At 41.0% G+C, this 72,089-nt stretch overlaps 1 long non-coding RNA gene across 2 annotated transcripts; it reads right to left on the reverse strand.

The window, feature by feature from the left end:
* Nucleotides 1–9,295: 9,295 nt before the first annotated feature.
* LOC144236581 (uncharacterized) lies at nucleotides 9,296–20,400 on the reverse strand. 2 transcript variants are annotated; one of them, XR_013336620.1, is made up of 3 exons: nucleotides 20,216–20,400; nucleotides 10,259–10,420; nucleotides 9,296–9,729 (listed from the first exon to the last, which is right to left on the reverse strand). It is a non-coding gene; the product is annotated as an uncharacterized LOC144236581 (long non-coding RNA). The 2 variants fall into 2 exon arrangements; XR_013336621.1 differs by lacking the exon at nucleotides 20,216–20,400 and adding an exon at nucleotides 16,882–17,071.
* Nucleotides 20,401–72,089: the final 51,689 nt, after the last annotated feature.

Genomic DNA, 72,089 nt, shown 5'->3' on the forward strand with positions numbered 1-72,089 from the left:
CCTCTTGAGAGGTAGTGCTTGGTGCTCACTGGATAAAAAGAGAAGACTCTGTGTAAATGGTAGAGAGATTATAAGCATAAATACTTCTTTAGTGCTTTCTCTGTTCCAGGCTCTGTGATAACACATTACATAAATTAATTTAATTCTCCCAACAACTTTATGATATAGTTACTATTCCGAGTATTCCCATTTTACTGATGAGGAAACTGATGCAGAATCATTTGTTTGTCTAATACTTACTGAGTGTCTAGCATGTACCTGATAATGGCCTAAGAATTAGGAATACCTCAAAGCATCCCTGCCTTCATGGAATTTACTATCTATGCTGAGAGATACAAAACAAACTGTAAAAATGTAAATTACATGGTAAGTTAGAATGTGATGAATCCTACTGGAAAAAGTAAAGCATTAAAGAAGGAAAGGTTTCTGTGTATGTGTTTGTGTGCATGTGCATGCCATTTAAGGGATGTTGTGAAAAGATACTCAATATCACCAGTCATCAGGGAAATGCAAATTAAAACCACAATGAGATATCACCTGCACCTGCCAGAATGGTGAGACTCAAAACAACAAGAAATAACAAGTGTTGGTGAGGATGTGGAGAAAAAGGAACCCTTGTGCACTGTTGGTGAGGATGTAAATTGGTGCAGCCGCTGTGGAAAACAGTATGGACGCTCTTCAAATAGAAATAGAAATACCATATGATCTAGTAATCCCACTGCGAAATATTTACCCGAAGAAAACAAAACCACTAATTTGAGAAGATATATGCACCCCAATGCTTATTGCAGCATTCTTTATAACAGCCAAGATATGGAAGCAACCCAAGTGTCTATTGACAGATAAGTGGGCAAAGAAGCTGTGGTATATATTCCATTGTATATATGTATATGTATATACAATGGGATTTTACTTGGCCATATAAAAGGGTGAGCTCTTGCCATTTGCAGCTACACAGAAGGGCCTAGAGGCTACTATGCTAAGTGAAATAAGTCAGAGAAAGACAAATATATAGTGATTTCACCTATACATGAATCTGAAAAAAACAAAGAGCAGAAACAGATTCATAAATACAGAGAACAAACTGATGGTTGCCCCAGGGGTAGGGCTTAGGGGAAATGAACAAAGTGGGTGAAGGGGAGTGGGAGGTATAGGCTTCCAGTTATGAAATGAATAAGTTACAGGGATAAAAGGTACACATATGGAATATTGCAATAGTATTAGAACAGTATAGTATGGTGACATATGGTAGCTACACTTGTAGTGAGCACAGCATAACAAGTAGATGTGTTGAATCACTACATTGTATGCCTGAAACTAACATAACATTGTTTGTCAATGATACTTCAATAAAAGAAAAAGGGGGAAAGTTAAAAAATAAAGGATGATGACTAAGGAAAGCCTCACTGAGAAAGGGACTTTGAACAAAGATTGAGGGAGATGTAGAGAGACCCATATAGTAAACCTCTGGGAGAAGAGTGTGTCACAAAGATTAAACTGCCAAGTACAAAAGCCGTGAGGAGCTGCCTGGACTGTTGCAGACAGAGCAGGGAGTCTCCAGGGGGGAATTAAAAACAGGTATGCTGGGGAGGAACAGAAGTTGGAGAAGTAGGAGGAAAGGCCAAATCCTGTGGGCCTTGCAGATATTCACTTTTATGGAGCTGAGAAGCCTTGAAAGGATTATGAGCAAAGAAGCTACATGGTCTGACTTCTATTGTAAAAATATCATCTGGATGTCATATTGAGAATAGACTATGTGTGGGCAGGGAGGAGATGGGTGCTTGTAGGATGGGGCAGAAACCACAGAGATGGGTTGGGAGGCTATTATAATAATCTGGGAAATCTGGTGGCCATTAACAATAACCCAAGAGAGTAATGGAGGAGAATGAAGCAATGTAGTTGCTTGGGAGGCAGTAAGAATCACCAGATTCTAAGCATCGTCTGTAGGTGAAGTCCACAGGATTTGCTAATAGATTGGGTGAATATGAGCTGGAAAGAGAAGAGAAGGAAAATGTTGACTCCAAACTTTCTGCCCTGATCAACTGGAAAGGTGAGGTTGGCCTTGACTGAAGTTGAAAAGGACTTAGAGAGGACTCAGGAGTTCAGTTTGGATAAGCTAGCTTTGACATGACTATAAGACATCTGTGGGGGGGCCTGGGTGGCTCAGTCGGTTAGGCATCCGACTTCAGCTCAGGTCATGATCTCGCAGTAAGTGGGTTCGAGCCTCACGTCGGGCTCTGTGCTGACGGCTAGCTCAGAGCCTGGAGCCTGTTCCAGATTCTGTATTTCCCTCTCTCTCTGACCCTCCCCTCCTCTCTCTCTCTCGCTCTCTCTCTCAAAAATAAATAATACATTTAAAAAAAAGACATCTATGGCAGGCAGGATAATGACCCCCCAAAAGGGTCCATTGAGATCCTAATCCCTGGAACCTGTGAATATGTTTGGATATATGACAAAGGGGAATTAAAGCAATGGATGGAATTAAGGTTGCTAATTAGCTGACCTTACAATAGGAAGAGTATCCTGCACTCTCCAGGTGGATGCAATGTAATCATAAGTCTTTAAATGTGGGAGGGAGAGACTAAGAAGTCAGGGTCAGAGTATGCAATGTGAGAAAGACTTGACCAGCCATCACTAGCTTTGAAGATGGAAAGGGTCCACAAGCAAACAAATGTCAGCAGTCTGTAAAAGCTGAAAAGGCCAAGAAAATGGATTCTCCCCTAAAGCCTTTAGAAAGAAATGCGGCTGTGCTGACACTTAGATGTTACCCACTGAGACCCATTTTGTACTTCTGACCTCCAAAACAGTAAGATAATAAATTCACGTTGTTTTAAGCCACTCAGTTTTTGATTGTTTGTTGCAGCAGAAATAGGAAAATGTAACATTTCCAAGTGGAGATTGCTTGTAGGCAGCTGGATATTTATGTCTGGACTTGGGGTAGAGGATAGGGATATAAATCTGGAGTTATCTGCGTATTGACGATCCTTAAAATCAGGAGACTGGATGAGATCACCAGGAAAATAAGTAAAATCAGAAGAGAAAAATCAAGGACTGAGCTTGGATGAACGCTGACATTGAGAGATCAGGAAGATGAGAAGGAGCCAGAAAAGGAGACGTGGAAGGGAAAGCTAGTGATGGGGAGAGGAGAGCCAGGTGGGTATGCTGCCCAGAAGCCAGGTGAAAAAACTGTTTTGAGGAGATGGGCAATGACACGTGTCAAATGCTGCTGGCACGTCATGTAAGATGAGGAGTGGGAATGGTTCTTTGGATTGAGGAATGTAAAGGTTGACCTTGACAAGAGCAATTTGGGCAGAATGGTGTGGACTAAAATCTTTTGGAGTAGGTTTTAGCAAAAAATGGGAAGAACGGAATTGGAGCCAGTGAGTACAGACAACTTTTTTTTTTTTNGAAAGTCGGACGCTCAACTGACTAAGCCACCCAGGCGCCCCAAGTACAGACAACTTTTTAAGAGTTTTGCTATAAAAATGAGCAGAGAGATAGGGTGATAGCTAGGAGATAAAAGTGGACTTTCTGGGTGGGGGTTAGAGAAATAACAGCATATTTGTGTGTTGATGAGAATGAGCCAGCAGAGAAGACCAGACAGTCAAGGAAATTTGCTCAAGGGCACATGATTGTGTGGAACAGAGATGAGCTGCCCCAGCTGAGGTCATCCTAGACAAGCCCTCCCTCAGAAGCAGAGCCACTTAGCCAACCAGCTGTTGACCACATACTTGTGAGTTAGCCCAGCCAAGACCAGAATGGCTCAGCTGAGCCCAACTCAAATTGTTAACCCAGGGAATTGTGAGCTTAATAAGTGGTTGCGGTGTTAGCCTGATAAGTTTATGGGTGGTTGCTGTGCAGAAAAAGATAACAGATATTGGGCAAAATTAAGTTACGTGTGTTTGCTGTTAATGGGAATGTAAACTGACGCTGCCACTCTGGAAAACAGTGTGGAGGTTCTTCAAAAAATTAACAATAGAACTCCCCTCTGACCCAGCAAAATAGCACTGCTGGGAATTTACCCAAGGGATACAGGAGTGCTGATGCATAGGGACACATGTACCCCAATGTTCAGAGCAGCATTTTCAACAATAGCCAAATCATGGATAGAGTCTAAGAGTCCATCAACTGACGAATGGATCAAAATGTGGTTTATCTATACAATGCAGTACTACATGGCAGAGAAAGAATGAAATCTGGCCATTTGTAGCAACATGGATGAAACTCAAGGGTGTCATGCTAAGTGAAATAAGTCAGGCAGAGAAGAACATATACCATATGTTTTCACTCTTCTGTGGAACAGGAGAAACTTAACAGAAGACCATGAGGGAGGGGAAGGGGAAAAATAGTTAAGGAGAGGGAGAGAGCAAACCATGAGAGACTCTTAAGTACTGAGAACAAACTGAGAGTTGATGGAGGTGGGGGAGAGGGGAAGGAGGGTGATGGGCATGGAGGAGGGCACTTGTTGGGATGAGCACTGGGTGTGATATGGAAACCAACTGACAATAAACTATAATAAAATAAAGTTACATGTGTTTGGGGTACAAGTGATCATATAACTTCAAGATCATAACTGATTAATATGCAAGAGGTGTTATTAGTTTCATTGTAATGATGTTGTAAGAAAACTTGCTCTTGTAGGTCAGCCCAGGTATAATAATGAATATTCTATGCTGAACTTCCAATTTCCTTTTTCTCTGGGGAAAATAAAGGGAATGTAATCACCTTCAGTGACTTATTTATGACCTGAAAATTGATATTCTTTCTCTTGACAGGTGCAAAAAATAAGAATAAATAACACTATCACTGTTCCCTGAATGCTTATCTAGACAATGCCCAGGAACTGTTTTCTCTTGCCCTTATATTCTGTAATTTAATTTTATACAGTCTTCATTTCCTTTGTAAAATCATGAGGGAACCATCTACAACTCAAATATCTTTTATTTTAAAATGTGAGTTTTTCATGTTAATTAGCTCACTTGTGACAATTCACAATGTATGTCAAAACATCAAATTATACACCTTAGGTATGGACCGTTTTATTTGTCAATTATACCTCAATAAAGATGGAAAAAAGGAAAATAAATTTTGGTTCTTCAAAGTAAATTCATCAAAGGAAGGAAAGGAGGGAGGGAGGGAAGGTCATTTTCCAAAGCTTTAATTGCCCTTAGTTTTGACCCACAAGTAACTGTGCAAACTCTCTCTGAGGATATTATGACCGTGGTACAAGAAAAATTGCGATGGCCATCAACTCATCAGCTTTTGGCTATAACTATTAAAATCTAGAAATGGAAGGTAGAAATAGATTTCTGGACAACTCTTTCCTTTTTCTCAGAATCCAGATCTAGGAGACCAGGAGTATTAGGGAGTCAGGAGCAAAAACCTCTGTTACAGCATCTTACACCTTAGTATGTTTCTAAGCACACACCTTCTTGTCTTTTATTCATTTATCTTTCCTGTCTTTCCTGCAGGGTGAAGACATGGTGGTTCTTCACAGAGTCATAATCCCCATGGCCTTCCTTCTCTCTCCTCCCCCATTGCCCTCAAAATCCCCCAATCAGAGGAATCAGGAAACCTTATGCCCTTGCTGTTCCTTTCTTTGTGTAAATCCAGTCACTTTTTTAAAATGTTTATTTATTTTTGAGAGAGAGAGAGAGCGAGCCAGGGAGGGGCAGAAAGAGAGGGAGACAGAATCCAAAGCAGGCTGCAAGCTCTGAGCAGTCAGCACAGAGCCTGATGCAGGGCTTGAAATCATGAACTGTGAGATCATGACCTGAGCCGAAGTCGGATGCTTAACTGACTGAATCACCCAGGCACTCCTAAATCTAGTCACTTCTAGTTTTACAGAATTTATATAATTAACCAGACTGTGTTGCCAGTCCCTGCACACCTTTGATGTAAGAAAGATCTAGCATAGTGTTTGAGACCTATACCTTTGCAGATCAGGTAAAATGTATACATGGTTTCCTAGAGGCATTGGCAGCAATTTGATGTTTAAATCTAAGAAATGTGCTTTCCCAGAAGCACAGTGATATGTTAATAAACATTCCCGTCCACGGAAGTCTTTGAGTCATTTTGTGCTAGATCATTTTATGATGACATATCAGGAAGCATTTAAGAGATGACAGTTTTGTTCACAGCTCTGGTAGATGACACAGAAATCATAAAAACCATCCTATGGAGGGAGTCCTTAATTAGAATTATGAGGGCTGTTTTGAGCTTGACATCCACTGTAGAGTCCAGGCTGTGTTAGTGGATAGCCCGTCCCCATATTGGTGTCTAGGTATTAAGTACATTAAGCATTTCCTTATCTACATAATAGGGTGTCAATCTGTACTTCTATATAAATAATGGCTTTCTTGAACACATACACCAGCAACTATTCCAAGGGCTTTGTATACATTACCTCCAAAGTGAAATATTGAATGCCCAAAGCAGTTGAATTCCATATTTTATTTTTTTAAATTCTTAGACATAAAAACAAGTCCTCAAAGATCTTCAAAGGCCTTTTTGTCATGAAGTAAAGAGCAAATGTATTAATTAAAGAAGCACTGAAAGAGAGATAAGCCCTATGAATGTTTTTTTTTAAAGCAATCAGTTGATTCAGAGGAAGACCAAGTGAGGAAAGCATGAAAGAGAGTGATGTACCTATTGGAAGGCCATGAAAGAATAGACATTTTGGCAAAGGCAACATGTCATCTTGAGACTCTAGAGAAGGAGATCACAATGAGACCATGACTGCATGCAATAAGGTAGTTTTCTTCCTTTTTACAATTGTGGCTTGATTGAAGCTGGTTTTAAAACTAGGTAGCTAGAATAATGCTGGTACTAACTTGTGTCTTTTCTTATGAAATGTATGTTGGCAAAAAGTGCACTATTTCCAGGAATGGTGAAATTGACATTAATCATATGCCCCAGGAGAGGGGAGGACTTTGGTATGAAAAAAATGTTTTTGTTATCTATTGCTGCATAACAAATTACCCCCAAATCTAGCAACTTAAGATAACAACAATGCATCATCTCACCTAGTTTCCTGAGGATCAGGAATCCAGGAGCACCTTAGCCAAGTGGTTCTGGTTCATGAGTTCACAGTCAATCTGTCAGCAGGGACTTCTGTCTCCTGAAAGCTTGAATGGAGCTTTGAGGAGAGTCTACTTTCAGATGTGTTCACGTGGCTGTTGGCAGAAGGTCTCAAGTCCTCAGTTTTAATTTTTATAACCTAATGTAGGAAGTTGATTACCACTACTCGGCTGTATCCTTGTGGTCAAACAGATCACCTCTAGTATGACGTGGGAGGGAACCACACAAGGGTGTGGGTATCAGGAGGTGGGATTGTTAGAGGCTGTCTTGGAGCTGGCTTTGTTTACAACTTATTCACTTATAAAAAATCATTTGTCCCCACCAGTTAATGGGCCAGCATCTACAAATAGACCTATACTTTTTGGATTATACAAATCATACTCCCAGAACTTAGAGATGAAAGGGACTGTAAAGATAACCCTCTAACCTAACCTTCATTCTTGTCTAAGAGTCATCAGGATAGAACAGGGAAATAAAGCCCAGAATGTATCGTAATGCTCCAAACCACCCTCTCCCCAAGAACTGATTTAGAATTTAATCTTTAGACCTGTCAATACCTCCCCCTCCCAGTTTTTTTTTTAATTTTTAATGTTTATTTATTTTGAGAGAGAGAGAAACAGAGCATGAGCAGGAGAGGGTCAGAGAAAGGAGACACAGAATCCAAAGCAGGCTCCAAGCTCCAAGGTGTCAGCACAGAGCTTCACGTGGGGCTCAAACTCAAGAACCATGAGCTCATGATCTGTGCTGAAGTCAGACACTCAACAAACTGAGCCACCCAGGCACCCTTTCCCCCAATTTTATTGAGAAATAGTTGACATCCATCACTATATAAGTTTAAGGCATACAGCATGATGGTTTGCTTTATGTATATTGTGAAATGATTGACACAATAAGGTCAGCTAACCTCCACCTTCTCAATATAATACAAAGAAAAGAAAAAGAAAAAAAAGTTTCTTCTTGTGATGGGAACTCTGAGGATTTACTCCCTTAACCACTTTCCTATATATCATACATAGTGTTATCTAGAGCCATCATGTTGTATATTACATCCCTAGTACTTATTTATCTTACAATTAGAAGTTAGTACTCTTTGACCACCTTCTTCCACTTACCCCTTCCCCCTGCTAATATCTTTTTATAAGATTTTGAATCCATGATCTTTTGTTTACAGTTTGTTTTGGTGATAATTCACAAGCACCCAAATGTTGAATTAAATTTAATTTTCACAGGTCAGTATCCATTTTTTTTAATATCTTTTTTTAAAAAATAGAGTAAGACCCTTGACTTGCATTTTACAAGCTTTAGGTATGATTTCTTTTAAGGTTTTTTTTTTTAAGTAATCTCTACATCCAACGTGGGACTTGAACCCACAATCCTGAGATCAAGAGTTTCACGTTCTACCAACTGAGCCAGCCAGGCACCCCTTTTTTTATTTCTAAGAAAATATTTATTGAATGTTCTTTTGTGCCAAATGCATAGTAGATACTGGATACGCTGTTTAACATAATATTCAGTCCTAATGGATCCTCATCTATAGAAGGGAGAGAATATATTTACTGAGCATTGAAATAGAGGCTGTATGAGACATGAGGAAAACGTTATTCTTGCTCTAAAAGAGCTTAAAATATAGTACAGTTAATTTTGGAATTATGTATGTAAGACACTAATTAGCATAATTTACTTTTCATATAACTGACCTCGTGGCAACATAGGCTATGTTGCCTGAATAGCTATGTTGGTGGTAGCTGAATTTGTTGCTGGCAATTGAACTGGCTTCATGTTACTTTAATGTGCTCACATTTTTAATGTTTTTATAATATCGTCTTATTTATATACACTTGGGGCATATGCATAAAACAGAAAAGTGATAAACAAAGTGAATGCAGTTAAAAATCTCTAATTCACCTCAGGATGCTTAAAGAATGCTAAATGATGACAGTTGTCCCAATTACCAGCAGCTTATAGCATCATTAGGAAATTAGTTAAGAAAGAGTTGGTATCAGGCCTGAGACTGGCATGGCACCATGAAAAATGGGTTCTTCCCAAGGACAGGGGATGCCACAAGTTCTTCTGCCAGCATTATGGTTGTTGCGGCTTCCTCAGTCAAATATTTGCATCCGGGAACCAAGCCGTGAATTAGAAGCTCACTGTATAGGACTTAAACTGCTTCTCAGCTATATCCCCTCAAATCCAAACAGATTTTGGATGGAAGAGTTCTCTTTGGATGATTTCTACAAACCCCAACCTAATAATGAAACTCTCACGGATTTTCTGATGTACCTATAAATTTTTCCCTCTGACTGACCTGTAAATATTGACTCCCAACACCTGTCCTTCAGGTCTGTGTTCTACGTGCCATATGTGCTCCATGTGTTCATCTGCGCCAGTGCTGGCTCGCCCAGTAATCCGCCAATTGGAGGGGGAGACGGAGCCCAAGATAGGCATTTTGGTTTAATTTTTTCTGCATAGTGTATAGCAGAGCATCACATACAGGAAGGCACATAATAAATGTTCTTTGATAAAGCCGAGAGCTGCTGCTAGCGCCGTTTCCAGGCCCAGGATAGGTTGGACTTGTTTCTTCTTTTTCTTGATTATACTGAATGTAGGCATTCGTTTTTTTTTTTAAATTCTTTAGCGTTATAAAGCAGCCTAGAGGCAAAAAGAAGATATGATAAACACAAAGGATCTGAGAATATTGTGGTAGAAAGGGAATCGGCTTTGGAATCAGCTATTTATTCATCCATTAATTCAACAAATATTTGTCAAAAATGAACCTATCCTAGTGAACAAAATTGACAAATAGTCTTCTATCTTAGAACTTGCATTCTAGTAACTAAGATATGTGGTGTCAGAGAGTGATAAGCGCTATGAAAAAAATAAAGTGGGGAAAGGGTGAGGGACAGCCATGAGTGGGGATGCAGTTTTAATAGGAGGGTTGGGGAAGTCCTCACTGAAAGGTGACATTTGGACAAATATGTGGAGGAGGTGAGGAAAGGAGCCATGTGGATGTGGGGGAAGAGCGTTGGGGCAGAGGGAACGGCTGGAACAAAGGTCCTGAAGTGGGTCTGGCAGGCAGGCCAGTGTGGTGAGAGAGGAGACGGGAGTTTAAACCTTGGTCTGCTTCATAAGCCACCTACTCTCCTTGAGCCTCAGTTACCACCCCCCCCCCACCTCAAACCTTCCAAAAAGTAGAGATGAGAATGTCTGTATAGCTTGCAGGACTCTTGGGAAGACCAGATGAAATAGTGAAGACCAGTACAGTGCCAGGTATCCAGATAAGACCTTTAATTAAAATATGAAGGATATCTCCCAGCACTGATACTGCTTCCGTTTCTTCTTCCTGGAAAATGAAAGAAATAACAATACATTGTTGGTTTGTCCTGAGGAGTGAAGGGTGGTAAAATGTGCCACCCCAAAATAAACCTCTTTGGCACAAGAATTATTTTGAGAAACAGCAGGCAAAGAAGCAGCTCTGAAAATGGATTAGAAATTACCCTTTTGTAACGGAAATTTGCATTTATAGGGAAATCTCCATTTGCAAGGGCGTCTCCCTCTGTATACCAGGAGAATGACTAAATCACAAGAAACTCAACTCAGTAATGGAGAAGGCACTGACTTAACTCTGTGTAGCAAAACTTATTCTAGTTTATCATACTTTTCCCACTCATCTGCCCATAACTGACTTCTCCCACACCTTTTTCTCTTTTGTCTTTAGCTATAAATCATATTTAAGCCTGAATTCTAAACTACCTCTGAGAGTTACTAAGTGTCTCCCATGCATATATGAGGTATACATGTTAATAGACTTCTGTTTGTATTTCTTTTGTTAGTCTGTTATGTGTTACAGAGTTCCCAGCAGAGAACTTAGAAGAGTAGAGGGAAAACTATTTTTCCTCCCCTACAGGAGTAAATGCATAAAATATTTAGAGGTAGATACACGGTAGACCCATAACTAATGGCAGTTCTCATTATCATCAGATGCTCTAATAAGGTATTCATTAGTATGGAGATAGACAGAACTGGGAAACTTCATGCCACTAACCAGGAGGACTAGGCAGAAAACAGGAGATAGGTTCAGGGCCCCAAAGAACCAGGAAATATAAGAGCAATGGATCTGAAAATCAAGGCAAAGTGATGATTAATTCCATCAAGATCTTACTCAAGCCCAGGGCAGGCTTGGTAGATAATGTGATTTATTTGAGGGGGCTTAAGTATGAGAGACAGCAAAGCAGGGGGCAAAAACTAGGTGAACTTGAGGCTTCAATATAAGGCAGGAAATATAACGAATAGGCATCATAAAATTGAGTGAGTAGATTCAGTGTAAACAGACTTGGCCACAAATGGGCATAACATGAGCTATCCACGTATGTGGAAACCCGTAATTGCTAGGTGCGAGTACAGTTGGGGAATATTTGGATGAGAATAAAAGTAGGGAGAAAGCAAAAATGATACAGATGTGGGAGGATACTAAAGACAGTTCCATCAGATGTAGGAAATAGAAGTTGTATTCTTGAATGAGGCAACAAATGCTGGCCAAGCTATCTAGAAATTTTCTAGATCCCAGGTTCAGTTAAGACCAATGCACCAAATAAATTCTTGAAAGTCTATGTATTTTGGTGGTTAACATAAGGGCTTATAAAGGTGAACAGACTTAGTTTCAGAAGGTTAAGTGACCTTGGATAAATTCACTTCTATTAGTTTCAGTTCTCTAACAAGTAAAATAAGGATGGTAAATAAAGTTCTTGTGAGGACAATATATGAAAAGTCTTTTGATGACGATTAAACATTTTCCTAGGATTTCACCTTTCACTTATTATAGAAATGACAAAAGTAGTTGCTATTCTGGATTTAATTTTGAGCAACAAGGAAGAACCTGTGAGCTGAGTTGGAAACATGGAAGAAAGGGGAGAAAAAACAAAGATCACCTACACTAAAGCTGTGGATAGAGAGAGGAGTGCTCAAGGCGTAAGCCTTAGATCAGAATGTTCCATTCCATTCCTCCAAGAGTTTCCCAAAACACAACCTGACAAGAATTTTGTTTTTCCTTTTTTAACCAGACCACCCAGACTGTGGCACATTTCACACCTCTTTGAAATGTTCCTTTTCCCCTTGTCTTTCTGTTTGACATTTTTGTTCAAACATTAATTATTTTTTCCTCTAAGTGGTGGAAAAAGTGCTGAAGTCAGAGTCAGGAGCACTCAATGTCTTTTATTTCACACCCGAGGACACAACTGCCACCATTTTTCTCCATCCTTCCTTTTCTTCTTTTCCTTCTCTCTCTCCCTTTCTTTTCCCCACCCAGACTCGTTCCAAACTCAAATTCCAAACATAAAGATTGAAAGAGCAAGAATGGAGAGAGTTCAAGTTTAGCAAGTAGGGTCAGGGTCAGTTCAGGGTGTGAACACAGGTGGCAGCCATTGCAATCTCTGTTACCCACTCCCCTGCTGGGGCAAGTGCTATTTGTATTCCTGCCTTCACCCTGACAACAGTATCTTTTTTTTTTTTTTTAATATTTATTTTTGACAGAGAGATAGCGACAGCATGAGCAGGTCAGAAAGAGAGCGAGACACAGAATCTGAAGCAGTCTCCAGGCTCTGAGCTAGCCGTCAGCACAGAGCTCGATGCGGGGCTCGAACCCACAAACCATGAGATTATGACCTGAGCTGAAGTCAGACGCTTAACCCACTGAGCCACCCAGGCGCCCCCCTGACAACAGTATCTTGATCTGTGTTCAGGGCTGCAATGTTCCCAGCCCTAGGTAATGAATCATGATTAGGTACAACAAATCATTAGGTACAACAAATCTCGGCTTCCCTGGCCTCCCTTGCTGCTAGAGGTGTTGTGGTAGATATCACTCATATCCTTCCTCTCCTGGCCATGACTTCCCTAAGTTAAGCATTACTGTATGACTTGCTTTAGCTAAGGAAATATGAATGGATATTTTACCTGTCACTTCTGGATGGAGGCATGTAAGAGCCTGATATACTGATGCACAGTATATCATATTCTCTTTCTCTGCTGTCAGCTTGGCCTTACCCCATGGTTCCACTTAACCACTGCATAGCAAATCACCCCAAAACTTAGTGGCTTAAAGCAACTACCATCTCATGCTTCTGTGAGTTGACCGGGATCAGGTAAAACTTCTTCTGTTAGTCTTTCCTGAGGTTCCTCATGTTGGTACAATCAGGTCATAGCCAGGGCTGCAGTATGCAGTGGCTTGCTCACATGTCTGCACCTTGGAAAGAATGCCTGGAAGGCTGAGCTTGGCTGGTCTCTCTCTCTCCATGTCATCCCAGGGCTCACCAGTCTCCATCTGATCTTTTCATGTGGTTTCTCTATATGATCTTTCTAGAGCATATGAAGAGTAGCAGAATATGCCACCCCAAAATATGTCACTTCAGCATAAGGATTTTTTTGAGCTAAAGGCAACTGAGAAGACTAGATACAAGAAAACTTCTCTTGTTTGTCCCTATTTGCCTAAAAGCAGGACATAAATTTGTAAATGTGTCTCCCCTCTCCTCTCTATCAGGAAGGACAGAAGTTAGACCCTTTTATCAACCCATAGACTACACCAAAAGAAACTACACACCAAATCTTGCTATAGCAAGCCCTTATGTAGCATTAGTTTCCCATAGAGTTTACCTCCCCCGTTTGCTGCCCTAGAAACAAAGTCTCTTTCTGTTGTTTTGTCATTTCCCTAAAAATTCATTTTTCCTTTGCTAAGATATTATATAAGCTGAAGTTCTAATCACCTCTTCAAGTGACTCATTGCTGAATGATTGTATGTGTGTTATGTGTGTGTGTGTGTGTGAGAGAGAGAGAGAGAGACAGAGATAGAGAGCCAGAGAGAGAGAGAGAGAGACATATGTTAATAAACTTCTGTTTGCTGTTCTTGTGTTAATCTCTTTTATGAGATGAGGCACTTCCCACCGAGGTAAGGTTCCTAGGAGGTTTTCCCTTCTCTACAATGGTGATGTAATGACACAGAGTTTTGGAAAGCATAAACCACCAGCCTTTTAAGGACTTGGGTTGAGGATTGGCACAGCATAGCTATCACCGTATTTGCTTGGTTCAGTGACAGAGCCAAACCAAATTCAAGACTGTGAGAAATAAACACCACTTCTCAGTGTGGGAAGTGACAGGGAATTGGTGGCCATTTTGAATCTATTACATTCACATTTAACATTAGAAAACTTAATCCCCTTCATGTAGACCCTAGACACCATGTAGAGGTGTCTAGATTTGGCATGATGGTGGGGAAGATACCTATCCTAGTAGTAACCTATCAACTTTCACCCCGAACTCTTGCTCCCAGATTCTTCTTAGTTGCTTCTGGTCATTTTATTACCGGTTCTAGTCTCCATTTCTTTCTGGCTTATTTCTTCCCCATGTAGGACCAGAGCTGCACCTTCATTCTCCAAGGCAGAGCTATTACAAGGGTGACGGTGGGAGCAGATGAAGAGGAAATCAGACAGCAGACACCTCTATTTCTGCTGTCCACAGCCTCCACCACAGGGAGTGCCCTACTGATAGCCATTCCTCTCCCTCAAGAGCACATTCCTGCCAACTTCCTGAGGATCCCCCTAACCCTCTAGGTTTCCTTTTCCCCCTTCCTCTATTACACAAGTTTAACTTTTTATATCTGTCCAGATAAGACCAGAAGTCATTTTACATTAAAGGAATCTCCCAAGCCCAGTGAGAAGCACTTTGACTTTATCATGCTGAGCCTTATCTCAACCTCCCCACTCCACAGTACTGCCCCTGGGTCTTGTCTCCCTCACCTAAAAGGCCCCATTAATGTGTGAAATGGAAATAGGAAAGGAATTTATTTTGTGTTTTTTCTTATTCAAGACTTACACTTTTATCTTTTATCATTTTTATATGTGGCCTCTTCTCTGTTCTGTCAGAGCTGTCTGCTTGCTTTGGGGAGGAGTAGGGTTATAGCAGTAGGAACGCGAAAGGAAGGAAAAATCAACACCCAGCTTTTGACTTCCAGAGCCGTGGGAGACCAACTAATTGTCTTAAAAGGCAGTCTTTTCTAGAGCTGAAATGATTTTCTAAATGTCTTGAGCCATTATTAACATATCAAGAACAGAGTCTGGTGAGCTAAAATATAAGTATTATTCCAGAGAGGGGCGCCTCTCAGTCAGTTGAGTATCTGACTTCAGCTCAGGTCATGTATGAGTTTGAGCCCCATGTCAGGCTCTGTGTTGACAGCCCAGAGCCTGGAGCCTGCTTCGGATTCTGTGTCTCCCTCTCTCTCTCTGCTCCTCCCTCTCTCATGCTCTGTCTGTCTCTCTCTCAAATAAACATTAAGAAAATAATTAATAATAAAAAAGAAGTATTATTCCAGAGAGAAATCAGAGTAAGACTAGTCTAGTCCCTGCTACAAAGGTATAGGGGGGTTGGGAGGTGATGGTGTGGACAGCCCACCTCCCACCCTGAGGGATTATGGGAAGATAAGGGAGACACAGGTTGTAGAATAGGTAGTCAGGCTGTGAGAACCTTGTGTCATGCCTATCGTCTCCAAGGCTGATGTTCTGAAGGAAGGCCATCAAATCAGTAAGAGGAAGGCAGGCAGCAAAGGGGCTCTTGTTCTTTTCTTGTCTATGGCATTATCATAATTACAATTAAATAATACATTTGTATAACTTTATGTTTAATGGCTTTCTTTTGCACTTGTCCATAAGCGCTGTAGAGGCTGTCTTGTTACTGCTTAGCAGTGCCACGCATGGACTAGATATCAAAAAAGAGAGGGACAAAAGAGACAAGACACCTGAGGTAGAGCTCATGACTCCTCAGGATCTGAATGGCATGTAAGGCATCTAGAAGTTCTCAAATGCCCTTAGGGGCTGCTGAAAATAGAGACGACTCAAGCTGAGGAACTTGCCACAAGGTACCGCCATGAGGGTGAGGTAAAGAAGCCCTGTGGCTGGAAACTCAAGGTGGGTTGGGGAACAGCTGGGATTAGCGGCTAGACTTCTAGCGGATGCACAGCCACCGGCAAGGCGGTGAGGTAGGGCCGAGTCCCAAGGGGGAACCCTAACCAAACTCAGAGGACAGACTGAGATGAGTTTCTCGGCTGCAGACTTGAGCAACCCACCCCCTGCAGGATGCTCTGAGGAAATCAGACATCAGACACCCTTATTTCTACTGTCCGCAGCCTCCACCCGACAGGGAGCGTCCTACGGGTCAGAACCAGCCCACCTTAGTGGGTGCCAGTCAGTGCAGCAGACACAGACAGGCAGCAGCCCAGAGCCGGCCCCATCTCCCTAGTGCCAGCGAGATGGCAGCCTTCCTCTGCACCTGGATGCCACGGCGAGGAAAGGAAGGGAAAGGAGAAACCCAGCTCTCACAGGAAGTTCAACTTTCAATCAACAGAATGTTCAGTCAACACAGAATATTTTAAGTCAAACGCACCGTTGATTAGAAAAGTTCATGTGCTCTCCCCCCAACCCCCAAGCTGGCTGCCGCCCTGTGGGATGGGACTCATGAAAATTAGGTCTGTTCCAGAAAACAAAGTGGTGTGTCTTTGTACATTTGAGTTTTAGTGTGTTTGGTTTGCAGCTTCATTCTTTGTGTATTCCTTAACATGAGGTTTCCTATATTGAAATGAATTCTGCAGGACCCCAGGGTGTAGAAACGGCTGCATTCATTTTGAAAGCAAAAATGTTTCTTCCTATTGCATCAGAAACCATTATCGCTTCTAAACTCTTCGTTCCTTCATGGCTTATTTAGAAAGATCCAGAACGGAGGAAACCTGAAACTCGGACAGATTACTAAGCAATTTCTAGCACCTACCCTCTAAAGAACTTGACTCCTGGTAACGTCAGTCACCTTTTCATGTGGTTTGCTGCTTGTCTGAAGGAGGCCATCAGAAGCTGTCGCTGGACACGCTGAGCGAAATGGCCCAGGTGTGTCAGGAGCCAGATCCCAGCTGACCCCATTCTGCAATCTTTTCTAGGGTCACATCTGTCTCAGACTCAGGTAACTGTCCGGCTGAATTACAAAAAATGATGATAATAATAATAATAATAAATTAATAAACTAAATTAAATTAAATTCCTCTTCTTAGTTCAATAGAAATAAAGTTAAAATTGTTCAAAAGATATTTTCAAGGGGTGCCTGGGTGGCTCAGTCGGTTAAGCGTCTCACTTCGGCTCAGATCATGATCTCGTGGTTCGTGAGTTCTAGCCCTGCGTTGGGTTCTGCGCTGACGGCTCGGAGCCTGGAGCCCGCTTTGGATTCTGTGTCTCCCTTTCTCTCTCTGCCCCTCTCCCTCTTCCACTCATGCTCTGTCTCCCTCTCCTTCAAAAAATAAATGGGCAGTTGTGCTGAGGTTGAGAAACACTGCTTTAAGGAGAGGCATGTGGCACAACCCCATTTCGAGAATGCTATCCAATGTGACAATTACCTGCTATGGTCAAAGGATAGTTCTCTCTGGGGGAGAGAAAGGATCACAATTCTATGTTAATTAATTAATGCATCGACTTGTGTATCAAATATTTTTTGGTATCTACTGAAAATGGCACTGCTAAGCACTAACAAAATGGGCAGCTCTGTCTTGCTGAGCTGTAGACAAGTGCAAAAGAAAGGCAATAAACGTAAAAGTAAGCAAGTGTATTATAACTGTAATTGTGATAGTGCCATAAACAAAATACATGGACTGTTAATAAAGAACGTATTGTGAAGGGAAAACTGGCCCCTCTCCTATCAGGAGAACTTACCAGTTTCTAAATATGAACAATTTAATGACAACCTTAATGTTTTATTCCTTGAAACTTCATCATGACTGTTTTTCAACGACCTAATCTTTTTGGTCTTCTTAGTTTTCGAAAGGAGTATTATTTCAAAATGTCCGTTTGAACCTCTTTTCTGATATAATGGCCTATTGAGGTGTGTTTGCTGCTGGTTCTGTGGATACCAAAGAGACTCCAGAAAAGGATGGAGTTAGAGGGAAATCTTGGGTTACTTCAAGAGTTAAGACCAAAGGGACAATCTCTGGTTTCCAGCTGGTGGTCAGTTTCCTTCCCTTCATATAGATATTCTGTCAGCAGCGAGACGCATATTTCAAAATTTGAGTCTGTAATCTTTTCCCAGCAGTGTGGATTGGGGAAGAAGTATGTAAGCTGAGACCTAAGGATGAATTAAGCAACGTTGGAGGAGGTGGAGGCAAGCATTTCCAGGAATGTGAAGGTCTATTTGGTATGTGTTAGCACGTCAAGATAATCCTTAGCCACAAAAAAAGTACTCAACATGGTCCCCTGCTTCCTTATTCTTTCAGGCAAAATCCATTTCTTCACAGAGAGCAAAACCTTACTTTTATACTTGATCCTGGACATGGAGCCACACTTAGGGGGAAGGGAATGGTGGCACAATTTGTTTTACTGTGATTCCCAGCCAGCTATCCTGCACATTTATGACGACAATGCATGAAAATTTGACAAATGCATGCAGAAACAAAGCAGTGGGTATTCTCTCTTGCAAACACACATGCCTGTGTGTGTGCATTTTGTAGGTCCTGTTGAGTGCCAGGCCAGGGCAGACCTTTCCTTCCCTTTTGAAGTCAAAGATTCTGTGGAGAATCTGATGAAGGGTATGGATCTCTCCCCTGGGAAAGGCACCAAGACACATATGCAAACATGCTTGCATACAGTCCATGGGGGTTCCAATTCTGAAGCTCATCGATCTCAAATTAACACAGTTGCTTTTAAGCTACAGCAATGAATAAGGAAGAAGAACGTACTCGTGGTGTGAGGTATTGTGTTCTATCTTAGACGTAATGAGTTTGAGGTGCGTGTGGCAGGATATTCACGGGGAAAGCAGTTTAAAATGCTTCCTGGTTTTGTGCGATTTTATAAGCATGTTGAAATTAAGAGGAAGTGGGTGGGTATGTATCAGTCCATGGGCCCCGTCCCTAGAGTCCAGGTTCACCTGTGTGTATATTTAGAAATTTTTTTTCTTCAAAAACTGTTCTTGTAGAAAATTTCCCTGGGTTTCTGCCCATTTACAATGTGACCCACCCTTTGTGTATTTTTGTAGGTCCTTTTCATAATCATTCCCTACTGTAGAGCCTAATTAAAGAGAAGACCAGCCACGTGGGTATCTGGGGAGCCAGCCTATGAAGAGGGGTTGAAATGTATTCTGGTTGAAGACAACATTTGACAAACGGAGCCAGCCTTCTGCTCCCCTTCCCCTCGCCCTGCTCAAGATTCTTGCTGTTGCCCTTGGAGGAAACTGGTCCTGTTGTGAGCTGCACTGCTTCTCACTGCCGTTGGGTATAAAGCCTGGGGTTGCAGTGGGCTGAAGATGCCCCCCTAAACTATATCCACATGCTAGTCCCTGGAACCTACGGATGTTACCGTACATGGCCAACAAAGGATCTCTGCACACGTGACTAAGGGTGTTGAGATGGGGAATCATCTTGGATCACGTGGGCGGGCCCTACAGGCCATCACCTGTACCCTCATGAGGGGCAGGCAGAGGAGATTTGACACAGACCGGAGAGAGGAAGGCAGAGAAAAAAGGGGGAGGCAGTGTGACCAGGGGGACAGAGTTGACCACAGGCAAGAACAGATTCTCTGCCAGAGCCTCCAGAGGGAGCACCGCCCTGTGACGCCAGGGATATGCATGTTAGAATTCTGGCCTCCAGAACTGGGAGAGAGAGGCTAAATTCCTGTTGTTTTAAATCGTCTAGTTTGTGGTAATCTGTTACAGCGGCCGTAGGAAACGAGGGGCGAGATCTAGACAAAAGAAGAAAGGACGAACTGTCTAGATCACAGCCTGACCATTGCTCTCCGATTTTTGATGAAAGTTGCTGGCTTCCTTTTCATTTTCAACCCCAAATATTTCTTTCCGGACCCAAGTAAACCTTCCTCTCTCACCCTGACACTTGTATTTTCAAGCTCCACTTTTCTACACACGGACCTATTTTGATTTACTAAGTATAAAATCCCATTTTGTTTGTTTTGCCTCCTTCCCCCTCAGTGTATATTCCCTGCTTCCAGATAATCATTTATCATTTTGGAAGAGTCCATCTCTCTCCCTCTCTCTCTCTCTCTCTCTCTCTGTCTCCCTCTTCTCCCCTCCCCACTCCCCTCCTATTGTGCTGGATCTTAAAATAAAAGTTACTTACAATAAACAGCCTCTTCTTTCTTTTCTGGTTATTTCCTCCACTCAGCGGTGCAGAACTGTAGGGGTACCTGCCCCCCAAGTGTTTGAAGCCACCCACACACTTCAAAGCACAGTCCCCAGCAGCTGACGACTCCACACAGTCAAATGACAGTCACAACGCCTTCACCATTAGTTTGTCAAATGCGCTATGAAAATGGCTCTGTAGGATGTAAGGAGACAAGGAAAATGATATTTCACGACCGAAATAACCAGCGGTTGAGAGTGAGAACTAAAAGCAAATGTATGTATCAGAGGATTTGGAAAACCCAAACAAGCCATGTCAAGCCTTTTTGCCTGAAGACCTCCCAATGCTTCAGGGAGAAATGGTACAGAGAAGACTCTAGGAAAACTGCCGAGAGTTGGAGCACCAGGATCATAATGCAGGGCTCAGAAAACTATGATCCATAGGTCAAACCTGGCCCACCGCCTGCTTCTGTGCATTAAAGTTTTATTGGAACACAGTCCTGGCCATTTGTTTACATATTGTCTGTGGCTCCTTTGCACTGTGAGAGCAGAGTCGAGTAACTATGACAGAGACGGTGTGGCACATGAAGCCTAAAATATTTAGTGTTTTTGCCCTTTATATTAAAAAAAAATGCCAACTGTTGTTGTAATGAAACTGTAGCAGTGGGACTGAGTACAGAAAGTAAACTATAGCAATGAGAAATAGCAGAAATGACAAGTGTATTCCTTTCTTCAGGCTGCCATAACAAATCATTATAAACTGGGTGGCTTAAAAAATAGAATTTTACTCTCTCAGAGTTCAGGAGGCCACATATCCAAAATCAAGGTGTCTGTAGGACTGATTCCTCTGGAGGTCCTTTTATTTATTTATTTAAAAGACTGTTTAATGTTTATTTATTTTTGAGAGAGAGACAGAGGGGGAGGAACACAGAGAGAGGGAGACACAGAATCTGAAGCAGGCTCCAAGCTTCAAGCTGTCAGCACAGAGCCCGATGTGGGGCTCGAACCCACAAACTGTGAGATCATGACCTGATCCGAAGTTGGACTCTTACATGACTGAGCCACCCAGGCGCCCCTCCTCTGAAGGTTCTGAAGGAGAATTGATTCCATGATGGCTGCCTGCAGTCTGTGCTATTCCTTTGCTTGTAGACTCATCATTTCAGGCTCTGCCTCCACTTTCACATTGCCTTCTCCATTTCTATCTCTTATAGGGACACATCATTGCCTTTAGAGCCCGTTTGAAATCCACGATGAACTGATCTTAAGGCTTCGAACTTAATTGCATCTGCAGAGACTCTTTTTCCAGATAAAGTCCCACACTGACAGGTACTAGGGGTTAGGAGCTGGACATAACTTTTGGGGGGACATAATTCAACTTACTGCACCACCACCCATAAAAAATGTTAGCCACCTTGGGGAAAAAGAGCTTGAGGGACTTGGAGATTGCTGTGAATATCACCCACCCACTCTTGAATATGGCCTTAGGAGAGAGTGCTTACATAAATATTTAATTTTGACATACAGTTTTTTTACATTTTATAAATATATTAAATCCACAGACAACTCTGACTCAGTTTGATGGTCTACAAGTAGGAAATATGGGGGATGTAAGCAACTGTGGCCCTAAAAGCAGCAAAGTGAAGGAAGGGCAGACGGGGGGGGGGGGGGGGGGGGGNATGTCAACCCTGACAAGAAAGGCATCATCCTGTGGAACTGTTAGCAGCGTGGAGCGAATTGTGCGAAGCCCTTTCAAGTCTGCAAAAGTCTCTTCTGTCAGACAGCTTTATTTTTTCATCCCGACTTGAGAATCAGGAGGTGTTGCTGCGCTCTGTGTGTCTCATCTTGTCCTTCGTTTCATTCTCTTCACCGGATTCAAGACTAACATATAGCAGACAGAACTCAGAACTGGTGGGCAGAGGTGGTACAGCTCATATTTCCTTCTCTTTTTCCTCTATTTAAACTATGTACCATTCTGACCAGAATTCACAAGGAGTGTGGAGAAAGAAGTCAAGTTAGCACATTTTTGTGGAAAAGACTGAGTAGAAGGGACAGTTTTCTTATGGGGACTGTCCCTGATTGACACTAAAACCAAACCAGAGACCGTGAGTTGCAAAATCTGGACTCTTCTCCTGAGAATGGGCAACAGCATTACCTTGAGGATGTGGCAGGGGAGCCCCAGGGCGTGAGACATGAGATAGTCACAATGGGTGTCAAACTAGGAATTCCCTAGATTGATGTCTTTCTGCTCCACATACACGGAATAGGTCCGGCTTTCCTGTGTGAACCTCTCTATTACCTCTATGAGTTGGGACGAACCAAGGCTCCGTGATCTCTTTGACATTTTAAGATATTTTCTAAGGATTCACTTCCATGTCACACTGGTTTCTTTCTTCATTCCTCGTTCACGACAAAGTCTCCTGCATTCATTAAATGTAACTTGCATTTTCTAAGTACCCAAGCCTAGTTAAAAAGAGGCCCATAAGTGAAGAAGTCATGGGAAAAAAAGGCACAGCACGAAGCGTGCATACAGTCAATGATATTATAATAACGATGTAATGGGACAGAGGGTAGTAGCTATGCTGTGGTGAGCACAGCATAACGTATAAACTTGTCAAATCCTTAAGTTGTGCACCTGAAACTAATGTAACATTGTGTGTCGATATGCCCAATTTTTTTAAAAGACCCATAAGAGTGATTTTTAAAATTTTTTTTAACATTTATTTATTATTGAGAAACAGAGACAGAACATGAACAGGGGAGGGGGCAGAGAGAAAGGGAGACACAGAATCCGAAGCAGGCTCCAGGCTCTGAGCTGTCAGCACAGAGCCTGATGCGGGGCTCAAACCCACAAACTGCAAGATCATGACCTGAGCTGAAGTCCGACGCTTAACCGACTGAGCCACCCAGGTGCCCCATTAGTGATTTTTTAAAAGAAAAAAAAAGCAATTCTTTCTCTGAATATACCATAGGGGAGGTAAAATTTTTCTTCTACCCTCTTAAAGTTTCTGGCCAGGACTGTCATAGGACAGATTTAACAGGAGAAAATCATACACATTTTGGGGGCACCTGGGTGGCTGAGTCAGTTCAGTGTTCGACTTCAGCTCAGGTGATGACCTCACGGTTTGTGAGTTTGAGCCCCACAATGGGCTCTGTGCTGACAGCTCAGAGCCTGGAGCCTGCTTCGGATTCTGTGTCTCCCCTTCTCTCTGCCCCCTCCCCCACTGTGCACTGTCTCTCTCTGTCTCTCAAAAATAAATAAATATAAAAATTTTAAAAAAGCATATACATTTTATTTACATGTACATGAAAGCCCTCACCGAAAAAAATGAAGACCCCGAGAAATGAGAAGCCTAAGTGCTTACATAGATTAAACGAAGGGTAGCAATTGTGGAAAAGTAACTACAATATATGAGGAGACAAAAGGAAGCGAAGTTATTTTAGCAGCCTAGCAGGTGACCAAGCATGTTTCTTCCTCCTGGCATGAGGGGGGCACCTTTCTCGTGGGAATTTTCTCTCAAGCTTTCTGGGGAGAAAAGGCAGGTCAGAGTGTCCTTCTTCTACCTGCTGTTTTTCAAGTGCCTTTAACTCCAAATAATTGATATGCCAGAGCAGCATATTTTGGGATGGCATGCCCTGAACTTTTTCAGTACCTACCTCTTCTGCCAGAACAATAGTCCCTTTCAAATTTCTTCTATAAAATTCCAGCATGCTGTGAATCACAGGCTAATGCATGGGCCTGGGAGTCAGAGACCTGAGTGTGGGTCTCAGTTCCACCACTTACAAGCTAAGTACTTGGTTCTTCTAAGCTTCCTTTTCTTCACCAATAAAGTGGAGAGTAAAAACATTCTTATGGTACAGAAAAGAGTTCTAGGAAGCCTGGGACGGCTGTCGTCAGAAAGGCTTGACTGTGAGCTTGGCTCTCGCCTGGTGTCTGGGAATTCGTCTGGTGTTTGGGAAGGTTCCCACTCTTCCCTAAATGATAAGCATGGTTCATTGTGCCTACACTGTCTGTAAAATAATGTGGTTTATGCCAAATCTCTGCTTTTCTTTTGGGAGTGTGGAATTCTGGAATGTGATGGGCAGAGGGTGCCTACATGACCAGCCCCCGATAAAAACCCTGTGACTGAGTCTCTAATGAGATTCCCTCACACTTCACGTGTGTAGTCACAATTCGATGCTGGAGGAATTAAGCACAGCCTGTGTGACTGAGGACTTCTGGAAGCTTGCACCTGGTTTTCTCCACATTTACTCCATGAACCTTTCTCTTTACTGATTTTGCAGGTTCCAGGCTCTGAGCAGCCTGATGCAGGGCTTGAACTCACGAACCGTGAAATCATGACCTGAGCTGAAGTTGGTCACTTAACCGACTGAGCCACCCTGGTGCCCCAGGATTTACCTCTTTAATTGTCACGGGCCTCCATTGCTCTGAGCTGAGAGAACTGACTGGCTCAGGCCGACCTTAGGTCTACTGGTGACAATCAGTAATGCTCAGGGGTCCCTGGCTACAGACATAGGTAGGTACAGGAGAAGAGTGAAAGAGGAAGAAAGAAACACACACACACACACACACAGAGAGAGAGAGAGAGAGGAGAAGAAGAAGAAGAAGAAGAAGAAGAAGAAGAAGAAAACTGGGGGTAAAAAGGAGAAAGCAAAATAGGAGAGAGGAAGGAATTAAAAAAAGTAAATGCTTCTTGAAAGCAGAGAATGGTTTATGACTCAGATTCTCCAACCTCTGAACGCAGTTAGGTGTGTTACTTTGGTTTAGAGCAGGTTCCCAGCCACCTGGTGAAAGGGGCTGGGGGCGGGTGGGAGGTCGAGGTGGGAGGGTGAGAAGAGGGACTGCCCAGAGACACCAGCTTCGAGTTTTATTATCCACTAAGGAGGTGCGCTACTGATGATTAAGCTTTGCTCCCAGAGAGTGGGGCTATGAAGCAAGCTACTCAATCTATCAATAGAGAAATCAACATGTCCTTTCTTTTCAAAGTTCTGAAGCCATTATCTGTGGTGTGACAGTTACTACAATAGAATGCATTGTCATAACACCAATGGTGGGTTAAGGGATGAATGAGGGAACCAAGTGGGTGGACAGGCCTATTATAACTGAGAATACAGTTTGATTAATAGAAAGAAAGTTTGAAGAACAAAAACAAAAAACGAAGGAGGGGAGGAGAGCACTTAAAAACTAGGCAGAAAAAATTATGTAGAGAAAGAACTTAAAAAAAATTGGTTGTTACCAACATGCATAGTGATATAAAAAGGGAAAAAAATTCATGCTACTTTTTTTTCTCACCCCCGCTTCTAAATTTCACTGATGGAAAGGCAAAATTTCTTTCCACATGTGGCTGCAGTGTGTGTGTGTGTGTGTGTGTGTGTGTGTGTGTGTGTGTGTGTAAAAACAATTTAGGGTTGCCTGGATGGCTCAGTCGGTTAAGCGTCTGACTTTGACTCAGGTTATGATTTCAGGGTTCGTGGGTTCAAGCCCTACATCAAGCTCTCTGCTGTCAATGCGGAGCTGGCTTTGGATCCTCTGTCTCCCTCTCTCTTTGCTGCTCCCCTGTTCAAACCNTAATTGGGTTACTGAGTTAAATATCCAGTGCTGTTTCACACTGTACCTTTGCCTCCAGAGTAAAATAAGCTAGGTGGACCCAAAAGTTACTACTGATTAATTTTTACCTTTAGCTTTAATACAAGTTTTGAAAACAAAAACGTATGGTACACTTAAATAAAATCTTGTTGTAATTTTTTTCATCTTTTCTTTCCATAACTAACACCCAGAAGTAAGCTGTCTGAGGAATTAATGTGGATGCTTTGACATCTTGCACATTATTATTTAATTTTTTTAAATATAGTTTTTGTTGGGGTGCCTGGGTGGCTCAGTTGAGTGTCTGACTCTTGATTTTGGCTCAGATCATGATCCCAGGGTTATGGGATCAAGCCCTGAGTCAGGCTCCATGCTTAGCATGCATCTCCACGCTTGAGATTTTCTCCCTCTCTCCCTCTTTCTCTTTTTCTCTCTGCCCCTCTCCCCTGCTCATGCACTCTCTCTCTAAAAAATAAAATAAATAAAAAATGAAGATAGTCTTTGCTATTGAACCAGGGATATGGAAGTCCCTAAGAAAAATCAAGAGGTTACTTATTTATTAATAGATGCATCCTATTATTATTATACTCGACATTTTAATATAGGAGATTTGTTTTTATAGAACAGTTCGAAACCAGGGTCACTTAGCAAAAATAGATTTTACAAAAGAGTGAGAAGTGGTAACCTAATGATAATTGAAAAACAAATTGTTCTTGGGTGGATATAACATATGCTATTGTTTTTTTAATTAATCAACTGGATATCTTAAGAGGAATATTAAAGATTACAAAAGGCTCATGCAAACATTAAAATGTTTATCTTTGGCTTTCATTTCATAAAATCAAAATTTCTTTTTTTAATGTTAATTTTATTTTTGAGAGAGAGAGAGAGAGAGAGCATGAATGGGGAAGGTGCAGAGAGAGAGGGAGACACAGAATTTGAAGGAGGCTCCAGGCTCTGAGTTGTCAGCACAGAGCCCAACATGGGGCTTGAACCCATGAACCACAAGATCATGGCATGAGCTAAAGTCGGATGCTTAACCTACTGAGGCACCCAGGTGCCCCTAAATTAAAATTTCTAATAAAACTATTAATATCAAAATAAAATTTTAATACACTTATTATCTTGGTGCCCTTGGCCAGATGGTTCCCTACTTATGTTGATTCAACAATGATTTTTCAACTTTATGGTGGTGCAAAAGCAATACACATTCAGTAGAAACCATACTTTGAATTTCGAATTTTTGCTCTTTGCCCAAGCCAGCAATACTGTCCATACTATCTCATGATGCTGGGCAGAGGCAGAGAGCCGCACCTCCCAGTCAGATTCGTGATCACCAGGGTCAACAACTCACAACCACTCTGTCGTTATACAGTCATCCTGTTTTTTACTTTCAGTACAGCATTCAATAAATTACATGAGGTATTCAATACTTTATTATAAAAATGTGGCTTGTGTGAGACGGTTTTGCCCAAATGTAGGCTAATGTAAGTGTTCTGAACATGTTTAAGTTAGGTTAGGCTAAGCTGTGATGTTCAGTAGGTTAAGTGTATTAATGCATTTTTGACCTACGATATTTTCAACTTATGATGGATTTATTGGGGCATCAAAGAAGAGCTGTACTTAGTTTTGTTACGTTTATCTACAGTAGATCACAATTCTGGCTGCATATTAGAATTATCTGGGGAGTTGTTTTTGTTTTTTGGTTTTGTTTTTTAAAATCCTGATGCCCGGTCATCAGACCAATAAATTAAAATCTCCAGAGACTGGAACATGGTAGATCGATTGATTGGTTTAATATTTATTTGAGAGAGACAGTGTGTGAGCAGGGAAGGAGGAGAGAGAGAGGAAGAGACAGAGAACCCCAAGCAGGTTCTGCACTGCCCGTGGGGCTAGATCCCATGAACAGTGAGATAATGACCTGATCAGAAATCAAGGGTCCAGGGTACCTGGGTGACTCAGTTGGTTAAGCGTCCGACTTCAGCTCAGTTCATGATCTCACGGTTAGTGGGTTCAAGCCCCAAGTCAGGTTCTGTGCTGACAGCTCGGAGCCCGGAGCCTGTTTCAGATCCTGTATCTCTCTCTCTCTCTGACCCTACCCTGCTCATGCTGTCTCCCTCTCTCTCACATACACAAATAAATTTAAAAAAATAAAGAAAAGAAATCAAGAGTCCAACACCTAACTGACTGAGCCACCCAGGTGCCCCATGAACATGGTAGTTTTAAAGCATCCCAGGTGATTCCAATGTCCCAGCAAAGCTGTGACCCACTCACTTAAGTGGTCCCTGATCAACCTCATTTTAATCATCGCCTCTGTTCAATCATTCCCTCTACTGCACTAAAAAGAGAACACATAGCAAATTGTATTATTACCAGCTAAGTCCTTGTTTCACAGTTTTTAAATCTTCAGTACGTGACAGGTGCTCAATAATGCAATGATAGAATGAACACACAAATTCCCAACCAGGGCTGTGGAGCCCAGGTTGCCACCATTTTAAAGATAGCAGATTCCTCCAGAGCCTATAGAGGGATGTCGTGACTCATGTAGTTACACTGCGCAGCTCTGACTCATCTGGCACTTGGCCAATCAAAAGTTTCAGAACCTGGTGTTTCAGATTCTTATCCAATAGATATTTTTATCCTGGGAACCTGAGTGAGGATACAGCTCAAGGAATCAGCCCAGGGCTTCTCTTTGGGAAGCAGTGGGAAGCCACTGCTGATCCCTGCTTATGTAAGCATCTAGCGCACAAGGCTGACCCATGGAATGCAATGCGAACATTATTTTTGTCTCCCTCCATCACTGTAAACTAAATTCAGTGGAGATCAATTTCTCTTGCCCAGGAATCGAGTCTTTCTTGCATCACTCTTGGTGTTAGTCACTTTTAGCTGTAAAGCAGTCTCGTTTTAGAAACTTGGTACATTCAGTCTCACATAATAATAAAAATCCAAAGGTGAAGCCGAGATTAAACCCTCACCTCTTGCACAGCCCTGGCCTGCTTCACATGCCTGCAGTGAGGCAGAAGGTGTCATACTTCCGGTCTTGCCTTTCTCCCAGTTCGCCTGAGCTACCTGTGGTTTCTCTCCACCTGATGTCGAAGCAGGGGGTTCCCTTGGCTGAACCTGGCACTGGCTAGAGCCGGACTCCCTGGATGGGGCCAGCAGGTGGTCGCAGTTGATTCTTTCTCATGCAGGGATTTTATGGGTTCTGCCCAGGTTTCTTGTTGAGTTCCCTGCTCTTGCAGCTCCCTTGACCTGAGATGATTGATCTCCATTCTCGGTGACCATCACACCAGAAAGAAGAGGCTGGTTTAGCTGAGGTCTCTGTGGCCCTCCACACAGCCTTACTGGACCAAGACGACCCCCACACTGTTCTCCTTCCTGACCCACAGTGATCCATTCTGTCTTCATGTGGTCCTTGCCTGCCCACCACCTGGGGTCAGAACATCTCTGTGCAGCAACACCCTCCTGGCTCCACTGAGATGGTACCCTTTAAATCTGCAAGGTGATGGGACGCCTGGGTGGCTCAGTCGGTTAAGTGTCCAACTTCAGCTCAGGTCATGATCTCACGGTTCGTGGGTTCGAGCCCCGCATCAGACTCTGTGCTGACAGCTACTCAGAGCCTGGAGCCTGTTTTGGATTCTGTGTGTGTGTCTCTCTCTGACCCTCCCCTGCTCACGCTGTCTCTCTCTCTCTCTCAGAAATAAATAAAACATTAAAAAGATCTTAAAAAAATAGATCTGCAAGGTGAGAATTAGATACCATTCACAGGCCACCTGGCCTTTCTCAGAGTTGAGCGATGAACCCGTTCTCCTTGTCTCTCAATCACAGGGAGCACTTCAAAGCTGTCGAAGTAGTTGCCTTGAAGGCTTCATCTTCAAAACCCACCCCCACTGTCTAGGAGATACACCTCCACTATCTTAGATCGATCTTTCTAGAAGCTGAGCCTGAAACAGGGTTTCTTGCTCAAGTGATTTACCGAAAACTTGTTCTCATTAGAAGAGGAGTGATAAAAACAGGATAAAGCTGGGGGAAGGGGGAAGGTAAGCAAGAATGCGACTCCAGCTGGAGACTAGTTTAGATCTGATCCCAGAGGGAAAACCCTACAGCTCAAAGTGCATCACGAAGATGGTCCAACCTTGAGGCAAGGAGTTCAGTTTCCATCCTCCTGCTACTTAGGCCAAGGTTTGCTGAGGTGCTCAGGGTGGGGCTGTGAGGCTGCAGGTGCTGTCTGGCTGAGGGCCGTTCTCTGGGGAAGGAGGCAGCTGGGTGTTGTTATGAGTGGGGACGTGGAATGGGCCAGTTAGTCAAGGGGATTTGAAAGGGCATTAACAATGTCCTCTGCACCCACCGTAGTCCCTCTGTCCAAAGATATTTTCCTCTTCAACCTTGTCTTGATTTCCTGGAGCAGGTCAGGGACTATGGAACAGATTCTTGGAGACATTTCCCTTTATGTATTTTTTAGTGTTTTTTAATTTATTTTGAGAGAGACAGAGAGTGAGAGCAGGAGAGGGGCAGAGAGAGGGGGAGAATCTCAAGCAGGCTCTGTGTTATGAGCACAGAGCCGATGTGGAGCTCAGCTCGCTGAGCCACCCAGGTGCCCTGTGACATTTCCTTTTAAATGTACCACTTGGGAGGAGGAGTGTGTGTTTCATTCACTTTGATATCTGAAACCTATCATCTTGCCTCTCGGTTGAAGGAGAACCAGGAAAAGTTCCATTCTAACCTTCTCTTACTCTGAGGAGTGTTCAGGTGTGTGTTTTATACTAGTGGCCACACTAGTATAGAAGGTCAACGCCTTCACTCTACAGGACGGAGCCCAGAATGGTGAGTGAACTCAGAACCATGTTTAGTCGCTTCCCTGGTAGCTATGATGGATATGTGTTCTTCACGTTCTTTCTCTCCACAGATCCCGCTTGAGATATGGCTGGTGAGAGAAGGGTTCCGTCCTTGAAATAGAATATAGTCAACTAGAACAAACCCATTTCTTGCAAGTAAAGTAAGCACATTAGGCTGGACTTACAAGCCACAGAGAACAGCTTTCAGCGTCCCCGTGACTATGCTAGGGCAAGAACAGGTTTTTGTTTTTGTTTTTGGAAATTGTACTGAGGCATTCAGGGACTGCAGGGAGAGTAACGGAGAGGAGAAACCATGATCCAGTGTGGCAATATATCACCCATATCCCGAAGAAGCCCCGGGGCGAGAGAACACTCACTCCAGAGATGCCATAAAATGGGCGAAGTTAATCAGGGGTGACGAGAAATGTGTGGAGCGGACAGAATCCGCTGCTCTCCCATGCCCATTTCTTCCCCTTTCCCCTATTGTACAAAGAAGAGCCCCCTAGTCTATCCTGGCAATAACCAACCAGGACTGAGTGATGACGACAATCTGGTTTGCTATGAGTCCCACAGCCAGCCGGTTTGATCAATTTTACCCACCTGGTTGGTCCCCTCTAGGTAACTAACTGGGTTTGTGGCTTCTCAGTTATGACATTTATCCAGAATCATATAGCTAGTGTCAGATTTGGGTAGGGGCCCATGTCCAAAGTAAAGCAGTAGGCATGGACAGGAAAATTATACAAGGACCTATAAGTTCCCCCACCCTCTGTCCCGGTCCAGCAGCGGTGTCTGATGTTGAACCAAACTGGGATATGTATTCAGCCAGGATGGAAAAACACAATTCCAGTGAATGTAATGAAGGGACAGGAGATGGATAGTGGTCCAAACTGGTCTGTGAGATGTAGGGGCTCAGAGTCTTGTGGCAAACCACTGGTTGGCATTAGAACCATTTGACATGAATTGGCAAAGCCCCAGGGCTGGCAGTGAGGAGTAGGATCCATTCCCAGTTTGGAGGCATGAGGCACTGGTCAGAACAAGGCAGAACTCAATCTTCGAAGAAGGGCTGTAAGATCAGGAAAGACCTAAGGTCAGGATAATGATACTAGGACATTGCTAAAACTGGGACCTAAAGTCAGAGTAAACCTCGGAGGTGGCTGACCTTTGTCAGAGTCACCTGAGCTCTGCATGGTCTTCCTTGCTGAGGTCCTAGAGCTTGAGGTGGGGGCCGAAGGGGTCTGCTGAGAGCTTAGTGTGGAGACAGGAGTGTTTCAAGGTCAGGCAACTGGTCAAGCCAGTGATACATTCCCTGCCAATCTCTTTGCCCGGCATCTCACCCATATTTCTCATTCACCTGCAAACTCACGCTTCCCAGGATTAGAAAACTGCCCTGAATCTTCACTACGTCTCTTCTCATATTTATAAATACTGCAGTTAGAACAAAACAAAGGGAGAATTCTGAGAATTCTTCAGCCTGGCAGCAGGTGAAAAAATGAGCTCTCAATGCTGTCAAGTACCATGTGAAACCACAATGGCGCCTAGCAGCTGTTGCTTGTAGTGGGCACTAAGCTTGATGAAATAACCCAGTTGTACAAGAAAGAGGAAAAATAAGTGACAGTGATGGAGACTGATGGTGAAAGACTTGTCTCTGCACCAGCAGATACAAAATTTTACCGAAATACCTTTGAAGGTGACCTTCTTAGAAATGGTTGTTTCTCACTCTGAGCTGGCTTTAGCTTCTAGGGTGTGTTTCTTTTTGTTAAATTGTGGAAAAGATAAAGTCCTTTAACCTGGGCCAAAAACCACAATAAAACACTTAACAATTTATCCAGGCATAATAACTACCTATATTTTCTGGGTCCCTGCTACTGGCCAGATGTCATGCTAGCTGCTTGATGTCTCACTTAATTCTCACAACAACCCTAGGAGCCAAGCACTATTATTATCTATATTTGCATGTGAGGAAACCTGAAGCTTAGAAAAGTGAAGTGAGTTACCCACGTATACAGCACAGGTGAGAAGTAGAGACTGATTCAAAGTAGCTTGGCTTGTCCCGAGAGGCAAAGTGTGTAAGCCCTCCCCAGTGGTGACAAGCCCTGGTATGATCGCCTTGCTAGTTGACCACTCAGCATCCACCCTCACAAGGATCTCACGTTTATTTAGGGTGGCAACACGAAAGAACTTTAATCTACCAGTGCAGTTGATACATTGTATTGATGGCCCCATGACTTTCCTGTGCCCACTGCCTTTGCAAAGAGACTTGTAATGATAACCATGAGGACAGACATGCACAATAGTAGCTAACATTTGGTTAATGCTTCCTGTGTTACGTACTATTCCAATGTGGATTCTGACATTTAGTTGATTACCCAGTTAGTTGTTTATTAATAAACTGGTTATATAGAATTAATATTTTTTCCATGTAAACCAAATTTTATATATAGGCACATATATATGAAATATGCATATTTCATATAAATACATATAAAAAGCTGAAGTACCCAGCTTATCTATTAAAGCACTATTTGGGGTACGTGGGTGGCTCAGTCGGTTGAGCCACTGACTTCGGTTCAGGTCATGATCTCGCAGTTCATGAGTTTGAGACCCGCGTTGGGCTCTATGCTGACAGCTCAGAGCCTGGAGCCTGCTTCGAATTCTGTGTCTCCGTTTGTCTTTCTGCCCCTCTCCTGCTCATGCCTGTCTCTCTCGCTCTCAAAAATAAATAAACATTTACAAAAATGTAAAGCACTATTTAATCCCAAATATCATGAAACCAATGTACTAGTTCACGTCTGAGGTCCTGTGAGTAGAGAGTCATTTGACAAAGTTGGAATAAGGGGATAGAGAATACTTTTACTCTGGACACTTTTGAAATAAGTATATTAGGGGCCTTGACTGTCTTATTACCCCTCTCTGTGTCTCCGTGTTCTCTGCTCTCCCCTCTTTCTCCCCCCGCACGCCCCCGTTATCTTCCTGTGGAGCAGGTGTTTGGTATGGCACAGGTCCCTGAATGTCATATGCCACAAAATTTATCAAACTCCTCCCACGTGCCTCACGATCCAAACCCAACCTCAGTCAAAACTTGCCTTTCTCACTGTAGACATTTTAGATCTTTTTTTGGAATAGGAATTTATGGAGAGAAGCAGGAAAGCCCAAGCTGCTGGGAGAGAGATGTCACCTTGCGAATATGAAAGCTGGAGAGAGCCGGCACCTCAGGAGTCTGGCTTCTGCCTCTCCCACATTCTCCCTGCTGACAACAGGGCTTTCCTGTCTACTTCTCAATCCAAGAACCCTCGGAACCTTCAGTCTGCAGTTTTTTACAGTAGCATCAGCACAAACTTTGGAGCTAGGAAATCGTGGTGGTGGCTCTTCGTATTTACAAGCCAGTTTGTGTGATATGTAGCAAAAGCTTGAAAAGCTTTAAACATTTGTCCACCCAACAATTCCACATTTAGGAATCGTTTTTAAGCACTAAGTGAATAAACACGCTAAAATGTCAAAGTGCCTTTTGGAATACAGAAAACAGGCAACAACCTGTTTTTCCAAAATACAGAATCATTGGAGATTTTTCATTATTTCACAAAATGTTATCTAGACAGAAAACTAATTTCTAGAAATTAACCTTAAAGGTTAGAGGGGAAGTTGGAGAACTTTCCGTTTCTTAAATAACATGTAACGTTTTTGACGGGATTGACTGTTTCTTCAATCGTTTACAGTTGGAGTCGCAGCTTACCAAGGGCAGGCGCACGGGCAGCTTCTTTAGGTGCAGGCGGTAAAGGAATACATTTTCTGCAAAATATTCATAAAAATAATCATTTGAATAATAAATTCAAAAGGTTGGTCTGCTTTTTGCTATCATGTGCTGGCAATTCTAAGCAATGTCAGTGATAAAATGTTTTCCCCACCCCCAAAATATTTTGTTGGTTTAAGTTTTAAACAATTGCTATGGTTACTGTGGAGTTTAAGTAGATTATAGGTAAGCTTCAAAGTAGCATATTATGGTCTTATTGTTTAACAACCCTTGTATTTTGTATGAGGGTTAATTTGAAGAACTCACAGTTATTCAGTCCTCCCCTGAGCCTGCATGTCCCCTCCATCCCCCATGCAAACTCAGCCACAAAAAGTCTTGTGAGAATACATTCCTAATAGTTCAAAATTCTGTGAACTCATTTCGGGTGCATTTTTGTGTCTCTAACCCTTTTGGTACTACACATATATTTCCTCATTTAAACAAGTAGACTTGAAATAAACAATCAGAGTATGGTGACTTTAAAAACAAACTAACTAAACTTGCCTCACTTTAATTCTGACATTCTCTATGACTACGCTGAATTTTTTTATTTGTATTTAAATTTTAAAAAGTGATAATGAGCGGAAAATGCGAAGTGTGATATTTTTGTTTAGTAAGTGCAAATTTTACTTCATGCATGAAATACCTTACTGAATTTAAAGTTGTTTTTTTAAACTGTAACTTATGCTTCTGTTTAAATTATTGTTTGTTTTAAACCTTAAAAAAAATCAAGAAAGGAATTCACATTCCTGAGTATTACATGACTATTGCTAAAAATAACCTTGTCTTATACAACAAGAGGGTGCTAAACACTCATCTACTTTTAAGAGTCAAATACCCTAGGCGTGCCATTGCTTGGGGAGAAAAGTTACTTAGAACCAAGTGTTATCTGAGACTTGTGAGCATTGTTGGTGGGAAAGCAATTTGCTTCTATGTGTGTTAGTTCTTCCAGAAAAGGAGCCCAGGACACATGGATATGCAACTCCTTTCTTCCCCAATATTCCGCAGTGCTATCCATCTACCATCATGGAAGATAGAACTCCTTAGCAATTCTCCAAACTTTCAGAAGGAACCAATATTTCAGAAGTTGAGTTATATTAAGGATAGCAAAAGCACTGAAAGAGACATCTAACATCTACCATATTCACGAGCAGATAAGACTTGAAGCAAACTGTTGAGGTAGTAATATGACGTCCTGGAAGAAGCACAAATTTTGGAGAAGACCTAGACCAAAATTATTTGCTATTAATTCATTCAAAATATACACAGATTCTCCACTGGGGAAGTGCTGGGAATACAATGATATACATGTCAGATATGGTCCTGTCCCAAAGGAATGGTACGCCCCTTCCACCAAGAAAAAAAAAGTAAACAGACAAATGAATGAAATATGTTTTCGTTCTTGTAAGTGCCATGAAGGAAACAAACAAATGTCTCCCCATTGTTCCTAGGTTAAAGACCAAAATAGTTAATATGGTCCCCACCATCCTCTCCAAATGCATCTATCACTTCTCCCTTGCTGGGTCTATCTCTTATAGCCACAGTTTCCTTACAGTTCCTTAAACTCACCAAAGCCTTCCTGTTTCAGGCCTTTGACATACATTGTCTACCTACACCCCTACTTTGCCTCGGTTAATTCCTAATAATACATCCTTGGATTTCAGGACAAATATGTTGGCAGAAAACGCTTCCCTGGTGTCCACCTACGTACCTATCCACTCCACGTCACCCACCCCCATGTACATAGAATCAATCACCAGTTCATATAGTCCCCATAGCACCCTGGGCTTTTTCTTCATAACTCTCTAAGTATTGATTTGTCTGTGTTCTCTCCCACCACAATCTACTGCTAGGCTGTAAGCTTCATGGGGACAAAGTTCTCTGACTCACACCATTGAATTCCCAGGTTCCTTCACTTCAGGGTTAGGTTACAAGTACACGTGGAATGAATGAATGGAGGTAGGCATGGGCGGATAAGCAACCAAACTGAAAAACCTGCCCCCAAGAATGGGCCTCAAGAGAATTCCTTTATGAGAAAAGCCTGGCTGTCCAAAGAACTTTTCTACTTTCACTTGACTGGCCTGGCTGGTCAGGTTATTGTAGTTTCATGTTTTTGTTTTTATGAGTCTTCCCCAACTTTTTTTTTTTTTTACTTTCTTCTACATCTTAAATTGCATTTACCTTACTTTGTTTTTCTTTTTATCATTTGGGATTTAGCCTCATCTTAATTGTATGGCTCTTCATTCCAAAGCTTTCATCTCTATTTCACTAGCGCTTAGTCTTTTTGAAAATTACAAGTATGTATTTTATTGTATTTTTACTAACTAATCTTAATTTGGAATATTTGCCTCTGGTCTTTACTCTTGCTTATCTCACTGCCTTCAGTTTTTCCTATATCCCATATCAAATCTAATTTTAAAATAGGTATCCTTTCTCTCCTAATCTGCTTTTAATTTGTTAATTTGGTTATTGGTAATTTAGTTGATTGATTGAAGCATTATTTAACTAACTGTCTAACCTATCTTTTAAATTAATTTACTTATTTGAGAGAGAGAGAAAGAGAGAGAGAGAAAGAGAGAGACAGAGAGACAGAGAGAATCCCAAGCAGGGTCTTCACTGTCAGCATAGAGCCCAGTGTGGGGCTGGATCTCACGAACCTTCAGATCATGACTGGAGACAGAATCAAGAGTTGGATGGTTAACCGACTGAGCCACCCAGGCGCCCCTAACCTATCTTTCATTTGGAGGTTTACTCCATTTGCTCTCACTTCCTTCTTTCTCTCCCTTCCTTTCCTTCAACCCACTGCTTCCCTCATGCCCATCACCCCACTTCTACTTCCCCACTTGTATTTGCAGTGACTAGAAGGTTGAAAGTCAGAGGAATATAAACAGTGGAGACAGTTTGCTTTATGAACATGGAAGGATAAAAGATATCTTTTCCCTACCACTTTCCCCTGCATCAGCCTCTCAAGGCTCTCTCATCAGGCTAGTCCTCAGACTTGCTAAGGGTGGTTCTCCCAAGAACCCCTTTGCAGAAGAGTTGGTGAATTCGGCTAATTCTCTTTAGGAGAACAAGACTCATTTTGTAGTTGGAATATTTGATTTCCTAGAACGATGTTGCATATTAATATCCCTTACCATCTAGTTCTTAGATGAGGAGTTTAGGGGGAACTGTGCCAGCTCCACGCCCAGGAGAAATTCAGCCCTGGAGGGGACGCCAGGTAGATGCTCTCCAGGCCTCATCCTGGTGAGGTGCTGACAAATCTCTCAATAAATGCTCCAAAAGGGATTTTCCAAAATGGAGAATCCACAGCTCTGGTACCACTGTAAACCAGCTTGCATTCATGATTCTACTGAGCATGTTTCCCCTTCTTGGCAGGTTGAGAGGAGGATCTTCCTGGGTTATGACTGGTCTCAACTCTCTTCCTCATCCTGAGGGCAAGAAGAAGCTAAAGAGTGTGGGCTAAGGGTAGTCTTACAAACAAAGTTTTAACAAAGAGGAACACTCACCCTTCGCTTCAGGGTTAGTTTACATTTTAAATCCTGTATCTAATAACTGAGGCCTGCTTAGGTGAGTGAGTTTCTAGGAGGTAATAGAAATTTTGCTATCTGCTCACAGGACATGGGTCCCTCCACTATTCTAAGACAAGTCCTCACACCAGGGATTTAGGCAGAGTTAGTAGGATCTTCTGAGTTTGGAGAATTAGATGATACCCTGGGAGATCAGGATCCCTGAAGGACATCCTGACCATACATTCACATCCCATCCTCCCTCCTCAAATCTAGCACTGGTTTCCTTTGTAGGCTTCTAATCTCTTTTTCTCACTGAGATCTGCTTCACTCCACACTAGTCGAATAGACTAAATCCATTCCTACTCAATTTCAGGAAGAGAAACACTTCTATGGTGTAGACCCTCATGTTCTCACTGTCATGTGATTCTTAAGAACTTTCCTTTGAAAATCTTCCTTTGACCATATCTCACCAGCCAGTCCCATTCCAACACCAGTGATTTGGAACTGTACAATCACCTGAGTTTCCTCAACTGTAAAATGGGGATAAGATCTACCTCTTAAGGGTTCTCCTTAGGACTGTATGATATATTTATACAAAAACAGCTGATATGTATATATGCCAGTGTCTGGCACATATGAGAGGTGGTTAATAAAAGTTAGCTATTTTTATTATTGGATTTATCTTCTTTCCTTTTAGAAATAGATCTGATTCATCAAATCCATAGATCTATAGTTTCTGGCACAGAAAAATACATTCAGTACATTCAATCTAGAATCTTTCCAGGAGACCAAGCCCTGTCTCATACTTAAAATAATTGGGTTATAATGTGGGTTAGTCCCATATTTTACTTTTTAAAGAATTGAGTTTTAATCCCAGTTTGAGCAAGTAGGAATTGCCCTTACTTCCCACTGCTGGAGTCTATGTTAGGATGGTGTATCCATTGGCTCTAAGACCATCCAAATGTTATGCTAGGACTTGAGTTATAAACACAAAGGCCCTAGAGCACCTCCCATGAGAGAAGTGAGTTAATATTGTATCATGGGCACATTTGTATATGCAAAATTAACCCATCATCTGATTTACCCCAGTAGATACCCTCAGTTTCTTCCTCAACCTAAAAGCAGATTGGTCATTACAAAAATCTACAACTTTAATTTGACAGAAATTTATTTTAATAGAGAAGTAGACATTTAGTGGTTTAGAGTATGGATTAGATGCATACTTTTAGAGAACAAATCACAGGGATGTTCACAAACACTTATCTTGATGTCAGTCTAAAACCAGTGCAGGTCAGTTTGAGTAGTGTAGGCCTGGGACAAAAGGTCATTTCTAGAAGACTGAGATGGCTTTAGAATTAGGTTTATTACTATTCTTTATTATTTACAGTGAACTTTATTGATGATATTAAAATATCATTGATATTTTATTTGACCTAGTTCCAAACTAGGTCTGTGCTCTAAGATGAACCAAAGAGCAGAAAGCCTAAGCTCGAAAAAGAGATTTTTCACACTGTTCTGAGTAGAGCATGGGATTTCAGGGCCCCCAGTGTTGATGCTTAACATTTTACCTCTTGACACCTTCCCTATAGATATGGAAAGAAGAGATAACATCAACATACAAGAATCAAAGTGTATAAGAGTATAATCAAAATCTCTTGAGTTATATACCACCTATCTCTTTAAGTTTGTAATGATAATGACTGATTTCTTTTCCTGGGAAGTTCAATGTCATTTGTTTTGTTGTGTTTCAAGTAAAATGTCAGAATATGTGAAAATGCTGCACTTCTTTCTCTTAATATAGTAAAAATAATGGAAGTTTTTAAATTCTTCATGAGTCCACGCTGGGACATGACAACTACTGATGAGGTCTATTCAACATACTAATTCCAAGTTTGGTGACCGTTGGCAAACTGGCACCTGTGATCAAGCCTGTAGGCATAAATTTTCCAGAGTGATAGAATCTCATTTTCAAAATGCCAGCTAAGTTTCCAGATGCAGGTAGGGAAACCCAGATGTTCCTTGGATCCTCAGGTAGCGGATAGCACCAGGCCGGCTGAACTACCAAAAAGAAACCCAGCAACCAGTGACCAGGCACAGCAATGATCCCACCAGAAGCGCCAAGTATGACACCTCATATGTACGCGTGAGGGGGCCAGAGACCTTCCGCACTGTTCTCTTTCACTCTGACCAGAGAGAGAACACCAGGTCTGCCCTGAAGCTCTTTCCCATAGGTTTGCCCTGGTCCACAGGGACACCTAGAATTATGGCTATTAATTACGTTGGTTACTGGAGTGATAACAACAGATACATTTACAAGAACTTACTCAGCACAGGTTCAGTTGCTACCTGGTTAGCTAAACTGACAGCTTTAGAATTGTGAATTTAGGAGATTATAGAAAATGATTTCATTTTATCAAGTATTATCTGGGCACAGTGAAAGAAACAGATTTTGAATCCCAGCTCCTTGCTCTGAGCTGATCAAATATTTGGGAAGGCTCTGGCAGGTATATAAGGGCTTAGGCCACTTTAAAAAGTGGACTTTTAAAGACAAGGCCCTAATCCACATATGTAGGATCACTGATTTATGACATGTATACACCTTGTTCAGTGGGGAAAGGATAAACTTCTCAGTAAATGGTCTGGTCAACTAAACATTCATGTGGAAATAATGAATGTTGGTTCCTACCTCACACCACATATAAAAGTCATTTGAGTTGGGTTGTAGATCTAAATACAAAAGGTAAAACACTAATGATCTTAGAAGAAAATGTAAGATGTCAACATAGCCTTGGGGAAAATTAGAACTTTTTAAACATGACACAAAAATGTTAACCATAAAAGGAGAAAAATGGATAAATTAGGTTTTATTAAAATTATGAACTGTTAGTTCATTAACAGATACCAATAAGAGAATAAAAAGGCAGGTCACATAATGAGAGAAACTATTTGCTATACTTATATCCTGAAAATGAATAGTAAGGAACTACCAACAAGCAGATAATCCAATAGAAAAATGGGCAAAAGACTTTCTTACACCTTACACAAAAATAAACTCAAAGTGGATAAAGGACCTGAATGTGAGATAGGAAACCATCAAAACCCTAGAGGAGAAAGCAGGAAACAACCTCCTTGACCTCAACCGCAGCAATTTCTTACGCGACACATCTCCAAAGGCAAGGGAATCAAGAGCAAAAAGTAACTAGTGGGACATAATCAAGATAAAAAGCTTTTGCACGGCAAAGGAAACAATCAATAAAACTAATAGACAACTGATGGAATGGGAAAAGGTAGTTGCAAATGACATATCGGATGCAGGACTAGTATCCAGAATCTATAAGGAACTCACCAAACTCCACACCCCCAAAAAACAAATAATCCAGTGAAGAAATGGGCAGAAGACATGAATAGACACTTCTCCAAAGAGGACATCCACATGGCCAACAGACACATGAAACGATGCTCAACGCCACTCATCATCAGGGAAATACAAATCAAAACCACACTGAGATACCACTTCATGCCGGTCAGAGTGGCTATAATGAACAAATCAGGAGACTCTAGATGCTGGCGAGGATGTGGAGAAACAGGCACCCTCTTACGCTGTTGGTAGGAATGTAAACTGGTGCAGCCACTCTGGAAAACAGTGTGGAGGTTCCTCAAAAAATTACCAATCGAACTCCCCTATGACCCAGCAATAGCACTGCTGGGAATTTACCCAAGGGATACAAGAGTGCTGATGCATAGGGACACATGTGTCCCAATGTTCATAAGAGCATCCTCAACAATAGCCAAATCATGGAAAGAGCCTAAATGTCCATCAACTGACGAATGGTTTATCTATACAATGGAATACTACATGGCAATGAGAAAGAATGAAATCTGGCCATTTGTAGCAACATGGATGGAACTCGAGGGTGTTATGCTGAGCAAAATAAGTCAGGCAGAGAAGGATAGATACCATATGTTTTTATTCCTCTGTGGAACAGGAGAAACTTAACAGAGGACCATGGGGGAGGGGAAGGGGAAAAAATAGTTAAGGAGAGGGAGAGAGGCAAACCATAAGAGACTCTTAAATACTGAGAACAAACTGAGGGTTGATGGGCATGGAGGAGGGCACTTGTTGGGATGAGCACTGGGTGTTATATGGAAACCAATTTGACAATAAACTATAAAAGAAAAATAAATAAATACATTTTTAAAAATAAAAAAAGAAAAATGGGCAAAAGATTTGGACAGGTGTTCACAAAAGAAAACAATCGTTCAATAGACATAAGAGAAGACATTATGCAAATTGCAGTGTGATGAAATACATCTCACCTGCATTTTTAAAAAGATAAGAAATATTAAGTGCTGGAGAGGCTGTGGAGAAGTTGGAATTCTCTTGGGAATGTAAACTGGTACAACCACTATGGAAAACTGTTTGGCAGAGTCTACTAAAAACTGAACATACACATACTCTGTAACTCAGCAATGCTACTCAAAGGCATAAACCCAACAAAAATGCATACATATGTGCACTAAAAGCATGGTCAAGAATATTCACAACAACACTATTTATAATGTCAAATGTTGGAAACAACCCAAATGCCCATCGATAGTACAGTGGATTAATACATTGTAGTATATTTATAAAACCTAATGCTAGCTGAGAACAAACTCTTTACAGCTACCTGGAGCAACATGAGTGAATCTTGTAAACTTACTATTGAGTGAAAGAAGTCCAGCATATAAAAAAGTGCATACCAGATGCTTACATTTATGTAAAGGTCCAAAACAGGCAAAACATAATTTAGTGTGAGAAGTAGGCGTAATGGTCGCCTTTGGGGGAGCAGTAATCACCAGAACAGGGCCCAAGGGGGGCTTCTAAGGGAATTGGTAAAATACTGTTTTTTGCTTCAGATGCTGGTCAAGCTGTACACTTGATTCATGTGTGAATTTCCCTGTATACATGNGTATATAGACACACATTCAACAGAACACAAAGATATTCACATAATGTCAGTAAACGTTATCACTGGATAATTGGGTCAAGAGTAACTTTTTCCCTCTGTTTTCCAGCCCTTTTCAAATCCTCCTCAAGGAGTCTGTATTAATTTTGCCACTGAGGGAGAAGCAGAACCCTGGAAGATGTTGTTTTATCCATAAGGCATTGGATCAAACTGTTAATAGTCATCTCTTCCTCTTTGTTGCAAGAAATTAATCCTCTCTTCCTTCCTAAATGCAAGAAGTGTGGATTTCATTCAAGACCTCTACATGCCTTCCAGGACTATTAGGTAAGATAGTTTACAGTTAACTATATTTGCAAATATAGATATAACTATAAATATATTTGGAAATTGGAGGGTTATAAGAAATAAATAATATTAACCTTCAAGGAAGCAGTGTAGAAAAATCAGGAAAGGATTCCTGATGACATTTGTTTTGGGTGTAAAGGAAGGAGCAGGAATTTGTGAAATACAGTGGGAGAAGGATGAAGGACAGGAGGTCATTGTACACCAAGGAGAAAGTACATGCAAGGCATGGAAACGAATGCAGTGTTTGCAGACCAGGAACGAGTTTGGCATCATTGGGGAAGAATGGAGGGCTAGGAAGCAGGAAAGGAATTGGAGCCCCAACCATTGTGACTTTGAATCTATGCCATATATTGTGTTTATAGATATAGTTGTAACAAATGCACAGCCTGGGGTGCCTGGGTGGCTCAGTCAGTTGAGCATCTCACTCCTGATTTTGGCTCAGGTTATGATCCCAGGGTCATGGTATTGAACCCTATGTCAGGTCTGCACTGAGTATTGAGCCTGCTTAAGATTCTCTCCCTCTCCCCCTCCTCTCCCCCTCCCCCTCCCCCTCCTCCTCCTCTTCCTCTTCTTCTTCTTCTTCTTCTTCTTCTTCTCTTCTCTCTCTCCCTCTCTCTCTCTCTCTCAAATAACAAAAAATAAAAAACAAAACCCCAAACAGATGCCAAGCAAGGTTCATTGCATCAGACCATGAAAATGCACTATACAAGTCCTAAATTTTTAAACTGTTTTTTTAAAAACATGTTTTATAGCAATCGCTTAATATCGAAAATAATGGTTCCTGCATTAGCATTTATATTGGAAGCCCTGAAGTAGTCAGCTGGAATGAAACCAGTCTTTATAGAATATTCTTGAACTTTAAATTATTTAAGTTGATGAAAATCCAAGCATGACTATAACAGGTGTTATGCCAAGTACAGAGGATTCTCAAAACCCCTTCCCCAAGAATTATAGAACAACTTGGTACCAACATCAGCATCTTCACATGAAATGAATTTTCAAGGGGATGATGTTACATCTGGGTATATCGATATTGTAGAATGCCTATTATTATTATGAATCGCTGCAGACACAATGTCTGTGGCCTGTTATAGGACACTTCTCCAGTTTGCCAAAGAACCACTTTAAAAGGCATAAATGCACTCTTCATGCTAATGGAACAGACCTCTTTAGTAATTTCCAAAGAGGAGAGAGAAGGGACAGAGAGAGGGTGGTTCTTCGGCCATTTCCCATGGTTCCACAGCAACATAACCAAAGGAGTAAAGGCAGCTTGCTCTCTGGGTAACACCAAGCTAGGAGGGAAGATTGAGACCACCCTCCACTCTTCCTTCTCACTTTTAAACTACACCAGAAAAGCAGAGGCAATGAGGTCTGCACTCAAATGCACCAGCTTGTGATCAGCTCCAGGGATGAATTAAGCGGTATCGGCGGTGGCTGTGTCCACCTGGTTACCGCACTCCCCTAACTGACCACTGGCAACTGCAATACTAAGGTGACCCGAGACGCCATGGGGCAACAGGCAGTCTCTGCTTTCAGATTTCATTCCTGGCAAGGAAGTCACTGAATGAATCACCTGGGGCACATTCCCGGCTGCACAACAGCTATAAACTGGATGGTACAACACTTTGCTGCTTCCACTGGTTCTGATGTGAGCAGAAACATCTGAGTAATCAGACAATAGGCATTGGAGAAAGAAAATGGAAGGAAATTAATCTTGCACATCTGCCCCATGCCAGGCGTAAACTAGGAGTCTCCATAAACATGGAGGCAGCATGGGGTTCCTTATGATTCTGTGTTAACACTTGCTGGCTGTGTGACCTTGGACAAGATCCTTAACCTCTGTGAACTCGTTTTCTCATATCTACCTCCCAAGGCTGTGTGGGAAGGAAAAGAGACTCCGTGTTCACATGGTACATAGTATGTGCTCCGAAAAAGTAGGTATTTTTGGTTGTTGTTTACTATCATCATCATTTAATTCTCAAACCAGCATCATTACCCATTTTACAGATGTGGACACTAAGACTCAGAGGGATAAAAGGAATATAACCTGGGAATATAACCTTGCTACTGCGATGCCAACCCAGTCTCACACCACAATTCATACTCCTTACCCCTCTAGATCACTCTGTCTTTATTAGTCAGCTTTGAATAAATGCATTACAGAAATGAGAAGCAGCAAAAAATGGGCTTATTTGCAAATATCCATGAGCCAAAAGACGGTGTGGTGTATTAGGGTTCTCTAGAGAAAAAGAACCAAGAGGGTGTGTGTGTGTGTGAGAGAGAGAGAGAGACAGACAGACAGACAGACAGACAGAGATCTATTGAGAGAGTTTAAGAAATTGGCTCACATACTTATGGAGGTTGACAAGTCTGAAATCTGCAAGGAAGGCCAGTAGGCTGGTAGGCTAGAGACTGGGGTAGAGCTGCTGTTACAGCTGTGAATCTGAAGGCGCCCTGGAGGTCGAATTCATTCTTTCTCAGGCCACCTTGGTCTTTTTCTCTTAAGGTCTTCAACTGATTGGATGAGGCCCACCTGCATCATGGAGGGTTCTCTGCTTTAGTTGAAGTTGATTGATTTTAATATTAATCTCACCTAAAAAAAAAAAAATACCTGCATGTTGACATCCAGACTGGTCTTTAACCAAATATTTGAGTATTGTGACCTAGCCATGTTGGCACATAAAATTAACTAGCATTGGTGGTGAGCAAGGATCTGTGGTGAATATGAACCCAGAACCAAAATGTTTAAACTGAAGTACTATTCTTAACTGACCTGAGCTATCAAACTGCTTAGGTTTTGACCATGTTTTGTTTATGATTTCTTAAAACCCATATACTCTTTTTTTTTTTATGTTTTATTTATTTCTGGGAGAGAAGGAGAGACAGCATGAGCAGGGGAGGGTCAGAGAGAGAGGGAGACACAGAATCCGAAACAGGCTCCAGGCTCTGAGCTAGCTGTCACCACAGAGCCCGATGCGAGGCTTGAACCCATGAACTGTGAGATCATGACCTGAGCCAAAGTCGGATGCTTAACCAACTGAGCCACCCAGGGGCCCCAAAACCCACATACTCTTTAGGCAGGTTGACTAGTCATATGAACTAAGATTATTAAAACAAAACAAAACCATAGTGAAAAATGTAGTCTGTGGTTTCTTCACAGCAAAGATAAAAACAGCTTCAGGAAGTGAGATCCTTTTGCCTGAGTGACTATTTTACCTAGTCCAAGTTCAAGGGTAAGCTATTATTTTAAAAATAAAGAAAAGCTTTGCAGGTTTCCCTTCTGTTTCCTGTCACCAACTGTGGAACTTATAGCAAGAACAGAGTTACTTAAAACAGTTGTTGGGACAGTTTTTGGAAGGTGGAAATTAATTTATCTCCTAAACAAAATTGGAAAGCACTTTTATTATTATTATAATATCAAAAATATCAATCTCCCCAAGTGGCATCAGCAATAGAATAAATTTGCTGTCTTTTACCTGTGAAAACAGTCCTCCAGATCCTCAGTTAGGAAGTCATGCCTCCTTGCCCAGGTTCATTTCATAGTTTTAAGGCTCTGGAAGACAGAGAGGTTTGTTTAGATCCCTGGCCCTCACCCACCAGGCCTGGTGTTTGGGAGAAAGCTGTGCTGGGTTGAGGAAGTGATGTTTAGTAAAGGAATCCAGCAGAGATATCTGCCTGTGACAGAGCCTGCTGGTTGGTCCCTTTTCTCCTTAGTAAGAGAACCCCAATTTTATTTGGGGTGGCAAAGTGCTCAGCTAAGGAACAACACTTTCTAGTCAAAAGATAAGCCCTCCTTTTTCTATTTCCTCTTGCTCCTGGAATGTAGATATAATGGTTGGCATCCTAGCAGCCATGTTGAATTAGGAGGTAATTTTGAGGTGAGCAGTCACACACAATGGAACTTCTTCATAAAGTTTCTTCATAAAGTCACAACACCTGCTGTAGATTTCCTACCTCCCAGGTCTTCTTTGTCAGAGAAGAAACCTTTGTGTTTTTAAACCACAGTAGGCAGATCTGTTTCTTGCAGCATAATTTTATCTTTTTAAAAAAATTTTTTTCTTAATGTTTATTTTTGAGAGGGAGAGACAGAGTGCAAGTGGGGGAGGGGCAGAGAGAGAGGGAGGCACAGAATTTGAAGCAGGCTCCAGGCTCTGAGCTGTCAGCACAGAGCCCAATGCAGGGCTCGAGCTCACAGACCACAAGATCATGACCTGAGCTGAAGCTGGGTGCTTAACCGAAAGAGCCACCTAGGCACCCTGCAATTTTGTCTTTTTTAAATCAGTAGCCCAGGAAGTGATCAAACACTAAGCTTCCTTAACATGCTTCACTGAGGGTTAGAGACCATAGAATCAACATGATTGTTTTAAAGATTTTATTTTTAAGTAATCTCTATGCCCAACCTGGGGCTTAAATTTACAACCCTGAGATCAAGAGTCAACATGCTCTAGTTTCAGAGCCAGCCAGGTGCCCAGGAGCCAGCCACGTCCCCCAGAATCAATGTAAGTTTAAATCCATTGGGATTTGATATGTAGGATAATTTAACCCAAAGAAAGAAAGATGTTGGTTTTTATTGCCTTTGGCCATAAAAATAAGAAGCTATTAGAACTGGAAAAGTACTTTAGAAAGCTTAATCTCACTTTGTACCCCACTATTTATTTCACAGATGAGGAAATAGAGGCCCAAAGTTTAATACAGCAGAGATACCAAATAACCGGGCCAGAACCTGAACACAGATCTTCTAACACCAGTCCATCACCCCATGGTTATCTTCTACCCTTGATCACAAATGGAGGCATAATCTGACATAGTCTAGATGTCTTACATAATAGTGAAAGAAACTAGAAGCCATCGCATACAGTACAGTAGTGCTCACCTGGATACCATTTTGCCTACTTTGTAACATAGCTTTGCCCAATTTACTGATAAAAGAATCTGATCTCACACCACAGTGATCATTCCACATTAGAGCAACACAGAACAGTCCTCACCCAGTGTCTAAAGCCTTTTGATGCCCCACTTTTGGCTTTTAGCTCCAGTTCTTGTTAGCTGGAGACAAGAAAGGGGCCCATTTGGCAACCATTCATCCTTGTCAGATTTGAAGCCATTCTGCGAAGGCATTTTAATTAGGCAGTGGGAGAGCTGCCACATTTAGAAGCAGCTCCTAGATGGGAAGCAGAAAATTTCAAGACCAACTGAAGTTCTTGGTGCTTGTGTTGTTTACCATTTAAAAGAAAGCCCCAGTGATTCTTTTCCACCCCTCCTTTCCCACTCAAGTCTTTGTAAGATTCAGAACGGTTCAGCGATTTCTTGAGGCTCATTCCTTAACAGTTCTTGTGCATGGTTTTCAGACAGAACACGGATCCTTTGATCATGCTTTAATGAACTCAAGCTATGTAGCATATAAATGGCGATTGTTTTGATTATTATCTTCAGTTCTTCCAAAAGTGCTCAGAGACCATGCATTTTAATGGAGGCCTTTACAATTCATGAATTTTTAAATGGTTTTTGTTCACGGAAAGCAATAAACCAATATCAACACTGTTGTAAATTAGCTATCTGCTCACTTACGGAAAGCTGAACTGTACCTCAGTTGTTGAGTTATTATCTCTATTTCACAGTGAGGAAGCTGCAATAGAGAAAGATTAAGTCACCCAGCTTGTGAAAGGCAGAGTAAGAACTCAAAGCCAGAACCCAGATCATATTGTAGCAATTGTTCAAATGAGAGAGAACAATTTTCATCTGATTGATGTCAAACATTTTGGCAATATTTATAGTAGCTTGTGAGGAAGCATCTGTTGAAAAGAAGTTGCCTGACTTAGATAAGGAGAAGTGGAAGAGGGTTGGTGATAGAACAAAGAACAGTGGACTAGAGACTGGGACTTGGTTTCTGCCCTGAGCTCTGCACCTGACAACAGCTGTGACCTTGAACGATTCACCCCACGTCCCTGGGCTTCTAGTTCCTCAGCCACAAGATGAAGTCTTAAGCATCAACAGCCTCTTATCAAAAGAAGTATTTTGCAAATCCAATATACAAAACAGATAAGAGCAGAGCGCTCTGGTGGGGGAGGGGCCAAGGTGTCTCATGCTCAAAGCTCTTGGTCATGCTCTTTCCCGGGGGGGGTCAAAAGCTCCCAAGGGCCCCTTTCTAAGCCTAGGAAATTGATCTGCAAAGCTATAAATTCCCTTCCAATATTATACTTTAGTGTTTATTTCCTCTCTACCAGATTTTTCTGAAGCCAGAGGAAAACAGAGGTATACGAAAAATTCAGGCAACACTTTTATTTGCCCATCACTTAAATCTTTGTTTCAAAAGACAAGAAGCAAAGCCAAATCTGGTTGCATGTCAGAAGGGGAAATACTTCTTCAATGCCGATCTGGGGGCCTTTCCCAAGGGTAAAGAGTGTTGACAGCTGACAGCTAAGGTCTATTTTCACTTCAGTGGTTTATGGCGAGTGATAACTTTGTGATCAGGCCATGGGGGGAAGAACCATAATCCACAGAACCTGTTCGTGCGTGAGATGGGGATGCGGAGGGAGAGAAGATCCCGAGTACAACCTGATTCTCCCTCATTATAAACTACGAACCTAAAAATAAGGCCATGCTGCAGTGATGCCCAGGCTAAGAGAATTACCACCTTCCTCACACTGAAGGCTTCTCAGACACCACATGGAGCATGAGTCCACTTTGCAACAGCCCCTGGAGTTTTTGTTTCACTTTCTGTCTCTCACCCAGGGACAGAGTCATGGCTAAATGTCCTTTCTTTCAATCACCAGATATGTTCCCTCACTAAACCATGTACACATATTTTTTGCCCGGTGAGGCCACATCTATTGTCTCTCGTCAGACAGTAGCACTATTACTGTTTTTCTTTCTGTTTCTGTCACCTTTTAGTCCATGGAGGCCTCATGGAAGGTGAAAGGGTTACCTGACTGCCTTGAGATGCCTACTCTGACAGAGCATGGCCAGGCTTCCTTCACCACACACACCATTCATATCACTTCTGTCCAACTGCAGCTGTGTGTATAGCACCTAGTTCCGCAAATAATTGGAAAACTAATGTCGTGAAAGAAAAGTAGCGATTTGTGTCGCTGAGTGGGATTTTTTTTCCCGGACCTGCCTGACTTGCAACTCAATCAGCACAAAAGGCTAAAATAAAATATAAACCACGGCCGTTTAACCATGGCAGATGACTTATCTACATTTTTTAGATGTTTAGCTTTTTTAAAAAAATGTTCTTATTTCTTTCTGAGAGAGAGAGAGAGACACAGTGTGAGCAGGGGAGGATCAGAGAGAGAGGGAGGTACAGAATCTGAAATAGGTTCCNAAAAAAAATGTTCTTATTTCTTTCTGAGAGAGAGAGAGACACACACACAGTGTGAGCAGGGGAGGATCAGAGAGAGAGGGAGGTACAGAATCTGAAATAGGTTCCGGGATCTGAGCTGTCAGCACAGAGCCCAACACAAGGCTCGAACCCACGAACCGCGAGATCATGACTTGAGCCGAAGTCAGATGCTTAACCCACTGAGCCACCCAGGTGCCCCTTAGGTGTTTAGCTTTTTACAAATCTAGGCACTTGTGCTGTGTTGCAAAGATGGCCACAATTTTTCCCATCTCTATAGCCACATCCTTTTACAATGTGAATTCGAAGTTTCTTCCATCAAGGGGTAGATTCCATTTCACCATACCTTGAATCTGGGGTTGGCCTTGTGACTTGATTTAGACAATGAGACTAACAAATATGAAGTTTGTTCAAGTCTTCATATTTGAAGGGACTTGCGGATTAGGCCTGGTTATCTTTTCCTGTGGTTAGAACTCTGAGCTCATCATGTAAAGGAGTCTAAGCTGGCCTGCTGAAAGATGAAGGGCACAAGGAAATTTGAAGTAACCTAGCCAACCAGGCCCCAGTCAGCAACATGCACATAGCCCGAGATGTCAGTAAGGCCATCTTAGACCAGCCAGTTTCCAGTTAAACTGCCAACTGACCACAGACGATATAAGTAGGCCTAGCAAAGGACAGCAAAAACAGGCAAGGGAAAACCAAAGCCCACAGGATTATGAGCTAGGTAATAATTCTGTGGGCTGCCTCCTCGCCCTGGTGCCCCACGCAAGTGTGCAGAGAGCTAACAAACTCTTGTTCAGAAGGAATCCAGGGCTCCTTGGATGACATAGTAAGGACAAAGCATTATTGCCAATGCAGTTAGAAAGCGCCTCAATGGCTTCAGCATTAATATGTAGCAGGAGGGAAGCGTGTTTAGGAAAGGGGATCTGCTGTTCTGCAGCCAGGGATAGAAACTTGAGAAAGCTGTGGGTGGGTTCAGGAAGCATGGGGAGTGGTATGAGTGTGTGAATTTCAAACATGTTCCTATTTTTAATGTTGGTGAGGCAATATCTTTATTTTAGTCTGCTCAAAGAGTACACCTTCTCAGGAAATGGTGAGGATATAAACATAGGTATAGCATTTGCATCCCAAATTGCAGACTTCCTAAAGATTTAACTTTTCCAGCAGCCGGTCTGCTAATACTTCATAGTGGATAGCCAGGCAAACTATGTGATATAATAGTTTTGCTGAGACTGAAATGTTTTACTTATTTGAAAAGATTTCCCAAGTCAGAAAAGCTTCGAAAATAAACTGATATCTTTATACATCTTCATAACTCAAAACTATGGATTTTTAGGAAACAGAAGAGTCTACGTTTTTCTCCCCAAATCAGATTTCATTGTTAAATATCCCTTTAGTGTGTACCAGTAGGACCAAAACTCTCTGATCATCAGAATCCCTAAAGTCTTTTCCAAAATATGAAAATGTTGGCCTCATTCACAGATGTTCTGAACCAGTGGGACCTCGGATTCTGTATTTTGAAAAAGGTGACTCCCTAGATAAGCCAGAAATCACTGTGAGAAAAGGCAACTAAGGATGTAATCATTTGACTTCTGGATAGCCATCATAAAGAGATGCAGCTCAAAATAACATTTTTTTTTTTACAATCTTACGTGAGTATCTACTCACTGTTAGCAACTGGACTGTTTCTAAAGCAAAAATACTGCTTCTTTGCTAAAAAATAAGAATAAATATCTGTTGCAGAAAGGAGTTATTTGGAGCGAATGATTTCTGTGTCTACTTGTACCTTGTAGCAGACACAATCCCTTGAACTCACACACATAGATCAATTCTTAACTGCACATCTAACTTCTAATGCTGTCTGTCCATCGACGTTTATATGCCCCTGGCCTTCTCCCCACCTGGCTCTTCTCCCCAGGGAAGGAGGAAGGGCTTCAACTGATTGAGATTTTTGATGGGGGAAACTGGGTGTGCTGAGCCCCACCCCTTCCTTGCATCTTCCCATTGAAAGAACGTTTCCTGGCTGACTCATTTGTTATTCCTCTGTGCTCTCAGGCCTCACCTGGCTAGTGTATCCTGTGGTGTAAATCTACTTTATTCTGGAATTCGGTATTTTAAACCACTTGGCTGAAGATAAAAGTCATGTGGTTCTTTGTAGGTTTTAGTAGTCCTAATGGAAATGCTTCAGCAAGGGAAAGAATATTAGGTGTGAGTCCTCTTCAAACATACCAACATGTCCCTGTGAAATCCTTATTTTTATTATTTCCATTTTAGAGATCGTAAATTAAGATTCAATAGACCATTTGAGCCATAAGAGCTAGCTAGCCCGGAGTCTTACACACAGTTCTGCTGACTCTCAATAATGTACCTGAAAAAGAAGGCTACACGTGGACTTCAGTTAATAAAGTGTCAATATTGGTTCATTAGTTATTTTTAAGATTTTTTTTTTAAGTAATCTCTACACACAACGTGGGGATTGAACTCACAAGAGATCAAGACTTGTATGCTCTGCTGACTGATCCAGTTAAGTGCCCCAGTTGGTTCATTAAGTGTAATAAATATACCATAATAAAGTTAGATGTTAATAATAGAAGAAATTGGGTATCGGGTATATGGGAGCTCTCTGTACTATGTTCACAATTTTTCTGAAAACTTAAAAACTGTTCTAAAAATGGAAGTTTATTTTTTAAAAAGCTCACATATGAAATGAATGACATCATAAGAAAGGATACTGTTTCTGAATTTTTTCTGGGTGCTAAAAAAAATACAACTTCGAGTTTGGGAGTATCTGCATTGCCTTACTTCCAGATCTGGCAGAGTGCAGTGGTTAAGAAGGTTCTAGAAGCAGACCTTGTTTCGCATCACAACTTTCTGACTTGCTGCCAGTTACTTAACCTCTCTGAACTTCAGCTTCCTTACCTATAAAAAGGACCAACACCTGACTAATGAGATGGCTGAGTGAATTAAATAATATTATAATGGCTATTCTAATAATGCCTAAAATAATGAGTGACTAGAACAGTGCTTGGCAAAGAATAAGCACCCCATCCTGTGTCCACCCACTCCTACTCTGATTCAGGGTACCTGGGGTGGAGCCAAGAGTCTACTTTTTTTTTTTAGAAAAATTATATTTGTATTAGGTAACATCTGACTCACCTCCGTAATGCTTTTCTTCTACAAAGTGACTAGATATTTTTTGCCTCTTACATGACAATTACTCTGTAATATCATTTTCTATAGAGAGATAAGAAAGATTATTCCAATTTTCTTAGCAACACTCTTCAGGTCTGATTTTGTTATTATTAGTTTAGGAAAATACATTTTGATCTACACATTTATTAATGGTTTTGTACTGAAAATATTTTAGAATTGCTATCAAATCTGGTAAAAGCTCTAACAGTTTTATATCAGCTGTGATCTGTTTGAGATCAAGTCTTTACCAAGAGTCTGTTTTTTAAATGATCCCCAGGTGATTCTGATGGTTCAGAAACCATGAGCGAAGCCGAACTCACTGACAGCTGCAGTACTGTACCTGACTTCCTGGACTATCAAATGTCAGCTCAGTGACTAGATTTCAAAACTCTTATTTTTCTCCCAAGTTCCACTGTGGGGTCTTCATCTGGCACCATTCCCTTTATAAACCAGCGATGCTGGCCAGGGCTTAAGAGAGAGCTTATCGGCTCAGGTTACTTCCTTATTCTCTTCTCTCTGTTCTCTTTGAACTCTGATTCCTGAAAAATTCCAGAGAGACAAGAATTCTTTCCACAGTAGTGGAATTATATCCCTGCAGCATATACTATTTTCAATATTATGACCATACAACAAGTAATTCCTAGCAAATGCGTAGAGAGCTGTACCATCACCAAAGAAAATAATAGGCATTTCAAATATGCCAACATTCTCCTTCCTTGAATTCTACCCATATCCTATGCCTTCTCCTGGTCTAAGGGTGCTTAGGAATCTATCATTTCATAGAAGCTTCTGCCATGATGACTGGCTATCTTTTCTCCATGATAGCTTTCTTTCTTTTTTTTTTTTTAAGATTTTATTTTTTAAGTAATCTCTACACCCAACGTGGGGGGGTCACAGCCCCCAAGATCAAGAGTCACATGCTCTATTGACTGAGCCAGTCAGGCATCCCCTCCATGAGAGCTTTCTTGCCACACATTGGATATATCAGAGTCTTGGGAAAATAGATGGAGATATGAGGAGTAAAGATAAGAAGTTAAAAAAAAAAAAAGAAATCTGTGCCTCAGAGGGAGAAAATTCTGTCAGCTGCCTCAAAAAATATTTCTGCTTCATTTGCAGAGACTTTTTAAAAAATCTTCCTATTAGAATAGTGTAAGTAAAAATAAATACAAAGGTAAAACACAGAACAGGAAATGCTAAAGAAACCTAGAAAAATATTCATTATAATGATGGATATAATTGGCCAGGTATGGATGATATATTGATGCATCTTCTCTTTAAGATTATCGTGTAATAGATGGCTAGGTATTGCCTGTTACAAAGTGTCTTTCACAACATTGTGGGTCAAACCCTATTTTTTATGTACTTGTGGTTCATAAAGCCTTTTGCATCCTTGTCCTTGTCCTCTATCACCAGGGTCATTCAGGGATTTTGTGGATGTCTGTGTTTTGCCTATATGGCATCCATTTCCCTTTTTTCTTGCTATAGCATTCTCGTTTTCTGTAGGGTCACCCCCCTTCCACACTCATGTATTGTGGGTGAGTCACCTCGCTGTAGTTCTGGAGGTGGGCATGTGTCCCAGGCTTTGCTAGTAAAAGTATTCCACTGTTCTAGTCCATGAGTTGGTTTAGTGATGTGTACATGACTAATTCAGAGACAGTGAGGCTCAAATCCGGTACTTTTGTGAGAACCATTAGGAGAAGGTCTGTCTCTTCAATATGAAGTTTGGGCACGTTAAGCCTGATAGTTGCAGTGATAGCCACATGAAGAGGGTCAGCCTGATGCCAAATCCATCAGAGGACAGTAGGACTGAGAGATGATGAAAGAGAGATTATTGACAGTTTTTAGTTCATGGATCCAATCAGATTGAAGGCTCCTGGTCTTTTCACTTATTAGGACCAATAAATTTCCTTTTCTTCTTAAGGCCATTTAAGTTGGGCTTTCTGTCACTTGAAACTCAAAGAGTCCTGACTAATAAAGTGTTGACCAATAGTTAGTTGTCTATAATATAAAACAGTATTTTTTTAAAAAAGTAATTCAGTTTTTATAGTATGAATATCTACATGAAAAAAAAAAACCTCTTCCAATGTTTCAGAAGTGAATCAAAGGAGTATTTCTCATGGGCTCACTTAAAGCGATAATAATGATTTCCATTATTGAACTACTTTGCACCAAACATGTGCTCCATGCTAAGCTTAAAGTCTCTCATCCACCTTCACAAGTATTCCACATCTTGTGGATGAGGACTGAGGCCAAGAATCGGAATTTGAAAGTCTGTTTCAATTCAAAGTCCATGTCCTCATTACCTCTCCTCTTGGATATTTTCATATTAGAAACATGCATAGTTTAGATACAGTTTAATAGTAACCCATTAAAAATTTAATCATTCATTCTAAAACATAAGCAGAAATATTTAAAAGGGTTCCTGTTCCATGTAAATATTAATATTAATGTTGCCAAATAAGCTCGATCCTCAGCCCTCCCTCCCTTGCTCCATCTCTAGCTACGGGCTTCTCAATATCAACTCCCCTTGCTTGTGGACACACCTCCCTCCCTCCATCGGCTGCTAAGAACCAGTCACAGAGGCCTCCTGTGTGTCCAGCACATGAACTTTAGTTACCACAATTCTAGAATTTCTTTAACCATGCCCTTCCCCCAGAAACCTCTCACTGATCACCTTGCCTGATGCTAGTTCATACAGTAGTGTGGACCCTGCTCTCATCTCTTCTTCAAACCCTAAGACCTTCAAGCCTCCCATCTCAGGCTGTCCTGAGATAACAAACATCCCAGTATTTAAATACGTGGTACAATTTAGACTTCCTGTATTAATCTTTCTCATTTAGATTAACTCAGGTCTCTTCCAAAAAAAATCCATGAAGACTTTTTTTTTTTTAATGTTTTATTTAGTTCTAGGAGAGAGAGAGAGAGAGAGAGAGACAGCATGAGCAGGGGAGGATCAGAGAGAGAGAGAGTCACAGACTGAAACAGGCTCCAGGCTCTGAGCTGGCAGTCAGCACAGAGCCCGACGCGGGGCTCAAACCCATGAACCGCGAGATCATGACCTAAGTGAAAGTTGGTTAAGCCACCCAGGAGCCCCTATGAAGAGTTTTTTTAAAACAAAATAGCCTCTCTAAAAGGTTTCCACCCTAAGTAACACAGAGATCAAGGAGAAGCTTGAACTAATGTTTTTAGTAGCTTACTTTATAATTACAGTTGTTTAAAGGTAGGTGATCTGAGTTTTCTTTCCTTTTTCATAGTACCAGTTGCCATCTAGAACATAGAGTAAGACCTTAATATAAGATTGTTAATGAAATGTTCACTGAATAACCAACTTCCTTTTTTCTCTGATGTTATATAGACTTAACATCTTTGAAAATTGCTCTCTGGGGTGTTTTACTTGGAGAATAGCTATACTGAATTCAACATTAACGCATATCTGAAGTTCCAAGAGATTTAAGCTTAGTGCCCTAAAGAACACTGAGAACATGAGCCAATACAACATGATAGATCATCACGGAATTTTCAAATAGCATTTTAAGCATTCAAATGGGGATAAAGTAAGACATATGTACAAATACCTTGATTTCTCTATGTAGGAAATGGACACGCTTTTAGTGTTCCTATCTATTGAGTCAGGCATTCAAAGGAGGAACCAGAATTTGACTACTTAGTGCTTTGGGGTCTTGAGAAGAAAAACATGTTTAGATATCATCATTAATAATTCATAAATGAAAGAACTTTACCAGGTCAAAGGAATTCAATATTTCTGTTTGTAACTTAAATTTTGTCAATGCCTTTAAAATGCATGCCTACCGCGAGTCACTTGGAATATATTTTTTTAATGATTAATGACATCTCACTGCTCTGTGATACAAAGACTGATGGTTGTATCCCAGCCCCAAGTCAAAGCATTCCTCAGCAGACTTCATGTGAAAGCTTATGATAAATATGAAATAACTATTTTCTTTCACTATAACTTTTTTCTTTTAAGTTTACTTATTTGAGAGAGACAGAGAAGGTCCATGCACAGGGGAGAGACAGAGAGAGAGAGGAAGGGAGAGAGAGAGAGAGAGAAAGACAATCTCAAACAGTCTCCACACTGTCAGCATGGAGCCCTGAGGCAGGGCTCCACCAACTTTGAGATCATGACTTGAGCCTAAACTAAGAGTCACATGGCCACTTAACCAAATGAATAACTCTTTTTTTTTTAATTTTTTTTTTTTTTTTTTTGAGAGAGGAACAGAGAAAGAGAGGAGGTAGGGGCTGAGAGAGAGAAGGAGACAGAATCTGAAGCAGGCTCCAGTCTCCAAGGTGTCAGCACAGAGCCTGGCACAGGGCTCGAACTCACAAAGTGGGAAGTCATGACCTGAAGTCCCACGCTTAACTGACTGAGCCACCCTTTCTTATTCCACCTCCTTGGAATAACTCTTTTAACAAACCTTATTAATTACTGACTTGGGAATGCATACACTAACACTTAACATTTTTTTTACTTTAATTTAGATTATTTTATCCGAGGATAAGAGAAAACCAAGAACAATTTTAGCCTACAGCTTCTCCATGATAGTGATAGAAATTCAGGAAGAACAATTTCATTTTTCTCTGCTATTGAAGGCAAGGTCCCCTGCCTGAGACCATGAAGGAATGAGAAATGAAAGGACCCCTTCCCTCCCTGTAAGCTCTACAAATCAGAAATGACATGCCTTTCCTGGAGTGTGATGTTTCTGTAAATGTGGTTTTACAATTTCTGAAAGCTATGGTTTCTTGATCCTGTAGTATTTTGGGAGGTCAGAATTATCTAGGGGAATATTTTCAAATATGTGTACACACACACACACACACACACAAACACACACACACACACACACACCTCACTCCTCCCTAAACAGAATGCTAAATCACCCTGCTTGTATGTCCTTCAGAAAAATAAGGCCAGTTGACCCTTGATAGAACACGGGGGCTGCCCTCTGCTCTGTGTTACAATGGGAAGAGCCATGCATGTGAGGATGCGTTGGTTTCACGGTAGAACAAAATTTGTAGAAGAGTAATGGGTAACAGGGCTTCACTTTGCTTTCCCCATTTCTGCTCCACTCTTCTGGGAGACCTGCAGAAAGAACTGTATTTGCTCTCCATCCAGTTTATTTCATTAGTAACAAAAATCTCTGCTTTATCAATGGTCATAGGAAAGAAGAAGAATTTGAGGAGGGAGTAGTTCATAGAGGGGATGAACTCTGGAGGACACTCCCAGGACCATGGTATTCCACCAGGGCTCTTTGTTACTCTTGGCTGTTGAATCCCAAGGAAGACAGTCCCTTTGGGCAAGTAACTTAATCCCTCTGTGTCCTCGTTTCCTTTTTTGTAATGGGAATAATAATATAGGTAGTGTTATGATGATGATGCTGTTGTAGAAAAACTAGTGCAATAAAAACAAGGTAAAAATTGCCAGCTGAAATTTCCTGAGTGCTTGCTGTGGACCAGACACAGTGTCAAGGAACCGACACATGTGAGCTCATGTAACCTTCACAGTATGAAATGAGTGACTACGTAAAAGGTACTCAAAGCAAGACCAGGCACTTGGTGAGAACTCTTTAATCGTTAGCTGTGATTCTGAGTCACTGCTAAGAAAATAATCCATGTGATTAAACCCTTCCCCATTCTGATGGGCATATGTCTCTCCATTTTTCCTTACACACAGTGCTTCCATCACTAGGCACGTCTCCTGTGTACCTGGGCAAGAGCTTCCCCATGAGAAGCAGGGATGGGGGAGGTATGTCTGCAAACACTTGGTTGTCATGCATCTAGATGGTTTCCTTCTTTCTTAAAAAAAAACAAAAAAACACATTAGTGGCATATATTTCCTTACCTCTCAAGAGAGGTATCCAAAAACAAAAAATAAAAAAAATAAAAGATTATTTTTTTCCTCTTTAAACATGGATTTGTAGATAATATCTGGCCAATATGCTACACTAGACAGAATCTGCCACCAGAAGTGAAGATACTTTTTAATTTGCAATTTGAGTTAGAGGGTAAATTTGACTTAAAATTGACCAAGCAGACAGAATTACTTTGGGAAGTTCATGAAGGGTAGTTAGTGGATATGTTTCTCTGTTTTGTTTTGGGCCTGAATCTTAGACAAGGCAAAGAAGGAATCAGGATAGACTTGTTGTAGGCAAGAATTTAAGTAAGGAAGAAAAGTATTGGTTGTTGGATTATTTTTATTTTCAGTCTGTTGATGCTGCATAAGTATGGTGTGTCCTTTAATCATTATCATTTGATGATGCCTATTAATTCATAGATAAGACATTGCTATGTTGAGACATTATTGAAAGTATATTTGCTGTAGAGATTAAAAAGTTAAGAAAGTCATTTGTTTTAGATGAGGTCAGAAATACAAATAAAGCCAGGTAAATTAATTTAGTATTACCTTTTATATGGATTTTATTTAATCTCTCCATTTTATTCATAGCTTAGGTGATAGATTATGAAAATAGAAACACATTTTAAAATAGTTCAATGATTAATTCTCTACTAAAAGCTCAAAATTAAAATGGTAATTTTATAATGATTTATTTTCAAAAAGCTAAAAACCTACACAGGTATAATTTTTGGCAAAGTCACTTTTTAAGTATACATTTGGCACAAATGTGTGTAGAATTTTGGGAAATACACTGTATTGTTCCATCTTAAACTTCAAGTTAATGTTGCAAATGTAGAAACCTAAGGAATTTTTGTGTATGTGGTAGTATGAGAGCTGTATGACCCTGATTTTAAATACTATGTAAGAAACCACATAAGTCTGTTAGAGGTGGGGGATTAGGTGGATGGACCACAGGTGAAAGGAGACCAGTATTAAATAATAGCATTATTTGCTCGGTTCAGAACATTTGAAATTTTGGCATTGACATCACTGCTCATAAAAATTATACATTTATGCTTCAGATCCCCCCGATACAGGTTTGAACCCTATTTAAGGGTTATCATGTCTCGGCAAATCTTAGTCCAAGACAAATTGAGTTCAAAAATGCCAAGTTTTGTCTTAGATCCACAAAACTGAAAGTACATTTGCATATATTAAGTTCCCTGATTTTCATGGATTCCAATAAAGCTAGCTAGAGTGGACTTTCTCAGACACAAATACAATTGTGACACCCTGCTTAAAGGTCTTGCCAGAAATTCCATGGTCTGACCCTAGCCCACACTCTGTTCGCATTCCTGATACTTCCCTGTGCACATCTCCTTCAGCTTCTTTTTTTTATCACTACATACCATGTTTAATCATCCCTGTTTGCCATAATGCTACTGTTCTTTTTGCCATGAATACTCTTCTCTATCTTGATGTGATTAATTCTATCTTTCAAGATATAGCTAAATTTTAATGCCTGTAAGAAGTCTTTTGGGACTACCCCCCCTCAACTAATCAACTACTTTCCCTCTCCGTAGCACAACATTTAAGTATGTCTCTCTTTCTAGACCATGAGTCTTCTTTCAGTAGACCATGAGCAATGTCTTATTCATCTTTATATTCCCTTCCCTCTCATGTCCCCTCATACTACTGCGTGCAATGTCCTGCCTAATACATCTTTAATGGATGAGTGATTGCTCAATGAATATGATCCCTGATTGCTCCAGAGTTCAGTCTAAAGGAGACGTCATGTGTGCAGCTAGGCAAGAAACCCAACAAATCTTTACAATTTAAACAAATGACTATCTACAAATTCTACAATTTAAACCAAAAATTGTATTCAAGGAATAAAATCAGAAAGTTAAGTCTCCATGGCAGGTACAGAAATGAAATGTAAGTCACTTAGAATTTGCATAGGAGACAGTGCTCTGAGGTAAAGGGAGCATCCAAATCTTGTTTCATAAATGCTGGGTCTCTGAATAGAGTGTGAATTATTATGACCCAAATAGCTCATTTTGACATGTATTATGGTTTTGTTTCACCAGTGGTTTTCCTATGTGTCTTGGATGTTTCTTTAGCCCCTTTTTTTGCAATATCTAATCACAATACTTTGCTAACAACAACATTTATCCTAACAGAGGTTGATCCAGATTTTGTGGAGCCTGAAACTTATACAGTTTAGTAGGAACCCTTTTTAAGAAAAAGAATACAAAAGCACAAATATGAAATTATGTTTGAAAGCAAATATTTATTTAGAACAAGATAAGAAATAACTATAATTTTTAAAAGGTGGCAAATATCATAAAACCCAGAAAAGTAACATCGTAATGGTTTTATTAATTAATTGCCTCTATAATCTTTCCCTACACTTTTGGCTGTCTGCCCATTGATTGCCTCTCTATCTGAAGATAGTTTTTTTTATATCAGTTTCTATACAAAAGTAATTCATTCTTGTCTGTGGAACATTTTGCTTAATCTACACATATCCTTCCAGTGCTGGTAAATTTTTTTTCTTTCTTTTCAGTTTATTTATTTATTTTGAGGGGGGAGGTAAGAGCCAAAGGGAGAGAAAGAGAGATAATCCTAAGCAGGCTCCACACTGTCAGTACAGAGCTGAGATTGCCAGAGGGCTCAATCTCACAAATGGTGAGATCCTGACGTAAGCTGAAATCAAGAGTTGGATGGTCAACCTAATGAACCACCCAGGCAATTTTTAATTTATCTGTATGTTCTGATTTTTTGAAATGCACATGTATCATCTAATTTTTATAAGGACAAGACATTTTTAAAAGATGAAAAATTTTTTAAAATATTTATTTGAAAGAGAGAGGGCATGCATGTGTGTGAGCAAGTGGAGGGGCAGAGAAAGGGGGAAGAGAGAGAATCCCAAGCAGGCTCTGTGCTCAGCCCAGATCCCCACTCTGGGCTCAATCTCATGACTGAGAGATCATGACCTGAGCTGATATTGAGTCTGATGCTTAACTGACTGAGCTTCCAAGGCACCCCTAAAAGGTTATTTAATTGAAAAGATGACTATTTAAAAATAGATGAAGATCCACAGGTGCTGGACTGGCTCATGTGGCACTTAATCTTGGGGTTGTGAATTCTAGCCCCATATTGGGTGAAGAGATTTCTTAAACGAATGAATGAATGAAGATAAATAGATACATAGATACATAACTAGATAGATAAATCTAGATGAAGATCCAAAATGGCCATCACCGGGCTGTTGGAAAAATGTATAGAAGAAAAAAATTCTTACTTTTGGAAAATATGTAATGAAGATTTTTAAAAATTTAAAGATCAAAAACATTGATAGAGAGGTGACTGGGTGGCTCAGTCAGTTGAGCTTCTGACTTCGACTCAGGTCATGATCTCACGGCTCATGGGTTCGAGTCCCGCGTCGGGCTCTGTGCTGATGGCTCAGAGCCTGGAGCCTGCTTCGGATTCTGTGTCTCCCTCGCTGTCTGCCCCTCTCCCATTCGTCCTCTGTCTCTCTCTCAAAAATAATTAAATATTTTAAAAAATTGATAGAGAAAAATATTACAAAGAAAAGGACAATTAGATACAATTTAATAATATCAAGTGAGGAGGTGTCTGAGTAAGCTGTTTATAATAATAATTACTATATGATTGAAAATAATTTACATTTGTAAAAATGTCTTTTGAAATTTTTACCACTTATAAGGAAAACAGTCACAGATGGCAAATTAATGAATGAACACACACAAATTCACAAATTAAAAATAGAAGTTATTATGGACTCCAGATCGAAATATTTTGTAAAGGAATTTATCTCCACTTTCCAGTGTCAGCCTTTCAGTCACTATGGTTTTGTTAAAGAGAGGAAAAGGTAATTATCCTCAGAGATGACTAATTGCTCAGGGAAATGAATCTCTCTAAAGGAATGCTAAAAAGGAAATTGCTTAGTAATAGAATTTTGAGTAGCTAAAAGTCCACCACACTGGGAGGAAAAGGTGGCCACTGGCCAGGCATTGTTCCGTCACTCCATGTGGTCATCTCAAATCCACAGTACGGGAAATATGTTTTATAATAAGCATCTCCTCTAAGATGCTATGTGCAGTATTAATAAACAGATATTAATAGGATTAAGATCACTTTATTATATCTGTAAACAAAAGTTTTGAATGTCTGCTGCATCATGCTCATCATGGAGAATGCAAAATATCTGGTGTACAGTCTAGATTCCAGAGAAGCTCTCAGATCCAGGAGACCAGAAAAGCAGGTAAAAGGATGGTTTACAACAGCTGTGGTATCATCTGAGTGACAAATGAGTGAACCAGGTAGTCACTAAAGGGAAAGAAGGATCTGGAAGCTGGTTTTAGGGGTGACGTGGACTTGGTGAGGGCCTTAATGGAAGGGTTGTCACAGAGTAACAGATGAAGAGGGAAAATTTGCAGAAGCCATTCTTGCCATAAGTAAAACTGAGTTTAGGCAGGGATGGGTAGGGTGAGTTGTAAGCACCATAGCAAATCTAACTACACAAATTATGTAACTTTACGGTCACAATTAATTCCACATGAAAATAATAGACAGCGATTCAGAAGACTTTAATCTGACCTGGCCTGGGGTTTTGGATAAATTTCTTTTTTCTTTCTATATTTTGTAAACCTTTGCAATATTTTTAGTTATATGGACACTATACGCTGAATACAAAAGAACAAAAACAAAATAAACACAAATAAGAATAAAATTGGTACGGGGCGCCCGGGTGGCTCAGTCGGTTAAGCGTCCGACTTCGGCTCAGGTCATGATCTCACGGTTCGTGAGTTCCAGACCATGTCAGGCTTTGTGCTGACAGTTCGGAGCCTGAATCCTGCTTTGGATTCTGTCTCCCTCTCTCTCTGCCCCTCCCCTGCTCTCACTCTGTCTCTCTCTCTCCTTCAAAATAAACAAACATTAAAAAAAATAAAAATTGGTAAAAATGTCAACTCTAAAGTTATTGCTAGTAATATTTTCATAGGTAATATTACTAGATTGTTCTCAAAAAAGTTATATCAGTACATACTCTCACTGTAGATATTATTTTTATGGAAAATACATGAGATGAAAATATTTTAGAAACACTTGAAAGAAACAAAATGGTGTGTCAAGGTCATTTGGTTAATCCCAAATGAGTTGTGATTAAAATCATGGCCTTCTGAATTATCATCTAGATTTCTTATGCATGTATTAAGGTAGAAGTGTGATCCTTGGAACTAGATAGAAGAGAAAGAATAACTTTTGGAGATATAGTCTTATTTCCTTCCTAGACTCATAATTGGAAGAAATGCACAATCATTACAGATAAATTGCTGATGGATATGGCTGCTATGAGGATAAACATGGCCAAGATTTTTAATTTAAAATTATGATCAAGGAGGGGAACACAGGGCAGAAATATAATTTCACTGATTCAAGCAATTTTATATTTTACAGTCCATGAAAATATAAATTATTCCATGGTGCATAAACTTTGCAGCCTTCATGGGAGAAGTTCAAGGGGCTGGGACTTCCAGGAACTTAAAAAAACAAAAAAACAAATAGATTTGCAAATGAGAAAGAAGAAAAGTTTGTCTATGGGAGGAGAGTTGTATCTGGGTACATTAGGTTTCTTTCGGAGGGAGGGGGTGCTTATTTGTCTCTATTTTTTTTAATTTTAAACATTTTTATTCATTTTTGAGAGACAGAGAGAGACAGGGCATGAGTAGGACAGGGGCAGAGAGAGGGAGACACAGAATCAGAAGCTTGCTTCCAGGCTCTGAGCATCAGCACAGAGGCCAATGCCAGCTTTGAATCCAGGAACTGCAAGATCATGACCTGAGCTGAAGTTGGATGCTTAACTGACTGAGCCACCCAGGCGCCCCTATTTGTCTTCATTTTTAGATGACGGGCCAGGAAGACAATGAAAAGAGATGTAGTAATGTTTGTCTGTGTTTGAGTTTTAACCCTTGGGATAAAAGAAGAGAAAACCAAAATTTAATGGTAGTGTTTTCATGACAGTTGATGAAATTCTGAGCATGATCTGAAGGTCTAGCTAGAACTGACGGAACTAACCCTTTCTGAGACTTTCAAACTCTGGCCAAAACAGAACTGCTTTGATTCCTGGTAGGCAAAGTGTAGCATGAAGTTAGAAAGGAGGCCACTTCAGCTGATTTCCGAAAGGAAACCTGCACTCCGCAGGTGCCCGGATGACCAGTGGAGACCACATGGAGCCCAGATCTTGGTAGAGCCCTTGGTGAGGCTTTTGTGAGGGGCATCAGGTGGGAGGTGGAGGAGGAAGGGCAGAAAGGGCAGGTGACTGTGCTATGACCACAACCAGGAGGGCCCTTTGCAGACTCCCAGAAACGCCTGTGGGATACTTTGAGAAGGGCTGGTTTCCATCTGGGTCTGGTGGGCAGAGGTGGGGGAGGGGAGAGCAGGTGGTGGGAGAAGAACTCAGGCTTCTGTACGAGCAGTAAAAGCAGGTGTGACCGAGGTTTTGTAGTCAGGCTTGTGAGGTCCAGTTCTGTGAGCTACATAGAAGAGAATATTCAGCATAAATTTTGGTGTGCTTTTATAAGTAGAAAAAATGGGAGGAAGAGAGGGAGAAAAATGATGGTGCAAGAATTCTCCTTCTGTTTCAAAAATTATATATGTATATATATAGTTTTATTAACTTTTTTAAGCTTATTTATTTTGAGAGAGAGAGTATAGGGGAGGGGCAGAAAGAGGGAGAGAGAGAGAATCCCAAGCAGTCTCCTCACTGCCAGCACAGAGTCCCAGGCAGGGCTCAAAGTCACCAACTGTGAGATCATGACCTGAGCTGAAATCAAGAGTTGGTTGCTTAACCCACTGAGCCACCCAGACATTCCTCAAAAATTATGTTCTTAAAGAGGTTTCTGATGGGGCGCCTGGGTGGCTCAGTGGGTTAAGCTTCCGACTTCACTCAGGTCATGGTCTCATGGTTCATGGGTTTGAGCCCCATATCAGGCTCTGTGCTGACAGCCCAGAGCCTGAAACCTGCTTCTGATTCTGTGTCTTGCTCTCTCTCTCTCTCTCTGTCCCTCTCCTGCTCGTGCTCTGTCTCTCTGTCTCTTTCTCTGTCTCTCTCTCTCAGAACGAAATAAGCATTAAAAAAAATTTAGAGAAGTTTCTGCTTCCTCCCAAAATACACACACAGACATATATACACAACCCAGGGTAACAGGATATACATATGTGTGTATGCGCATGCATGTGTGTATGTGTGTGTGTATATCTGTTGTCCTGGGTTTTAGTCAGGAATACCCAGAACTGGCCTGCAGACCAATCACACTGTAGCATAATGCCTTAGAATACACTGTTTAGTGACAAGACTGTGCTATGTGACACTTAATTTTTCTGCCTTCTCTGTGAACATAATATGTATAGCCTCTGTTGGTTTGCATGAAAAATTATCTAGTGATTTGAACAATTTCTGACTACACTTCATCATCTAGAGGCTAGCCAGGGGGATTCAATATGCTGCTTTTTCACATAGTACTAAGGGAAGGAAAGGGACTAAATATTAAGTGAGCACCTTTTATTCTTCACAATTGCCCTGAGACATTTGTGTTTCTCATCCAAACATTTTATTGTTGAGCATCATGAGGTTCAAAGAAAGTATGCACACATTCATTCTCTCTCTCTCTTTCTAAAACAAACAAACTAAAACCTTGGGGCCCCTGGGTAGTTCAGTTGGTTAAGCATCTGACCTCGGCTCAGGTCATAATCTCATAGTTCATGGGTTTGAGCCTGCCGCAGCTGACAGCTCAGAGCCTGGAGCCTGCTTTGGATTCTGTGTCTCCCTCTCTTTCTGCCCCTCCCTGCTCGCTTGCTCTCTCTCTCTCTCTCAAAAATAAACATAAAAAATGTTTTTAACCTACAAAAAGAATTTCACAGACAAAATACTTGTGCTTCAGCCCATCCTAAGACTGTTTCCACCTCATCATGATTTTTAAAAGGCTTTTCTTTCTATCTCTGGTATCCACAACAGGTCTTGGTCAAAGCTCATTTCCCACCCTGCCCCAATCCTCTCTCAGAACTGAAGGCTACTTAGCAAATAATTTGGAGGCCATATGTCTCCAAGATTGGCCTAAGAGGTCCTCCTTGGCCCACCTCCAGGAATATAATCCTCATCCTCTGTGTGCAGTTGTTAAGCATGAACACTTCGGGAAACTCTGAAACAGGCTGTTTCTTATCCCTCCCTTCTAAGAAAAAAAAATACTAAAATCCAAATACTGCTGAGGGATCAAAATACAAGTAAACAGTGTCGTTCCAAGACATATGAATTGCCCTAGTCATTCAGTAATGACTTTGGAAAAACACAAAGGGCTAATGTATCCTTTTTAGTAGGTAACATTTCTCTTCTAAAGCTCTCTACGGTGACATTTATTTATTTTTAGAGTCCTGTGGCTAGCAAACTGGACTGGGGCATGATTGATCCATTTATTTATGCTCTCTTTAGTGTTGAAGGCAATTGCCACAGCTGAATCAATTGTGTCATGAACCAAACTGGTAGTTATGGCCACCAACACAAATGGATTAGTGGTGCCTTGGGCTTTTATTTTATAGGCAGTCATCACCTCTCTCTGCTTCCATTCAGAATCTGAGAGGGAAAATTCTTTGTTGCTGCAATGCATTTTCTTTGGAACATAAATTGTCAAACGTTGATTCTCTCTGAAAACTTCTTTGGATGATGACATTTTGTCTGCTGGCTACAGCCTGTTCTGTTGGGATTTGCAGGTTTCTAATTCCTGTTCTGTATACATGTGCCCTTATTAAAGAGTTCCTAGAGGGGCTCAGTGGGTTAGGTGTCAGACTTCGGCTCAGGTCATGATCTCACTGTTCACAAGTTCAAGCCCTGCGTCAGGCTCTGTGGTGACAGGTAAGAGCCTGGGGCCTGCTTCAAACTTCTGTCTTCCTTTCTCTCTTTCCCTCCCCTGCTTTCTCTGTCTCTCAAAAGTGAATAGCGTTAAAAAAAAAAAAAAAAGAGTTCTTAGATTGTATCCTGATGGAATCTACCTTTAAGGATAGCCAAGTTTCTTCTTTCAGATTTCTTTCTTTTTTTTTTCCTTAGTGGAATCTTGTTAGGATTAAATAAAAAGATACTTTGCAAGTGAAAAGAGAACCAGGAAGCAAAGAGAACAAGACCTAATTCTGGGAGGAATAGATCTCAAAATGTTGGGCTAGGTATAAGGAAGGAATTCTTCAGGAGACTATAGAAGAAAAGGAAACATTAAACACCCTTTGTAAGCAGTACATTTTACGATTATTATTACTCAAGGTGATGTCAACATATAAATCATGTAAACAAAACAAAAAAGTCTATTTTGTACAACTAAGGCTCCCTGGAGTTTTTTTTAATTTTTTTTAATGTTTATTTATTTTCGAGAGACCGAGCATGAGCAGAGGAGGGACAGAGAGAAGAGGAGACACAGAATCTGAAGCAGGCTCCCGGCTCTGAGCTGTCAGCAAAGAGCCCAATGCGGGGCTTGACCCCATGAAATGTGAGATCATGACCTGAGCCAAAGTCAGATGCTCAACTGATGGAGCCACACAGCTGCCCCTCCCTGGATGTTTTCTGCTCTATTAAGTTTCTTTTTGCAGAATTTAAAATTTTTGAGATCTTTTTTTTTTTTTAAAACCAGGTTGGGATGTGGTAGAGAGGGGAGGCTGCTGATAAGAAAAACGAGGACATTTTATGATTCATGACATGAACAAAGTCAAACTATGAGCAAGTGTAGGACAAGTGAATTGAAAATGGTTGGATAAACTCATCTCTGGAGAAGGCAGAAGAGAAACAGTTAAGAAGTCTTTTTGGTGGACAGTGCCCAAATAGCAAAAGGAACTTTATTGTACACGCACCATGGGTATGAGTTAAGAGCTTTTTATTGACTTTATGAGAAAAGCAGCCCCCTATTCAGTTTGTGCTTTAGAAATAACTGCTGGAAAATATTGTTAAAGTGTTTTTTATTTTGGGAACTCAGAATCCTATTGACAGAGTAACTTCTAGCTATATTGAAAAGGATAAATCTTTTAAAAAATTGTTTTTAATGTTTACTTATTTTTGAGGCACAGAGGGACAAAACATGAGTAGGAGAGGGGCAGAGAGAGGGAGACACAGAATCTGAGGCAGGTTGCAGGCTCTGAGCTGTCAGCATGGAGCCCTACTCGAACTCCCAAACCGTGCGATCATGACCTGAGCCGAAGTTGGATGCTTAACTGACTGAGCCACCCAGGTGCCCCTGGATAGATTGTTTTTTAACAGTTGTTTTCATACTTTTGTTCAGTGTCCTTGTAAACACATTTATCTCACTTAAATTTAGATTATAAAAGCACTCACTGGCTAACATTCCCAACATAGAGGTCTCTTTCACTTTAATCAATGATTATTTACTGAATTTCCTGAATGTTTCCTATGTCCTCACACTCTTCTTAAAAGAAACTAGCTACACCTTTGGTTCTGATGCTCAGCCTTTGCCACATGTCTGTAAACTTGATTCAGGGACTGATTATGAAGCCAAGAGCATGTTGCACTTATGAGACCCCTAGGCATCTGTTGACGGCTGGATGCCTACCCCAAGTACAGCTCCCAACCCATTAATCACCATAGGTTGTAATAACATTGATTCTTGTCTACCCCAAGGCAGGTACAATCCTATTAACAGAGGTGGGTCATGAAAAGGTGTTAGGTCTATTTACAGTTTGGGTTCCAGCCTTGTTACTCAGCAGCCCCTCTCTGCCCCTGGCGCCCTTCTCTTGTCTGCCCCCTCGGTCACAGGAAGAGCAACAATAAAACCTATGGGCATCTCACTTTCCTCCACTGAACAATTTAACTCATTCAGGTCTATTTGTCCAGATTCTGCCCCAGGACCCCTCTACTCCCTGTAATAATCTTTCTAATTCAATTTTTAGAAAAGGGGCATCCTTCTCCAGCTTGTCCTAGATGAGGATGTTTAATTCTTTCACTTTCAATAGAAAATGTTGTTAGTTCAAATAAAACCACGAACATCAATACAGTTACCAGTTGCAAGTGCTCACAGATTCTTCTTGTTCATCCTGAAGAGGTAAATAAAAATACCTCCAGCACATTGGGAGCCCTCAACCATTCCCAAAGTACATAGGTTGCTGTTTGGAAAACTACTGGGGAGGGAAAAAAAAATTCTCTCTACCCTCCTAGGCTCTCTGGTTGGGGCCCTGTAAATCAGACTGACAAAAGATAAATTAACAAGGAAAAAAGCATACAAGTTCATTTAATATAAGTTTTATGTGGTATGGTGGCCTTAATAATGAAATGAAGACCTGGAGAAACAGTTAAATCTGAGTATTTTTATACTAGGTTTAACGAAGAGTGAAAGTCATGGGAAACTGTGAATGTACAAAAAAGCCTGAACTAAAGGAATAAGCTAATAAACTGGGGGAACGTAGCAAGTCTTGCTCATTCAGATACCTTTCTGGGTCTGTCTGTCTGTCTGCCAGTCTGTCTTAGGCCTTAGGGATAAGGATGCTCCTTCCCTCTGGATACAGGAAGGGCACCTCTCACAGGAAGGTCTAGTGATTTCTTTTAGGGGAAAGTCAGAAAGTCTTTCCTGTACATGCTGTCTCTCAAATTCTTTCAACTTAAAATATTCAATATGTCAAGACACCTATTTTAGGGCAGCCAGTTCTGAACCCCATCAACTAAACATTTTCTTGCTTAAACAAACATTAGTTGACAGCCTACTATACTCTAAACACTCTTTCTATCAACACAAGAGAATCAATACTGTCTGGGTTTCCAGGTTAGCTCCTAAAGTCTTTTCACCTAATGTGGAACTAATATTTTATATTATTCAGATATAGCTATCTGAAGTAGAAATTGATTATTTCACAAAGGCATGATCTTTGTCATTCTTAACTTCCAAACAGAAGGCTAAGACCCTATTAATCATTGTCTTCTCCAAATTAATACAGATGCCAAAAGCAATGACATCATTGCTACTCAATTTCCACTTTTATTACTGCAAACTACTTTGTATACTTTCCAGAAGAATTTTTAATTCTTTCCATTTTGGAATTGGAGTTCTACTGGAAGAAAAATAAATGCAAGAATAATTGCTAGATAAGTAAGAGGGTGTTTATGCATTTTATTTTTATAGGTTATCTAATGAATGTATCATTAAGTTATGTACAGTGAAATAGTGCATAAAAGGATTGCTGAATAATGATCACAAAGTTCACTTTTAGAGGTCCATCTTATTAAGTAGCTCATTAAACCAGACCTATTGGCTGGCCAGGTTATGCCACCATTCATCTATCTTTTGTGGCTTTTGTCACAATTATAATTATTTATTTGTGGGTTTTTTAAATGTTTATTTTTGAGAGAGAAAGAGAGCACGATCAGGGGAGGAACAGAGAGAGAGGGAGAGAGGGAAGCAGGCTCCAGGCTCCG

This window comes from Crocuta crocuta, unplaced genomic scaffold (assembly GCF_008692635.1).
Source record: "Crocuta crocuta isolate KB4526 unplaced genomic scaffold, BGI_CrCroc_1.0 scaffold317, whole genome shotgun sequence".
NCBI classification, from domain to species: Eukaryota; Metazoa; Chordata; class Mammalia; order Carnivora; family Hyaenidae; genus Crocuta; species Crocuta crocuta.